The sequence below is a fragment of the Heptranchias perlo genome, chromosome 6 (genome assembly GCF_035084215.1).
Source record: "Heptranchias perlo isolate sHepPer1 chromosome 6, sHepPer1.hap1, whole genome shotgun sequence".
Lineage (NCBI taxonomy): Eukaryota > Metazoa > Chordata > Chondrichthyes > Hexanchiformes > Hexanchidae > Heptranchias > Heptranchias perlo.
In genome coordinates, this window is record NC_090330.1 from 1,389,141 (window position 1) to 1,446,861 (window position 57,721).

At 54.0% G+C, this 57,721-nt stretch overlaps 1 protein-coding gene across 1 annotated transcript; it reads right to left on the minus strand.

The window, feature by feature from the left end:
* Positions 1-15,939: 15,939 nt before the first annotated feature.
* On the minus strand, positions 15,940-45,473 carry LOC137322629 (short transient receptor potential channel 2-like). The gene is made up of 13 exons (XM_067985536.1): positions 45,459-45,473; positions 40,821-41,522; positions 39,094-39,294; positions 37,989-38,153; positions 36,240-36,414; positions 34,843-35,043; positions 30,353-30,515; positions 29,598-29,690; positions 26,979-27,171; positions 26,037-26,164; positions 25,012-25,084; positions 19,059-19,191; positions 15,940-16,391 (listed from the first exon to the last, which is right to left on the minus strand). Exons 1-13 carry the CDS (start codon positions 45,471-45,473, stop codon positions 15,940-15,942), a joined length of 2,694 nt encoding a protein of 897 aa, XP_067841637.1.
* Between the last annotated feature and the right edge of the window lie 12,248 nt (positions 45,474-57,721).

The window sequence follows — 57,721 nt, forward strand, 5'->3', positions numbered from 1 at the left end:
TTGGCACCCCATCCACCACCCTAAACATTCACTCCCTTCACCACCGGCGCACTGTGGCTGCAGTGTGTACCATCCACAGGATGCACTGCAGCAACTCGCCAAGGCTTCTTCGACAGCACCTCCCAAACCCGCGACCTCTACCACCTAGAAGGACAAGGGCAGCAGGCACATGGGAACAACACCACCTGCACGTTCCCCTCCGAGTCACACACCATCCCGACTTGGAAATATATCGGCCGTTCCTTCATCGTCGCTGGGTCAAAATCCTGGAACTCCCTTCCTAACAGCACTGTGGGAGAACCGTCACCACACGGACTGCAGCGGTTCAAGAAGGCGGCTCACCACCACCTTCTCAAGGGCAATTAGGGATGGGCAATAAATGCCGGCCTCGCCAGCGACGCCCACATCTCGAGAATGAATAACAGAAAAACCCAGCCAGCGGATGGGGCAATGGACTGAAGTGCTACAAACATTTATTTAGCCACTTACCGATAATCGCCACGAAAACTGTGAGAGACGAGGCCATGGTGGGTGAGAGGGTGAGATCACACTGTATCTTCAAGAGAAAGTCCTCTATCGGGTCTTCACCTTCCCGTAATCAGAACACGGTACAGAGGCTGGAGGGAGTACGTTACACTTACTGTTAATGTGCGTTTATAAAAGACGCCGTGCTCTCTATCGACCTGACGCTGCTTACACACTTACACACTTACACACTTAAAACAAATGAGGTTAAGATTAAAAGTTTTGGCCAAGGGTCTGATTCAGGAGGGTCGATGTCCCAAATATCCCGGGAGATTCCGGACCAGGCATCAGATTCGTAAAATCTCCCCCTCCAGTGGGACGTATAAACTTTCAGAGCAGCTAAAGTCCATCAATCAAACCCACCTACCCACCTTCTCCCCATATCCCTCAACCCCACCTACCCACCTTCTCCCCATATCCTTCAATCCCACCTACCCACCTTCTCCCCATATCCTTCAATCCCACCTACCCACCTTCTCCCCATATCCTTCAATCCCACCTACCCACCTTCTCCCCATATCCCTCAATCCCACCTGCCCACCCTCTCCCCATATCCCTCAATCCCACCTACCCACCTTCTCACCATATCCCTCAATCCCACCTACCCACCTTCTCCCCATATCCTTCAACCCCACCTACCCACCTTCTCCCCATATCCCTCAATCCCACCTGCCCACCCTCTCCCCATATCCCTCAACCCCACCTACCCACCTTCTCCCCATATCCCTCAATCCCACCTGCCCACCCTCTCCCCATATCCCTCAATCCCACCTACCCACCTTCTCCCCATATCCTTCAATCCCAGCGACCCACCCTCTCCCCATTCCCCTCAATCCCACCTACCCACCTTCTCCCCATATCCCTCCATCCCACCGACCCACCTTCTCCCCATATCCCTCAATCCCAACTACCCACCTTCTCCCCATATCCCTCAATCCCACCAACCCACCTTCTCCCCATATCCCTCAATCCCACCTACCCACCTCTCCCCATATCCCTCAATCCCACCAACCCACCTCTCCCCATATCCCTCAATCCCACCTACCCCCCTCCCCATATCCCTCAATCCCACCTACCCACCTTCTCCCCATATCCCTCAATCCCACCTACCCACCTTCTCCCCATATCCCTCAATCCCACCTACCCACCTTCTCCCCCATATCCCTCAATCCCACCAACCCACCTCTCCCCATATCCCTCAATCCCACCTACCCCCCTCCCCATATCCCTCAATCCCACCCACCCACCTCCCCATATCCCTCAATCCCACCTACCCACCTCTCCCCATATCCCTCAATCCCACCTACCCACCTTCTCCCCATATCCCTCAATCCCACCTACCCACCTTCTCCACCTTATCCCTCAATCCCACCTACCCACCTTCTCCCCATATCCCTCAATCCCACCTACCCACCTTCTCCCCATATCCCTCAATCCCACCTACCCACCTTCTCCCCATATCCCTCAATCCCACCTACCCACCTTCTCCCCATATCCCTCCATCCCACCGACCCACCTTCTCCCCATATCCCTCAATCCCACCCACCCACCTTCTCCCCATATCCCTCAATCCCACCTACCCACCTTCTCCCCATATCCCTCAATCCCACCTCCCCACCTTCTCCCCATATCCCTCAATCCCACCACCCACCTTCTCCCCATATCCCTCAATCCCACCTCCCCACCTTCTCCCCATATCCCTCAATCCCACCTACCCACCTTCTCCCCATATCCCTCAATCCCACCTACCCACCTTCTCCCCATATCCCTCAATCCCACCTCCCCACCTTCTCCCCATATCCCTCAATCCCACCACCCCACCTTCTCCCCATACCCTCAATCCCACCTACCCACCTTCTCCCCCATATCCCTCAATCCCACCTACCCACCTTCTCCCCATATCCCTCAATCCCACCAACCCACCTTCTCCCCATATCCCTCAATCCCACCTACCCCCTCCCCATATCCCTCAATCCCACCCACCCACCTCCCATAACCCTCAATCCCACCTACCCCACCTTCTCCCCATATCCCTCAATCCCACCTACCCACCTTCTCCCCATATCCCTCAATCCCACCTACCTACCTTCTCCCCATATCCCTCAATCCCACCTACCCACCTTCTCCCCCATATCCCTCAATCCCACCTACCCACCTTCTCCCCATATCCCTCAATCCCACCTACCCACCTTCTCCCCATATCCCTCAATCCCACCAACCCCACCTTCTCCCCATATCCCTCAATCCCACCTACCCCCTCCCCATATCCCTCAATCCCACCCACCCACCTTCCCATATCCCTCAATCCCACCTACCCACCTTCTCCCCATATCCCTCAATCCCACCTACCCACCTTCTCCCCATATCCCTCAATCCCACCTACCCACCTTCTCCCCATATCCCTCAATCCCACCTACCCACCTTCTCCCCATATCCCTCAATCCCACCTACCCACCTTCTCCCCATATCCCTCAATCCCACCTACCCACCTTCTCCCCATATCCCTCAATCCCACCAACCCACCTTCTCCCCATATCCCTCAATCCCACCTACCCCCCCTCCCCATATCCCTCAATCCCACCCACCCACCTTCCCATATCCCTCAATCCCACCTACCCACCTTCTCCCCATATCCCTCAATCCCACCTACCCCACCTTCTCCCCCATATCCCTCAATCCCACCTACCCACCTTCTCCACCTTATCCCTCAATCCCACCTACCCACCTTCTCCCCATATCCCTCAATCCCACCTACCCACCTTCTCCCCATATCCCTCAATCCCACCTACCCACCTCTCCCCATATCCCTCAATCCCACCTACCCACCTTCTCCCCATATCCCTCCATCCCACCGACCCACCTTCTCCCCATATCCCTCAATCCCACCCACCCACCTTCTCCCCATATCCCTCATCCCACCTACCCACCTTCTCCCCATATCCCTCAATCCCACCTCCCCACCTTCTCCCCATATCCCTCAATCCCACCACCCACCTTCTCCCCATATCCCTCAATCCCACCTCCCCACCCTTCTCCCCATATCCCTCAATCCCACCTACCCACCTTCTCCCCATATCCCTCAATCCCACCTACCCACCTTCTCCCCATATCCCTCAATCCCACCTCCCCACCTTCTCCCCATATCCCTCAATCCCACCACCCCACCTTCTCCCCATATCCCTCAATCCCACCTACCCACCTTCTCCCCATATCCCTCAATCCCACCTACCCACCTTCTCCCCATATCCCTCAATCCCACCAACCCACCTTCTCCCCCATATCCCTCAATCCCACCTACCCCCCTCCCCATATCCCTCAATCCCACCCACCCACCTTCCCATACCCTCAATCCCACCTACCCACCTTCTCCCCATATCCCTCAATCCCACCTACCCACCTTCTCCCCATATCCCTCAATCCCACCTACCTACCTTCTCCCCATATCCCTCAATCCCACCTACCCACCTTCTCCCCATATCCCTCAATCCCACCTACCCACCTTCTCCCCATATCCCTCAATCCCACCTACCCACCTTCTCCCCATATCCCTCAATCCCACCAACCCACCTTCTCCCCATATCCCTCAATCCCACCTACTCCCTCCCCATATCCCTCAATCCCACCCACCCACCTTCCCATATCCCTCAATCCCACCTACCCACCTTCTCCCCATATCCCTCAATCCCACCTACCCACCTTCTCCCCATATCCCTCAATCCCACCTACCCACCTTCTCCACCTTATCCCTCAATCCCACCTACCCACCTTCTCCCCATATCCCTCAATCCCACCTACCCACCTTCTCCCCATATCCCTCCATCCCACCGACCCACCTTCTCCCCATATCCCTCAATCCCACCCACCCACCTTCTCCCCATATCCCTCAATCCCACCTACCCACCTTCTCCCCATATCCCTCAATCCCACCTCCCCACCTTCTCCCCATATCCCTCAATCCCACCACCCACCTTCTCCCCATATCCCTCAATCCCACCTACCCACCTTCTCCCCGTATCCCTCAATCCCACCTACCCACCTTCTCCCCATATCCCTCAATCCCACCTACCCACCTTCTCCCCATATCCCTCAATCCCACCTCCCCACCTTCTCCCCATATCCCTCAACCCCACCTCCCCACCTTCTCCCCATATCCCTCAATCCCACCTACCCACCTTCTCACCATATCCCTCAATCGCACCTACCCACCTTCTCCCCATATCCCTCAATCCCACCTCCCCACCTTCTCCCCATATCCCTCAATCCCACCTACCCACCTTCTCACCATATCCCTCAATCCCACCTACCCCCTCCCCATATCCCTCAATCCCACCCACCCACCTTCCCATATCCCTCAATCCCACCTACCCACCTTCTCCCCATATCCCTCAATCCCACCTACCCACCTTCTCCCCATATCCCTCAATCCCACCTACCTACCTTCTCCCCATATCCCTCAATCCCACCTACCCACCTTCTCCCCATATCCCTCAATCCCACCTACCCACCTTCTCCCCATATCCCTCAATCCCACCTACCCACCTTCTCCCCATATCCCTCAATCCCACCAACCCACCTTCTCCCCATATCCCTCAATCCCACCTACCCCCTCCCCATATCCCTCAATCCCACCCACCCACCTTCCCATATCCCTCAATCCCACCTACCCACCTTCTCCCCATATCCCTCAATCCCACCTACCCACCTTCTCCCCATATCCCTCAATCCCACCTACCCACCTTCTCCACCTTATCCCTCAATCCCACCTACCCACCTTCTCCCCATATCCCTCAATCCCACCTACCCACCTTCTCCCCATATCCCTCCATCCCACCGACCCACCTTCTCCCCATATCCCTCAATCCCACCCACCCACCTTCTCCCCATATCCCTCAATCCCACCTACCCACCTTCTCCCCATATCCCTCAATCCCACCTCCCCACCTTCTCCCCATATCCCTCAATCCCACCACCCACCTTCTCCCCATATCCCTCAATCCCACCTACCCACCTTCTCCCCGTATCCCTCAATCCCACCTACCCACCTTCTCCCCATATCCCTCAATCCCACCTACCCACCTTCTCCCCATATCCCTCAATCCCACCTCCCCACCTTCTCCCCATATCCCTCAACCCCACCTCCCCACCTTCTCCCCATATCCCTCAATCCCACCTACCCACCTTCTCACCATATCCCTCAATCCCACCTACCCACCTTCTCCCCATATCCCTCAATCCCACCTCCCCACCTTCTCCCCATATCCCTCAATCCCACCTACCCACCTTCTCACCATATCCCTCAATCCCACCTACCCACCTTCTCCCCATATCCCTCAATCCCACCAACCCACCTTCTCCCCATATCCCTCAATCCCACCTACCCCCTCCCCATATCCCTCAATCCCACCCACCCACCTTCCCATATCCCTCAATCCCACCTACCCACCTTCTCCCCATATCCCTCAATCCCACCTACCCACCTTCTCCCCATATCCCTCAATCCCACCTACCCACCTTCTCCCCATATCCCTCAATCCCACCTACCCACCTTCTCCCCATATCCCTCAATCCCACCTACCCACCTTCTCCCCATATCCCTCAATCCCACCTACCCACCTTCTCCCCATATCCCTCCATCCCACCGACCCACCTTCTCCCCATATCCCTCAATCCCACCCACCCACCTTCTCCCCATATCCCTCAATCCCACCTACCCACCTTCTCCCCATATCCCTCAATCCCACCTCCCCACCTTCTCCCCATATCCCTCAATCCCACCACCCACCTTCTCCCCAAATCCCTCAATCCCACCTACCCACCTTCTCCCCGTATCCCTCAATCCCACCTACCCACCTTCTCCCCATATCCCTCAATCCCACCTACCCACCTTCTCCCCATATCCCTCAATCCCACCTCCCCACCTTCTCCCCATATCCCTCAACCCCACCTCCCCACCTTCTCCCCATATCCCTCAATCCCACCTACCCACCTTCTCACCATATCCCTCAATCCCACCTCCCCACCTTCTCCCCATATCCCTCAATCCCACCTACCCACCTTCTCACCATATCCCTCAATCCCACCTACCCACCTTCTCACCATATCCCTCAACTCCTCCTCTCTCCAGAAACATATCTAATTCTCTCCCGACTCCTCGTTCACACTCCCCTTCAATGACCTGCCCTGAGAACTCACTCCACGATTTGATTCCCCTTTGGGTGAATACACCCCCCTCACTCCCTCATTTCTAACCTGTGCCCTCCCCGGTTTATCCTTTCACCAGAGGGAACAATTACCCTGGATCAGTTTTGTTAAATCCCTGCAGAATCCAGAAATCTTCAGCCAGGTCACCTTGAAGTCTCCTCTGTTCCAAATGAAACAAAGCCAACTTCACAGATGAAACTACACAGGAGGAGGCCATTCGGCCCATCGTGCCTGTGCCGGCTCTTTGAAAGATCTATCCAATCAGTCCCACTCCCCCGCTCTTTCCCAATAACCCTGCACATTTCTCCCCTTCAAGTATTTATCCAATTCCCTTTTGAAAGTTATTATTGAATCTGCTTCCACCGCCCTTTCAGGCAGTGAATTCCAGATCAGAACAACTCGCTGCGTAAAAAAAATGTTTCCTCATCTCCCCCTCTGGCTCCTCTGCCGATCACCTTAAATCTGTGTCCTCTGGTTACCGACCCTTCTGCCACTGGAAACAGTTTCTCCTTATTTACTCTATCAAAACCCCTCATAATGTTGAACCCCTCGATTAAATCTCCCCTTAACCTTCTCTGCTCTAAGGAGAACAATCCCAGCTTCTCCAGTCTCTCCACATAACTGAAGTCCATTAACATTTCCTCAGAACTGAAATTAATGATATCCGGGATATTTTTTCTTGTTTCTGCCTTGTGTAATTAATCAGTCCCAGATTCACGTGGAGGACACGCAATGCCCCCACCTCACACACTCTTCCTCCTCCCTGTGTTGGAACCGGAGACTCATCGCACTGTCTCCGACTCTAACTCTATCTTACCGTGGAACTCTCCCCCTCCCTCCGTCCTCCTGCGATCTACAGGCTTGTTCAAACCCAATCTTGGTGTCTCCTGATCACCGCAAACGATTATCACGCAAAGTACTTAGCTCAGTGGGAGAATACCTGTGAGACGATGATTGACTGGAACTCCTCTGTGTGGACAGGGGGAGGGGCCTTGCCTTTTATATCGCTCCAGTGTTTAAGGGTGAAGGTCGGGACATCTCATTCACCAGCAGGATTTCCAGAATGTTCCGTTCTGTGACATCTGATGTAATATTTACAGCCTCCTCCCTTTACCTGGCTCAGTCCAACGCACAAACTTGAAGCAAAGTCTTTGTTGCCTCCAGACTGGACTATTCCAACGCTCTCCTGGCCGGACTCCCATCTTCCACCCTCCACAAACCTTGAGCTCATCCAAATCTCTGCTGCCCGTATCCTAACTCGCACCGAGTCCCGTTCTCCCATCACCCCCTGTGTTCGCTGACCTACATTGGCTCCCAGTCCAGGAACACCTCGATTTTAAAATTCTCATCCTTGTTTTCAAATCCCTCCATGACCCTCGCCCCCTCCCTATCTCTGTAACCTCCTCCAGCCCTACAACCCTCTGAGATCTCTGCGCTCCTCCAATTCCGGCCTCATGCGCATCCCCGATTTTAATTGCTCCACCAATGGCGGCCGTGCCTTCAGCTGCCTCGGCCCTAAGAACATAAGAAATAGGAGCAGGAGTAGGCCAATCGGCCCCTCGAGCCTGCTCCACCATTCAATAAGATCATGGCTGATCTGATCCTAACCTCAAATCTAAATTCATGTCCAATTTCCTGCCCGCTCCCCGTAACCCCTAATTCTCTTTACTTCTAGGAAACTGTCTATTTCTGTTTTAAATTTATTTAATGATGTCGCTTCCACAGCTTCCTGGGGCAGAAAATTCCACAGACCTACTACCCTCTGAGTGAAGAAGTTTCTCCTCATCTCAGTTTTGAAAGAGCAGCCCCTTATTCTAAGATTATGCCCCCTAGTTCTAGTTTCACCCATCCTTGGGAACATCCTTACTGCATCCACCCGATCAAGCCCCTTCACAATCTTATATGTTTCAATAAGATCGCCTCTCATTCTTCTGAACTCCAATGAGTAGAGTCCCAATCTACTCAACCTCTCCTCATATGTCCACCCCCTCATCCCCGGGATTAACCGAGTGAACCTTCTTTGTACTGCCTCGAGAGCAAGTATGTCTTTTCTTAAGTATGGAGACCAAAACTGTATGCAGTGTTCCAGGTGCGGTCTCACCAATACCTTATATAACTGCAGCAATACCTCCCTGTTTTTATATTCTATCCCCCTAGCAATAAAAGCCAACATTCCGTTGGCCTTCTTGATCACTTCAGCTGCCTAGGCCCCAAACTCTGGAATTCCCTCCCTAAACCTCTCGACCTCTCTCTCCTCCTGGAGTCACGTGTAGACCCAGACCAGGTAAAGTGGGACTGGAGACCAGATAAGGACGGCAGGTTCCCTTTCCCAAGGGACATTAGTGAACCAGTTGGGTTTTTACGACAATCCGACAGTTTCATGGTCACTTTAACTGGTGCCAGACCACAAATTTATTTTTGCGCATTTTGCGCACAGCAAGATCCCACAAACAGCAATGTGATAATGACCAGATCATCTGTTTTTACTGATGTTGGTTGAGCGATAAATATTGGGCAGGAGACCGGGGAGAACTCCCCCTGCTCTTCTTCCAATAGTGGCCATGGGATCTTTAACATCCACCTGAAAGGGCAGACGGGGTCTAAGTCTCATCCGAAAGACGGCACCTCCGACAGTGCAGCGTTCCCTCAGTACTGACCCTCCGACAGTGCAGCGTTCCCTCAGTACTGACCCTCCGACAGTGCAGCGTTCCCTCAGTACTGACCCTCCGACAGTGCAGCGTTCCCTCAGTACTGACCCTCCGACAGTGCAGCGTTCCCTCAGTACTGACCCTCCGACAGTGCGGCACTCCCTCAGTACTGACCCTCCGACAGTGCAGCGTTCCCTCAGTACTGACCCTCCGACAGTGCAGCGCTCCCTCAGTACTGACCCTCCGACAGTGCGGCGCTCCCTCAGTACTGACCCTCCGACAGTGCAGCACTCCCTCAGTACTGACCCTCCGACAGTGCAGCGTTCCCTCAGTACTGACCCTCCGACAGTGCGGCACTCCCTCAGTACTGACCCTCCGACAGTGCAGCACTCCCTCAGTACTGATCCTCCGACAGTGCGGCGCTCCCTCAGTACTGACCCTCCGACAGTGCAGCGCTCCCTCAGTACTGACCCTCCGACAGTGCAGCGCTCCCTCAGAACAGACCCTCCGACAGTGCAGCACTCCCTCAGTACTGACCCTCCGACAGTGCAGCACTCCCTCAGTACTGACCCTCCGACAGTGCAGCACTCCCTCAGTACTGACCCTCAGACAGTGCAGCGCTCCCTCAGTACTGACCCTCCGACAGTGCGGCACTCCCTCAGTACTGACCCTCCGACAGTGCGGCGCTCCCTCAGTACTGACCCTCCGACAGTGCGGCGCTCCCTCAGTACTGACCCTCCGACAGTGCAGCGCTCCCTCAGTACTGACCCTCCGACAGTGCGGCGCTCCCTCAGTACTGACCCTCGGACAGTGCAGCGCTCCCTCAGTACTGACCCTCCGACAGTGCGGCGCTCCCTCAGTACTGACCCTCCGACAGTGCGGCGCTCCCTCAGTACTGACCCTCCGACAGTGCAGCGCTCCCTCAGTACTGACCCTCCGACAGTGCAGCGCTCCCTCAGTACTGACCCTCCGACTGTGCAGCACTCCCTCAGTACTGACCCTCCGACAGTGCGGCGCTCCCTCAGTACTGACCCTCCGACAGTGTGGCGCTCCCTCAGTACTGACCCTCCGACAGTGCTGCACTCCCTCGATACTGACCCTCTGACAGTGCAGCGCTCCCTCAGTACTGACCCTCTGACAGTGCAGCGCTCCCTCAGTACTGACCCTCTGACAGTGCAGCACTCCCTCAGTACTGACCCTCCGACAGTGCAGTGCTCCCTCAGTCCTGCACCGGGGAGTGTCAGCCTAGATTATGGGCTCAATACTGATGTCAGTCAGTCAGGCATTAACCCTAAAGAAGGACATTGATCAGTTTATCCAGACATTAAATTTTCGCAGAGAGTATTAGACAATGTTTGGCCGACAATAACACCATCTGTGAACCGAGGGAACGATACCATCATAAACCTGGGGATGGGCCTAACTCAAGCCACCAATTAAAAAGTTTATGGATTGGCAAATATCAGGCCGTCCGTGCAAAATATAAATGTTCTTCTTTTATGGTGGAGTCTGTTTGAAATAATTTATGCTCCTTATCTTAATTACATTTTCCTTGGCATTTAGTGGGAAAGGACGAGGGATCTCCCATTTCTACAGTGCCTTTCACCACCTCAGGACGTCCCAAAACACGTTACAGCCAATGAAATACTTTTTGAAGTGTAATCACTGTTGTAATGTAGAAAATAGAGAGTAGGAATAAATGGGTCTTTGTCAGGGTGGCAGATGGTGACTAGTGGGGTACCGCAGGGATCAGTGCTTGGGCCCCAGCTATTCACAATATATATCAATGATTTGGATGAGGGAACCAAATGTAACATTTCCAAGTTTGCTGACAACACAAAACTAGGTGGGATTGTGAGTTGTGAGGAGGATGCAAAGAGGCTTCAAGGCGATTTAGACAAGTTGAGTGAGTGGGCAAATACATGGCAGATGCAGTATAATGTGGATAAATGTGAAGTTATCCACTCGGAAGGAAAAACAGAAAGGCAGAGTATTTTTTAAATAGTGATAGATTGGGAAATGTTGATGTACAAAGGGACCTGGGTGTCCTTGTACACCAGTCACTGAAAGCAAACATGCAGGTGCAGCAAGCAGTTAGGAAGGCAAATGGTATGTTGACCTTCATTGCAAGAGGATTTGAGTACAGGAGCGAGGATGTCTTACTGCATTAATACAGGGCCTTGGTGAGACCACACCTGGAGTATTGTGTGCAGTTTTGGTCTCCTTACCTAAGAAAGGATATACTTGCCATAGAGGGAGTGCAGCGAAGGTTCACCAGACTGATTCCTGGGATGGCAGGACTGTCGTTTGAGGAGAGATTGGGTCGACTCGGCCTGTATTCATTCGAGTTTAGAAGAATGAGAGGGGATCTCATTGAAACGTATAAAATTCTGACAGGGCTAGAGACTGACTGGATGCAGGGAGGATGTTTCCCCTGGCTGGGGGGTCCAGAACAAGGGGGTCACAGTCTCAGGATACAGGGTGGGCCATTTAGGACCCTGCGATACCCCACTAGTCACCGCCTGCCACCCTGAAAAAGACCCATTTATTCCTACTCTCTGTTTCCTACATTACAACAGTGACTACACTTCAAAAAGTACTTCATATTACTGTTTGTGGGATCTTGCTGTGCACAAATTGGCTGCCACGTTTCATAGAAAATAGGAGCAGGAGTAGGCCATTCGGCCCTTCCATCCTGCTCCACCATTCAATATGATCATGACTGATCCTCTATCTCAATACCATATTCCCGCTCTCTCCCCATACCCCTTGATGCCTTTTGTGTCTAGAAATCTATCTAGCTGCTTCTTAAATATATTCAGTGACTTGACCTCCGCAGCCTTCTGTGGTAGAGAATTCCACAGGTTCACCACCCTCCGAGTGAAGAAATTCCTCCTCATCTCAGTCCTAAATGTCCTACCCCGTATCTCCTTGTGTGGCTCGGTGTTAAATTTTGAATGATAATCTCTCCTGTGAAGCGCCTTGGGACGTTTTATTACGTTAAAGGCGCTATATAAATGCAGGGCGCTGTTGAAGTGGGTTATTTTCATGCGCTTAGGACCATTTTGTGTGAGTTTCACCAGTGTGGTGGCTCGTGTGCTGGAGATGTGCACTGTGTGGGGACAGTCAGTGTGTTCGAGTTATTCTCGCTGGGTTCCCGAGCGGGAATGGGCTGCGATAAACAAGGCGACTGACGTGCCTCGCCCCAGAGACCTTAACACTGGCTCATTACAAATACATTCATCACACGATTGAAATGTGATTCATCCTGTTTGTGATTTTGTGTTAATCTCCCCTGACTCCCCTTCAATGCTCTCCATCTCCGCTATTACCCATGAGCTCTTGCCTCTATGTTTCAAGTAAGAAGGTTCTGCCTCTAGAATTTCAGTGAGAGCGGGGATGTGAACTGTCTCTACAGCGTCACGTGCACGGCCTCGTCACCTCGCTCATTAACGCCTCACAGACCTTCGCATCCAATCAAACGCTTTGAAGTGCAGTGTTATGGAGACAAAATTTTGCGCACCGTAAGATTCCACAGGAAGATTGAATGAGCAGTGAATCTGCTGTTCGATGATTTGGTTGAGGAATAAAGAGTGTCCAGGACATCGGGGAGAACTCCCCTACACTTTTTTGAAATAGTGGCTGTGGGATCTTTTACATCCACCTGAGGGGGCAGACGGGGCCTCGGTTTAACGTCTCAAACAAAAGACGCCACTCCGACAGTGCAGCACTCCCTCAGTACTGACCCTCCGACAGTGCGGCGCTCCCTCAGTACTGACCCTCCGACAGTGCGGCGCTCCCTCAGTACTGACCCTCCGACAGTGCGGCGCTCCCTCAGTACTGACCCTCCGACAGTGCGGCGCTCCCTCAGTACTGACCCTCCGACAGTGCGGCGCTCCCTCAGTGCTGACCCTCCGACAGTGCGGCGCTCCCTCAGTACTGACCCTCCGACAGTGCGGCGCTCCCTCAGTACTGACCCTCCGACAGTGCGGCGCTCCCTCGGTACTGACCCTCCGACAGTGCGGCGCTCCCTCAGTACTGACTCTCCGACAGTGCAGCGCTCCCTCAGTACTGACCCTCCGACAGTGCGGCGCTCCCTCAGTACTGACCCTCCGACAGTGCGGCGCTCCCTCAGTACTGACTCTCCGACAGTGCAGCGCTCCCTCAGTACTGACCCTCCGACAGTGCAGCGCTCCCTCAGTACTGACCCTCCGACAGTGCGGCGCTCCCTCAGTACTGACCCTCCGACAGTGCGGCGCTCCCTCGGTACTGACCCTCCGACAGTGCGGCGCTCCCTCGGTACTGACCCTCCGACAGTGCGGCGCTCCCTCGGTACTGACCCTCCTACAGTGCAGCGCTCCCTCAGTACTGACCCTCCGACAGTGCGGTGCTCCCTCAGTACTGACCCTCCGACAGTGCGGCGCTCCCTCAGTACTGACCCTCCGACAGTGCGGCGCTCCCTCAGTACTGACCCTCCGACAGTGCGGCGCTCCCTCAGTACCGACCCTCCGACAGTGCGGCGCTCCCTCAGTACTGACCCTCCGACAGTGCGGCGCTCCCTCAGCACTGCATTCAACTGTCAGCCTGGATTATGTTCTCGAGTCTCTGGAGTGGGACTTGAACCCATGACCTTTTGACTCAGAGGTGAGAGGTGCTCACTGAGCCCCGGCAGACAGACAAAGTGCAACATTAACAGGCATGGGGTAATGTAGATCACCCAAATGTACAAGACCAGTGCAAGAGGAGAGAAGAAAATACACACAGGACACAGAAAACGGGCTTTTACAGTCAGATTCCCTCTTTAATTCAATCTCTCTTTCTATTGGCTGCATTCATGTTAAACTCCATCCAGTACAGTCCAATCACTGCTGTGTTTAGAGTTTAATACTGGAAGCTGCGCTCCCCCAGAGGCCAGGTTAATTCCCCCTCAGTATTTCAGCACCTCGGAGTCCGGCTTACTCCAGGACATTGACCCCGACTCTAGGCACAGGCCAGCTCTCCAGCCAGTGACCACAGCAACGTCCCTGCTGACCCCTCCCAATCACTCCGACTGAGGCTGTGGGGGGAGGGCGGCTGAGGGAGAACGGGAATAAATCGAAAACAGAGAAAGAGACTGTCAGGTCAGGACTCCCCATATAAGGAGCCCCTCTCACACCCTCTTTATATCAGTGTTGTGCTCATAAGTTAAGCTCCCTCTACACTGTCCCATCAAACACTCCCGGGGCAGGTACAGGGTTAGATACAGAGTAAAGCTCCCTCTACACTGTCCCATCAAACACTCCCAGGGCAGGTACAGGGTTAGAAACAGAGTAAAACTCCCTCTACACTGTCCCATCAAACACTCCCAGGGCAGGTACAGGGTTAGATACAGAGTAAAGCTCCCTCTACACTGTCCCATCAAACACTCCCGGGGCAGGTACAGGGTTAGATACAGAGTAAAGCTCCCTCTACACTGTCCCATCAAACACTCCCAGGGCAGGTACAGGGTTAGATACAGAGTAAAGCTCCCTCTACACTGTCCCATCAAACACTCCCAGGGGCAGGTACAGGGTTAGATACAGAGTAAAGCTCCCTCTACACTGTCCCATCAAACACTGTCCCATCAAACGCTCCCAGGGCAGGTACAGGGTTAGATACAGAGTAAAGCTCCCTCTACACTGTCCCATCAAACACTGTCCCATCAAACGCTCCCAGGGCAGGTACAGGGTTAGATACAGAGTAAAGCTCCCTCTACACTGTCCCATCAAACACTCCCAGGGCAGGTACAGCACGGGTTAGATACAGAGTAAAGCTCCCTCTACACTGTCCCATCAAACACTCCCAGGGCAGGTACAGGGTTCGATACAGAGTAAAGCTCCCTCTACACTGTCCCATCAAACACTCCCAGGGCAGGTACAGGGTTAGATACAGAGTAAAGCTCCCTCTACACTGTCCCATCAAACACTCCCAGGGCAGGTACAGGGTTAGATACAGAGTAAAGCTCCCTCTACACTGTCCCATCAAACACTCCCAGGGCAGGTACAGGGTTAGATACAGAGTAAAGCTCCCTCTACACTGTCCCATTTTGTTGCCTCTTTCTCTGAGTGAGTTTGCAAATTGAGTCCCAGCTTAGAGAGGGTTTTGAACTCTGGGCCGATCTGCACTGGGAACTGGATCGAGACCATCCAAAAACTCCCCCGACACAGTCCTTGGACGCCTCTTTCATCGCCTCACCCTGGGCTGGATTGGAACACAGGTCCCAGAGTTCAAAGGCTGATGATTGGCCCACTGTCTCACCCACTCCCCTTTACACTCCATCCCTTCTAATGGTTCAATACCCACAGCAAACTAGTCATAAAAAATAAGAATTTATTTCAATTGCTGACCTACTGTTTACTTAAAGATAATTTGCTGCCCTCGTAAGTCTAGATAGCAGTGATTAGCTCAGGGAGGGGACAGTTATACTGCAAAGATGCCGGTGCAGATTTCAGATAGTACGCTAAACGTTTTGTCTTTCGAATCGAACCGATCCACTGGGCAGGGCCTGGTTCCCGATCTCCTTTCATGGCGATGATTATCTTTCCCTTCAGTCTTTCTCCTCTTCTGCCTCGGCTGAGGGATCTGCGCCCGTTCCCGTTTCCACTTCCGCCTCTGGCTCACCGGGAGCGCGGGCCCCGTCTTCGTCGCTGGGGTAGGGAGGGCACCTCTCCTCCTCCTCCTCCCCCTCCTCCGCCTCCCCCTCCTCCTCCACCTCCTGCCCCTTGCCAGCCGCCGGGGGCCCGTCCCCCTCCCCCGAGTTCTGGTGGACGGTGACCTGGAAGGAGGCCTTGCGGGAGCCGGAGTCGGAGTTGGCCGTGGATTCCTGGTCAGCCTCCTGGAAACGATTGCGTGCTCCGAGAATGTACTTGCCAAGGACGGTGGTGGCGTCGGTGGATTTCGTGGCGCTGCCGGCCGCGCCCATACTGTACCGTAACCGTTTAATCTCCGACTGTAACCGGCCGACAAACTTACTCAGATCCGTGATGCGATTCCCGAGATCTGTAAAAGAAAGACAGACTTGCATTACTACAGGGCCTTTCACCACCTCACGTCCCAAATCGTTTTACAGCCAATGAAGTACTTTTTGAAGTGTGGTCACTGTTGTAATGTAGGAAACGCGGCAGCCAATTTGCGCACAGCAAGATCCCACAAACAGCAATGTGATAATGACCAGATAATCTGTTTTACTGATGTTGGCTGAGGGATAAATATTGATCAGGACACCGAGGAGAACTCCCCCTGCTATTCTTAGAAACAGTGGCCGTGGGATCTTTTACGTCCACCTGAGAGGGGCAGGCAGGGACTTTGTTTAACATCTCATCCTAAAAACAACACCTTCGACAGTGCGACGCTCCCTCAGTACTGACCCTCCGACAGTGCAGCGCTCCCTCAGTACTGACCCTCCGACAGTGCAGCGCTCCCTCAGTACTGACCCTCCGACAGTGCAGCGCTCCCTCAGTACTGACCCTCCGACATTGCAGCGCTCCCTCGGTACTGACCCTCCGACAGTGCGGCGCTCCCTCTGTACTGACCCTCCGACAGTGCAGCGCTCCCTCAGTACTGACCCTCCGAGAGTGCGGCGCTCCCTCAGTACTGACCCTCCGACAGTGCAGCGCTCCCTCAGCACTGACCCTCCGACAGTGCGGCGCTCCCTCAGTACTGACCCTCCGACAGTGCAGCGCTCCCTCAGCACTGACCCTCCGACAGTGCGGCGCTCCCTCAGTACTGACCCTCCGACAGTGCAGCCCTTCCTCAGTACTGACCCTCCGACAGTGCAGCGCTCCCTCAGTACTGACCCTCCGACAGTGCAGCACTCCCTCACTACTGACCCTCCGACAGTGCAGCGCTCCCTCAGTACTGACCCTCCGACAGTGCAGCGCTCCCTCAGTACTGACCCTCCGACAGTGCAGCACTCCCTCAGTACTGACCCTCCGACAGTGCAGCGCTCCCTCAGTACTGACCCTCTGACAGTGCAGCACTCCCTCAGTACTGACCCTCTGACAGTGCGGCGCTCCCTCAGTACTGACCCTCCGACAGTGCGGCGCTCCCTCAGTACTGACCCTCTGACAGTGCAGCACTCCCTCAGTACTGACCCTCTGACAGTGCGGCACTCCCTCAGTACTGACCCTCCCTCAGTACTGCACTGGGAGTGTCAGCTGGTTTTTGTGCTCAAGTCTCTGGAGTGGGACTTGAACCCACGACCTTCGAACTCAGAGACGAGAGTCCTACTCACTGACAAACGACAATTGACACTCAGTTAACAGCCAGGGAGTCAGACGGGAAGGGTCAAAGCCCATAGCGCAGGACACCAAGACTGAAAAGACTAGAGAGAAGACGAGATTCATCACGGATTGGTTCTTAGTTGACGACAAGCTTGAGTTTAAATGCCCCGTAGATTTGGAGTTGAGCAGGAACAAGGCAGGGGGGAGTCGAGGGGAGGACTGACCCCTGGGGCAGGTCCTAATTCTAGTCTCACACATGAAGGCATTTGACCCATTACAGGGGGAGAGGAGCTGAGGTGGTTTCCTGTTTCCTGTTTCCTCCCTCAGTTCTTATTGGCGGATTATCTTCTCCCAGGTGGGCAACTGAGGCCGAAGAGCCCCACCTGCCCTTCACAATGTGGGGCGGGGGGGGCAACAGATGCAAGGTCCTTCGCTGGACACCAACCCGGTATTCAGAGCTGGCGCTCCCGTCCCCGAGGCTGTCCGCAATGGGGCTCAAACCCTGAACCTTCTAACCCACAGACTGGAATACAACCACTGAGCCAGTGGTGGCTCCGTCCAGATGTGATGAGTCAGTGTTCCGAGACAATATTCCAGTCTTCACCCCCTCCCCCATCCCGGGGCTGGCTGGACTGGGGCTCAGTCCCCCTGAGCCAAAGGCTGCCAACTACAGTAGGAGCAATTAAATAGGGAACAGAAAGTTTGCAGCAGACGGAAGAGAGAGAGAGCTCAGCTCACAGATAAAGGCAAATTAAGCAAAAATGTCAGCTCTAAAAAAAGGCATATGGGATTCTGGGCTTTATAACTAGAAGCATAGAGTACAAAAGTCAAGGAAGTTATGCTAAACCTTTATAAAACACTGGTTAGGCCTCAGCTGGAGTATTGTGTCCAATTCTGGGCACCGAACTTTAGGAAGGATGTGAAGGCCTTAGAGAGGGTGCAGAGGAGATTTACTAGAATGGTTCCAGGGATGAGGGACTTCAGTTATGTGGAGAGACTGGAGAAGCTGGGGTTGTTCTCCTTAAAACAGAGAAGGTTAAGGGGAGATTTAATCGAGGGGTTCAAAATCATGAACGGTTTTGATAGAGTAAATAAGGAGAAACTGTTTCCAGTGGCAGGAGGGTCAGTAACCAGAGGACACAGATTTAAGGTAATTGGCAAAAGAACCAGAGGTGGAGATGAGGAGAATATTTTTTACGCAGCGAGTTGTTCTGATCTGGAATTCACTGCCTGAAAGGGCGGTGGAAGCAGATTCAATAATAACTTTCAAAAGGGAATTGGATAAATACTTGAAGGGGAGAAATGTGCAGGGCTCTGGGGAAAGAGCAGGGGAGTGGGACTAATTGGACAGCTCTTTCACAGAGCTGGCACAGGCACGATGGGCCGAATGGTAACCCAGAGGATGTGAGTTCAAATCCCACCACTCCCTGGGCCCTGGACTCACCTTTCCTCTGTTTCTCGGCGAACTCCTGCCGTGATGTCTCGATATACCTTTCGACCAGGGTTTTAATGACCTGTAGTCGATAAGATGCCCTGGTCTCAGAATGACCACCTTCATTTTGCAATGCTGCATTGGCCTGAGAAAAACAACAATACCTTGCATTTATATAGTGCCTTTAACGTAGTAAAATGTCCCAGGGGCTTCACAGGAGCGATCATCAAACAAAATCCAACACCGAGCCACATAAGGAAATATTAGGACAGGTGACCAAAAGCTTAGTCAAAGAGGTAGGTTTTAAGGAGCGTCTTAAAGGAGGAGAGAGAGGCGGAGAGGTTTAGGGAGGGAATTCCAGAGCTTAGGGCCGAGGCAGCTGAAGGCACGGCCGCCAATGGTGGAGTAATTAAAATCGGGAATGTGCAAGAGGCCAGAATTGGAGGAGAGCAGAGATCTCGGAGGGTTGTAGGGCTGGAGGAGGTTACAGAGATAGGGAGGGGCGAGGCCATGAAGGGATTTGAACACGAGGATAAAAATTTTAAAATCGAGGTGTTCCTGGACCGGGAGCCGATGTAGGTCAGCGAGCACAGGGGGGTGATGGGTGAACGAGACCAGGTGCGAGTTAGGACACGAGCAGCAAAACAAAACAAAATCCATTCGCATGGACAGTTAGATTAGACAAGTCTACACTTCAAAACCCTTCCCCACATACAGCCATCGTGTGCACTGAACGATCCCCAGGCTTCTCACCAAGGCTTCTTCGAGAGCACCTCCCAAACCCACCACCTCCAAAACGCAGAAGGCCAAGGGCAACAGGTGCATGGGAACAACATCACCTGCACGTTCCCACCAGGACCCGTACCCCAGTGAGAGTCGGTGTGTGTGGGACCCGTACCCCAGTGAGAGTCAGTGTGTGTGGGACCCGTACCCCAGTGAGAGTCAGTGTCTGTGGGACCTGTACCCCAGTGAGAGTCAGTGTGTGTGGGACCCATACCCCAGTGAGAGTCAGTGTGTGTGGGACCTGTACCCCAGTGAGAGTCAGTGTGTGTGGGACCTGTACCCCAGTGAGAGTCAGTGTGTGTGGGACCCGTACCCCAGTGAGAGTCAGTGTCTGTGGGACCTGTACCCCAGTGAGAGTCAGTGTGTGTGGGACCTGTACCCCAGTGAGAGTCAGTGTCTGTGGGACCTGTACCCCAGTGAGAGTCAGTGTGTGTGGGACCCGTACCCCAGTGAGAGTCAGTGTCTGTGGGACCTGTACCCCAGTGAGAGTTAGTGTCTGTGGGACCCGTACCCCAGTGAGAGTCAGTGTGTGTGGGACCCGTACCCCAGTGAGAGTCAGTGTGTGTGGGACCCGTACCCCAGTGAGGGTCAGTGTCTGTGGGACCCGTACCCCAGTGAGAGTCAGTGTGTGTGGGACCCGTACCCCAGTGAGAGTCAGTGTGTGTGGGACCTGTACTCCAGTGAGAGTCAGTGTGTGTGGGACCCGTACCCCAGTGAGGGTCACTGTGTGTGGGACCCGTACCCCAGTGAGAGTCAGTGTCTGTGGGACCCGTACCCCAGTGAGAGTCAGTGTGTGTGGGACCCGTACCCCAGTGAGAGTCAGTGTCTGTGGGACCCGTACCCCAGTGAGGGTCAGTGTCTGTGGGACCCGTACCCCAGTGAGAGTCAGTGTCTGTGGGACCCGTACCCCAGTGAGAGTCAGTGTGTGTGGGACCCGTACCCCAGTGAGAGTCAGTGTGTGTGGGACCCGTACCCCAGTGAGGGTCAGTGTGTGTGGGACCCGTACCCCAGTGAGAGTCAGTGTGTGTGGGACCCGTACCCCAGTGAGAGTCAGTGTCTGTGGGACCCGTACCCCAGTGAGAGTCAGTGTGTGTGGGACCCGTACCCCAGTGAGAGTCAGTGTGTGTGGGACCCGTACCCCAGTGAGAGTCAGTGTGTGTGGGACCCGTACCCCAGTGAGAGTCGGTGTCTGTGGGACCCGTACCCCAGTGAGAGTCAGTGTGTGTGGGACCCGTACCCCAGTGAGAGTCGGTGTCTGTGGGACCCGTACCCCAGTGAGAGTCAGTGTCTGTGGGACCTGTACCCCAGTGAGAGTCAGTGTGTGTGGGACCCGTACCCCAGTGGAAGTCAGTGTGTGTGGGACCCGTACCCCAGTGAGGGTCAGTGTGTGTGGGACCCGTACCCCAGTGAGAGTCAGTGTCTGTGGGACCCACACCCCAGTGAGAGGCAGTGTCTGTGGGACCCGTACCCCAGTGAGAGTCAGTGTCTGTGGGACCCGTACCCCAGTGAGAGTCAGTGTCTGTGGGACCCGTACCCCAGTGAGAGTCAGTGTCTGTGGGACCCGTACCCCAGTGAGGGTCAGTTTCTGTGGGACCCGTACCCCAGTGGAAGTCAGTGTGTGTGGGACCCGTACCCCAGTGAGAGTCAGTGTCTGTGGGACCCGTACCCCAGTGAGGGGCAGTGTGTGTGGGACCCGTACCCCAGTGAGGGTCAGTGTGTGTGGGACCCGTACCCCAGTGAGGGTCAGTGTGTGTGGGACCCGTACCCCAGTGAGAGTCAGTGTGTGTGGGACCCGTACCCCAGTGAGAGTCAGTGTGTGTGGGACCCGTACCCCAGTGAGAGTCAGTGTGTGTGGGACCCGTACCCCAGTGAGAGTCAGTGTGTGTGGGACCCGTACCCCAGTGAGAGTCAGTGTGTGTGGGACCCGTACCCCAGTGAGAGTCAGTGTGTGTGGGACCCGTACCCCAGTGAGAGTCAGTGTGTGTGGGACCCGTACCCCAGTGAGAGTCAGTGTCTGTGGGACCCGTACCCCAGTGAGAGTCAGTGTGTGTGGGACCCGTACCCCAGTGAGGGTCAGTGTGTGTGGGACCCGTACCCCAGTGAGAGTCAGTGTCTGTGGGACCCGTACCCCAGTGAGAGTCAGTGTGTGTGGGACCCGTACCCCAGTGAGGGTCAGTGTGTGTGGGACCCGTACCCCAGTGAGAGTCAGTGTCTGTGGGACCCGTACCCCAGTGAGAGTCAGTGTGTGTGGGACCCGTACCCCAGTGAGAGTCAGTGTCTGTGGGACCCGTACCCCAGTGAGAGTCAGTGTGTGTGGGACCCGTACCCCAGTGAGAGTCAGTGTGTGTGGGACCCGTACCCCAGTGAGGGTCACTGTGTGTGGGACCCGTACCCCAGTGAGAGTCAGTGTGTGTGGGACCCGTACCCCAGTGAGGGTCAGTGTCTGTGGGACCCGTACCCCAGCGAGTGTCAGTGTGTGTGGGACCCGTACCCCAGCGAGAGTCAGTGTGTGTGGGACCCGTACCCCAGCGAGAGTCAGTGTGTGTGGGACCCGTACCCCAGTGAGAGTCAGTGTGTGTGGGATCCGTACCCCAGTGAGAGTCAGTGTCTGTGGGACCCGTACCCCAGTGAGGGTCAGTGTCTGTGGGACCCGTACCCCAGTGAGAGTCAGTGTGTGTGGGACCCGTACCCCAGTGAGAGTCGGTGTGTGTGGGACCCGTACCCCAGTGAGAGTCAGTGTGTGTGGGACCCGTACCCCAGTGAGAGTCAGTGTCTGTGGGACCCGTACCCCAGTGAGAGTCAGTGTGTGTGGGACCCGTACCCCAGTGAGATTCAGTGTGTGTGGGACCCGTACCCCAGTGAGGGTCAGTGTGTGTGGGACCCGTACCCCAGTGAGAGTCAGTGTGTGTGGGACCCGTACCCCAGTGAGAGTCAGTGTCTGTGGGACCCGTACCCCAGTGAGGGTCAGTGTCTGTGGGACCCGTACCCCAGTGAGGGTCAGTGTCTGTGGGACCCGTACCCCAGTGAGGGTCAGTGTGTGTGGGACCCGTACCCCAGTGAGGGTCAGTGTCTGTGGGACCCGTACCCCAGTGAGAGTCAGTGTGTGTGGGACCCGTACCCCAGTGAGGGTCAGTGTGTGTGGGACCCGTACCCCAGTGAGAGTCAGTGTGTGTGGGACCCGTACCCCAGTGAGGGTCAGTGTCTGTGGGACCCGTACCCCAGTGAGAGTCAGTGTGTGTGGGACCCGTACCCCAGTGAGGGTCAGTGTGTGTGGGACCCGTACCCCAGTGAGAGTCAGTGTGTGTGGGACCCGTACCCCAGTGAGGGTCAGTGTCTGTGGGACCCGTACCCCAGTGAGGGTCAGTGTGTGTGGGACCCGTACCCCAGTGAGGGTCAGTGTCTGTGGGACCCGTACCCCAGTGAGAGTCAGTGTGTGTGGGACCCGTACCCCAGTGAGGGTCAGTGTGTGTGGGACCCGTACCCCAGTGAGAGTCAGTGTGTGTGGGACCCATACCCCAGTGAGAGTCAGTGTGTGTGGGACCCGTACCCCAGTGAGAGTCAGTGTGTGTGGGACCCGTACCCCAGTGAGGGTCAGTGTGTGTGCGACCCGTACCCCAGTGAGAGTCAGTGTGTGTGGGACCCGTACCCCAGTGAGGGTCAGTGTGTGTGGGACCCGTACCCCAGTGAGAGTCAGTGTCTGTGGGACCCGTACCCCAGTGAGAGTCAGTGTGTGTGGGACCCATACCCCAGTGAGGGTCAGTGTCTGTGGGACCCGTACCCCAGTGAGGGTCAGTGTCTGTGGGACCCGTACCCCAGTGAGAGTCAGTGTGTGTGGGACCCGTACCCCAGTGAGGGTCAGTGTCTGTGGGACCCGTACCCCAGTGAGGGTCAGTGTCTGTGGGACCCGTACCCCAGTGAGGGTCAGTGTCTGTGGGACCCGTACCCCAGTGAGAGTCAGTGTGTGTGGGACCCGTACCCCAGTGAGGGTCAGTGTCTGTGGGACCCGTACCCCAGTGAGAGTCAGTGTGTGTGGGACCCGTACCCCAGTGAGAGTCAGTGTCTGTGGGACCCGTACCCCAGTGAGGGTCAGTGTCTGTGGGACCCGTACCCCAGTGAGGGTCAGTGTCTGTGGGACCCGTACCCCAGTGAGAGTCAGTGTGTGTGGGACCCATACCCCAGTGAGGGTCAGTGTCTGTGGGACCCGTACCCCAGTGAGAGTCAGTGTGTGTTGGACCCGTACCCCAGTGAGAGTCAGTGTCTGTGGGACCCGTACCCCAGTGAGGGTCAGTGTGTGTGGGACCCGTACCCCAGTGAGAGTCAGTGTCTGTGGGACCCGTACCCCAGTGAGGGTCAGTGTGTGTGGGACCCGTACCCCAGTGAGGGTCAGTGTGTGTGGGACCCGTACCCCAGTGAGAATCAGTGCCTGTGGGACCCGTACCCCAGTGAGGGTCAGTGTGTGTGGGACCCGTACCCCAGTGAGAGTCAGTGTCTGTGGGACCCGTACCCCAGTGAGGGTCAGTGTCTGTGGGACCCGTACCCCAGTGAGGGTCAGTGTGTGTGGGACCCGTACCCCAGTGAGAGTCAGTGTCTGTGGGACCCGTACCCCAGTGAGAGTCAGTGTGTGTGGGACCCGTACCCCAGTGAGGGTCAGTGTCTGTGGGACCCGTACCCCAGTGAGAGTCAGTGTCTGTGGGACCCGTACCCCAGTGAGAGTCAGTGTCTGTGGGACCCGTACCCCAGTGAGGGTCAGTGTGTGTGGGACCCGTACCCCAGTGAGGGTCAGTGTGTGTGGGACCCGTACCCCAGTGAGAATCAGTGCCTGTGGGACCCGTACCCCAGTGAGGGTCAGTGTGTGTGGGACCCGTACCCCAGTGAGAGTCGGAGTGTGTGGGACCCGTACCCCAGTGAGAGTCAGTGTCTGTGGGACCCGTACCCCAGTGAGAGTCAGTGTGTGTGGGACCCGTACCCCAGTGAGAGTCAGTGTCTGTGGGACCCGTACCCCAGTGAGGGTCAGTGTGTGTGGGACCCGTACCCCAGTGAGAGTCAGTGTGTGTGGGACCCGTACCCCAGTGAGGGTCAGTGTGTGTGGGACCCGTAACTCGGTGCCTTTAGGCGAGGAGGGAAAATGGAAAATAAACTCTTCACCAAAAAGCCCCGGGGGAGGAATTTCTCGGTGACTTACGATCGAGGTTGGCAGGGACGGGTAATCCGGCTCCTTCCTGAGGTTTACACAACACAATTTTCGAAAAATCCACCTAGGGTGAAAAGGGGAATATTGTAATTGTAATTGTTGCTGTCATTGAATCAAACGTCCAGCAGGAGAGACACACTCATATTGAAATGTCTTTCACAAAATCCCAAAGCAATTCGCACACAATCAACTGCATTGAAGTCCAGTCTCTCTTTCTCCGAAAGCAAACCCGGCTTATTTTGAACATAGCAAGATCCCACAAACAGTAAGAACCAGTCTCAGGATACGGGGTAGGACATTTAGGACTGAGATGAGGAGAAATTTCTTCACTCAGAGGGTGGTGAACCTGTGGAATTCTCTACCACAGAAGGCTGTGGAGGCCAAGTCATTAAATGTATTCAAGAAGGAGATAGATATATTTCTTAATGCTAAAGGGATCAAGGGATATGGGGAAAAAGCAGGAACAGGGTACTGAGTTAGACGATCAGCCATGATCATTTTGAATGGCGGAGCAAGCCCGAAGGGCCGAATGGCCTACTCTTGCTCCTATTTTCAATGTTTCTATGTTTCTATGATCTGTTTTTTTTGAGGAATCAATGTTGGCAGGACAGGCATAGAGAGCTTACATTAAACGTCCCATCCAGTAGGCATTTAAACTCCTTCCATAGCTCAGGTACCCTGTAATATAGATGGGCTGTGGGAGGAGATTAAATGGGTGGGGAGAGTCGGTGATAGGGGAGAGTGTACATGGGCTGTGGGGGGAGATTAAATGGGTGGGGAGAGTCGGAGAGAGTACATGGGCTGTGGGGGGAGATTAAATGGGTGGGGAGAGTCGGAGAGAGTACATGGGCTGTGGGGGGAGATTAAATGGGTGGGGAGAGTCGGAGAGAGTACATGGGCTGTGGGGGGAGATTAAATGGGTGGGGAGAGTCGAGTCGGAGAGAGTACATGGGCTGTGGGAGGAGATTGCACTGAATGTGAGGCACTTTCTGACAATTAAACTGAAGGTCACTTACCTAAGAAAATAGAAGAAGGATTTTGGTGTTGGGACAATGTTGAAGGGAACAGGCAGGGTGAGGCCTTCCCGGAAATAGCAAAGATAGAGCTTTGATCTGGCAAACTTCCATTCAACATCCGCATCGTCCTGGAAAGGAGAGAAGCGCAGGGATGGAAAATGGCCATTGGGCCCATTAATTAGATGCTATCCCAGTGATCTCACTGATCAACAACATTCAAACTGAAACACTTCTAACAACAGGAAAAGCCGATTGGACAATTTCCCACAACCCCTCCTACGTATTTCCTCATCAGGTACAGCACGGGTTAGATACAGAGTAAAGCTCCCTCTACACTGTCCCATCAAACACTCCCAGGGCAGGTACAGCACGGGTTAGATACAGAGTAAAGCTCCCTCTACACTGTCCCATCAAACACTCCCAGGGCAGGTACAGCACGGGTTAGATACAGAGTAAAGCTCCCTCTACACTGTCCCATCAAACACTCCCTGGGCAGGTACAGGGTTAGATACAGAGTAAAGCTCCCTCTACACTGTCCCATCAAACACTCCCAGGGCAGGTACAGGGTTAGATACAGAGTAAAGCTCCCTCTACACTGTCCCATCAAACACTCCCAGGGCAGGTACAGGGTTAGATACAGAGTAAAGCTCCCTCTACACTGTCCCATCAAACACTCCCAGGGCAGGTACAGCACGGGTTAGATACAGAGTAAAGCTCCCTCTACACTGTCCCATCAAACACTCCCAGGGCAGGTACAGCACGGGTTAGATACAGAGTAAAGCTCCCTCTACACTGTCCCATCAAACACTCCCAGGGCAGGTACAGCACGGGTTAGATACAGAGTAAAGCTCCCTCTACACTGTCCCATCAAACACTCCCAGGGCAGGTACAGCACGGGTGTTACAAAAATTTCCCCAGCCCCAGACTGTGGCTTAATCTCACCTCAATCTTCTGGAAGGAGTTGGTGATCATGGCGACCAACATGTTGAGCAGCACTATGACCATAATGATGGTGAAAATCCCGTACAGGACCCGACCCACAAACTCGGCCACCACAAACTGCGAAATGTCCACCGATGACGGCTCCTCCATTCCAAACATGGTCCAGAACAGGAACTGCAGCGTGCCATTGAAACTGGGACAGGCAACGAGACGATTGCATTAAAACTGCACCGACCACAGATACTACAGCTCGAGACATGCATCAGCAGCTTCATCCCATCAGGTGGATCCCAGCAGGCTGAACCAAGTAGCCTGATCCCAGCAAGCTGATCCCAGCACGTGGATCACAGCAGCCTGACCCAGCACAGGGTTCCCAGCAGGCGGATCCCAGCAAGGGGGTCCCAGCAGGTGGATCTCACCAGGCTGATCCCAGCAGCCTTATCCCAATGAGCTGATCCCAGCAGGGGGATCCCAGCAGCCTGATCCCAGCAAGCTGATCCCCGTAGCCTGATCCCAGAAGGGAGATCCCAGCAGCCTGATCCCTGCAGCCTGATCCCAGCAAGCTGATCCCAGCAAGCTGATCCCAGAAGGGGGATCCCAGCAGGGGGATCCCAGCAGCTGAACCCAGCAGGAGGATCCCAGCAGCTTGCGCCTAGCAAGCTGATCCCAGCAGCCATATCTCAGCAGCCTGATCCCAGCAGGTCGATCCCAGCAGCCTGTTCCCAGAAGCTTGATCCCAGCAGGTGGATCCCTGCAAGTTGCAGGTGGGATCACTATAATCGGTCCTTGCACCCCTGCTCTGGACCGGGAGGGGTAATCAGGCTTGGTCCTGATTGCTATCGACTGTGAACGTGTGTAAGAGTGTGTTTGTGTTTATGTATTTGCATATCTGTGTGTGTGTGTGTGAATGTGTGTTTGTGTTTGTGTATTTTTGTGTATGTGTGTGTACATGTGCGTGTGTATATAGGAGGGTCAGTAACCAGAGGACACAGATTTAAGGTAATCGGCAAAAGAACCAGAGGGGAGATGAGGAGAATTTTTTTACGCAGCGAGTTGTTCTGATCTGGAATGCGCTGCCTGAAAGGGCGGTGGAAGCAGATTCAATAATAACTTTCAAAAGGGAATTGGATAAATACTTGAAGGGGAAAAATTTGCAGGGCTACGGGGAAAGAGCAGGGGGAGTGGGTCTAATTGGATAGATCTTTCAAAGAGCCGGCACAGACACAATGGGCTGAAAGGCCTCCTTCTGTGCTGTAAGATTTTATGATTCTACATGTATGTGTGTGTGTGTATATGTGTCTGTGTAGGTGTGTGTATATGTGTCTGTGAGGGTGTGTGTATATGTGTCTGTGTAGGTGTGTGTATATGTGCCTGTGAGGGTGTGTGTATATGTGTCTGTGAGGGTGTGTGTATATGTGTCTATGAAGGTGTGTGTATATGTGTCTATGAAGGTGTGTGTATATGTGTCTGTGAGGGTGTGTGTATATGTGTCTATGAAGGTGTGTGTATATGTGTCTGTGAGGGTGTGTGTATATGTGTCTGTGAGGGTGTGTGTATATGTGTCTGTGAGGGTGTGTGTATATGTGTCTGTGAGGGTGTGTGTATATGTGCCTGTGAGGGTGTGTGTATATGTGTCTGTGAGGGTGTGTGTATATGTGCCTGTGAGGGTGTGTGTATATGTGCCTGTGAAGGTGTGTGTATATGTGCCTGTGAAGGTGTGTGTATATGTGTCTGTGTAGGTGTGTGTATATGTGTCTGTGTAGGTGTGTGTATATGTGTCTGTGAGGGTGTGTGTATATGTGTCTGTGTAGGTGTGTGTATATGTGTCTGTGAGGGTGTGTGTATATGTGCCTGTGTAGGTGTGTGTATATGTGTCTGTGTAGGTGTGTGTATATGTGTCTGTGTAGGTGTGTGTATATGTGTCTGTGAGGGTGTGTGTATATGTGCCTGTGTAGGTGTGTGTATATGTGTCTGTGAGGGTGTGTGTATATGTGTCTGTGTAGGTGTGTGTATATGTGTCTGTGAGGGTGTGTGTATATGTGCCTGTGTAGGTGTGTGTATATGTGTCTGTGTAGGTGTGTGTATATGTGTCTGTGAGGGTGTGTGTATATGTGTCTGTGAGGGTGTGTGTATATGTGTCTGTGAAGGTGTGTGTATATGTGTCTGTGAGGGTGTGTGTATATGTGTCTGTGTAGGTGTGTGTATATGTGTCTGTGAGGGTGTGTGTATATGTGTCTGTGAGGGTGTGTGTATATGTGTCTGTGAAGGTGTGTGTATATGTGTCTGTGAGGGTGTGTGTATATGTGCCTGTGAGGGTGTGTGTATATGTGTCTGTGAGGGTGTGTGTATATGTGTCTGTGAGGGTGTGTGTATATGTGTCTGTGAGGGTGTGTGTATATGTGCCTGTACAGGTGCGTGTGTACATCTATCACGGAGTGATGGGTGTACACAGAATCACTGACACACATCCCTGTTCCCCAGACTGTTGACTGTAGGGATCAGTGTCTGAGTTGACCAGACTATCCCTCCCCCTTCCCACGGGAGCAGTCACTAAGTAGCTGGGAATGGGACTGGTTGGGTTCCAGAGAGTATTCTAGAAAGTTCGCAGGGTTTCCCTACTTTCCGAGCCGTTCCAGGTCCATGTAGTGGACGTAGATATTGTTGATTCCGCAGAGGAAGGCTGTCAGGATGATCATCAGCAAGAACATGAACCTGGAACACAGGAGACAAGGAACATTGAATACATTCATCGAGCAACAGGGAGGTCCTTGTGCACAACCACAGCCCGTGAACAGAGAAACAATGTCCCAGGTTTGGGCAGGTGGGGGTTGAGGGATATGGTGAGAAGATGGGTAGGTGGGATTGAGGGATATGGTGAGAAAGTGGGCAGGTGGGGGTTGAGGAATATGGTGAGAAGATGGGTAGGTGGGATTGAGGGATATGGTGAGAAAGTGGGTAGGTGGGGTTGAGGGATATGGTGAGAAGGTGGGTAGGTGGGATTGGGGAATATGGTATGGAGGTGGGATTGGGGAATATGGTGAGAAGGTGGGTAGGTGGGATTGAGGGATATGGTGAGAAGGTGGGTAGGTGGGATTTGACCTTAATGGATTTTGCCCATTCCGAAAATTGTCCTATTTTTTATTTTAGGGAAAGGGGCTAAATTTTCTTGAAAACCTGAGATCAAAAGTGACTCCAGTTTCCAATGTCCCAAACCAGGAAAGGTTGCAATGGATGAAAAGTGAAACGAGGTTTGTTCTATCTTTTGAGAAGATTAACCTTCTCCCCTCCCCAGGACTGGGCGGGTCAGTAGAAGCTCCCCTGAGACGGGGACAATACCTCATGTCTTGAATGTTCTTGGGGGAGGGGCTACGAACCTCATCATATCGTCAATCATCTTTCCGATGGAAATCTGGAGAGTTCCCAGGGTCTCGTGAGCTGGCAAGATAGACGTCAGCCGGGCTAAACTCAGCATACTGGTGATTGCAAACAGCACCTCTGCCAACATCTGTGGATCCTCCTGCATCCACTCGTGCCTGTCTGAAAGGGGGACAGACCCAAATCTGTTGGCTGCTCAGCATCAAAGTCATGGAAACAATTTATTGGATGCTACAGGACTTCCTTGAATCAAAAGTATATCCCCAAACAACTCAGTGGGTAAATGCACTGCCAGATGTGGTATAGGCACCAGCCGTGGCTCAGTGGGTAAATACACTGCCAGATGTGGTATAGGCACCAGCCGTGGCTCAGTGGGTAAATACACTGCCAGATGTGGTATAGGCATCAGCCGTGGCTCAGTGGGTAAATACACTGCCAGATGTGGTATAGGCATCAGCCGTGGCTCAGTGGGTAAATACACTGCCAGATGTGGTATAGGCACCAGCCGTGGCTCAGTGGGTAAATACACTGCCAGATGTGGTATAGGCATCAGCCGTGGCTCAGTGGGTGAATACACTGCCAGATGTGGTATAGGCGTCAGCCGTGGCTCAGTGGGTAAATACACTGCCAGATGTGGTATAGGCACCAGCCGTGGCTCAGTGGGTAAATACACTGCCAGATGTGGTATAGGCATCAGCCGTGGCTCAGTGGGTAAATACACTGCCAGATGTGGTATAGGCGTCCGCCGTGGCTCAGTGGGTAAATACACTGCCAGATGTGGTATAGGCGTCAGCCGTGGCTCAGTGGGTAAATACACTGCCAGATGTGGTATAGGCACCAGCCGTGGCTCAGTGGGTAAATACACTGCCAGATGTGGTATAGGCATCAGCCGTGGCTCAGTGGGTAAATACACTGCCAGATGTGGTATAGGCATCAGCCGTGGCTCAGTGGGTAAATACACTGCCAGATGTGGTATAGGCATCAGCCGTGGCTCAGTGGGTAAATACACTGCCAGATGTGGTATAGGCGTCAGCCGTGGCTCAGTGGGTAAATACACTGCCAGATGTGGTATAGGCACCAGCCGTGGCTCAGTGGGTAAATACACTGCCAGATGTGGTATAGGCATCAGCCGTGGCTCAGTGGGTAAATACACTGCCAGATGTGGTATAGGCGTCAGCCGTGGCTCAGTGGGTAAATACACTGCCAGATGTGGTATAGGCACCAGCCGTGGCTCAGTGGGTAAATACACTGCCAGATGTGGTATAGGCATCAGCCGTGGCTCAGTGGGTAAATACACTGCCAGATGTGGTATAGGCGTCAGCCGTGGCTCAGTGGGTAAATACACTGCCAGATGTGGTATAGGTACCAGCTGTGGCTCAGTGGGTCGGACTCTCTCACCTCTGAGTCAGAAGGTCGTGGGTTCAAGTCCCAATCCAGAAACTTGAACCCCATAATCCAGGCCGACACTGCCAGTACCGAGGGAGTGCTGCACTGTCAGAGGTGCCATCTTTCAGTTGTGATGTTAAAGCAAATCCCCGGGGGAGTGGGATCTGCTAGATTGCTCTTGCATAGAGCTGGTGCGGACTCAATGGGCCAAATGGCCTCCATCCATGCCATAACCTTTCTATCATTCTATCTGCCCTCTCAGGTAGACATAAAAGATCTACAGGCAAACCAGTTGTATTAATTGCCTGTTATTTAATATAATCTGAAGTATTATAATACTGTTGCAAGTCAATCTATTAAAGCTAGTTGTTTAATAACCACTCAGGCCAGAATCAAGTGGAAGTTATTGTTGAAGGATTAACAACACTTTTGTTGTGAGACAGTAACGGAAAAATCCGCAAACAGGCACTATTCCAAAGAAGAGCTGGGGAGTTCTCTCCAGTGTCCTGACCAATATTTATCCCTCAACCTTTTGCTTATGCAAATAGGAGGCCTAAGACCTGTTTAAGGCCCTTTTTGGTTGCGCATAACTGCAGCATGCACGGATGTCAAGGCCTTGGAGAGGGTGAAAAGGGGATTTACTCTAACGGTACCAGGGATGAGAGACTGGAGAAGCTGGGATTGTTCTCCTTAGAGCAGAGAAGGTTAAAGGGAGATTTAATCGAGGTGTTCAAAATCATGAAGGATTTCGATAGAGTAAATAAGGAGAAACTGTTTCCAGCGGCAGGAGGGTCGGTAACCAGAGGACACAGATTTAAGTTAATTGGCAAAAGAACCAGAGGGGGAGATGAAGAAATATTTTCAATTGTTAAGATCTGGAATGCGCTGCCTGAAAGGGCGGTGGAAGCAGATTCAATAATAACTTTCAAAAGGGAATTGGATAAATACTTGAAAAGGAAAAAATTACAGGGCTCTGGGGAAAGAGCAGGGGAGTGGGACTAATTGGATAGCTCTTTCAAAGAGCCGGCACAGGTACGATGGGCCGAATGGCCTCCTTCTGTGTTGTATGATTCTACTGTGATTCCAACCTACATCACTGAACAGATTATCTGGTCATTTATCTCGTTGCTGTTTGTGGGATCTTGCTGTGCACAAATTGGCTGCTGCGTTTCCTACATTACAACAGTGCTGACACTTCAAAAGTACTTCCTTGTCTGTGAGGCGCTTTGGGACGTCCCGAGATGGTGACAGACGCTGTAGAAATGGAAGTCCTTTCTTTCTCTACCATTAACTGGACCCTCCCCAGACCACGATCCCATTTCTCAGGAGGGGCTGCTCAGTGTTCTGAGTGAGGTCTGACCAGCGGCCTCTATAACTGCAGGAACATTTCCTCACTTTTAGATTCTCGAAGGGTGGGGCCGACGGTGGTGAGTGTGGACAGCGGGCAAATCACCTGACAGGGCCTCGAAACAGGAGGCAGAATCTGGAAGTGTTGAATTTCCTCCCTGTGTAAATTCTGGCCCAAATTCTGGTGGGGGGAGGGGGGAGAGAGGGTGGATCTTCCGCAGGGTCTGATGCAGGGCAAGTTGCCCGATGTGTTTACGATATCGTTAACGCACAGTGACCGGTGTAAATCTCCCCGTTGTGTTTATGATGCTGTTAACATAGAAAATAGGAGCAGGAGTAGGCCATTCGGCCCTTCGAACCTGCTCTGCCATTCCATATGATCACAGCTGATCCTCCATCTCAATACCATATTCCCGCTCTCTCCCCATACCCCTTGATGCCTTTTATGTCTAGAAATCTATCCAGCTCCTTCTTAAATATATTCAGTGACTTGGCCTCCACAGCCTTCTGTGGTAGAGAATTCCACAGGTTCACCACCCTCTGAGTGAACAAATTTCTCCTCATCTCAGTCCTAAATGTCCTACCCCGTATCCTGAGACTGTGACCCCTCGTTCTGGACCCCCCAGCCAGGGGAAACATCCTCCCTGCATCCAGTCAGTCTCTAGCCCTGTCAGAATTTTATATGTTTCAATGAGATCCCCTCTCATTCTTCTAAACTCGAGTGAATACAGGCCGAGTCGACCCAATCTCTCCTCATACGACAGTCCTGCCATCCCAGGAATCAGTCTGGTGAACCTTCACTGCACTCCCTCTATGCCAAGTATATCCTTTCTTGGGTAAGGAGACCAAAACTGCACACAATACTCCAGGTGTAGTCTCACCAAGGCCCTGTATAACTGCAGTAAGACATCCTTGCTCCTGTACTCAAATCCTCTTGCAATGAAGGACAACAGACCATTTGCTTCCTAACTGCTTGCTGCACCTGCATGTTTGCTTTCAGTGACTGGTGTACAAGGACACCCAGGTCCCTTTGTACATCAACATTTCCCAATCTATCACCATTTAAATAATACTCTGCCTTTCTGTTTTTCCTTCCGAAGTGGATAACTTCACATTTATCCACATTATACTGCATCTGCCATGTATTTGCCCACTCACTCAACTTGTCTAAATCGCCTTGAAGCCTCTTTGCATCCTCCTCACAACTCACACTCCCACCTAGTTTTGTGTCGTCAGCATGCGGTGACTGGAGTAAATCTCCCCGCTGTGTTTATGATGTTGTTAACACACGGTGGACAGGGTAAGCTGCCTGCTGTGTTTATGATGTCGGTAACTCGGAGTGACGGGGGGGAGAGGGGGAATTCTCCCCGCTGTGTTTACGATGTCGGTAACTCGCAGCGATGAGGAGAAATCTCCCCGCTGTGTTTACGATGTCGGTAACTCGCAGCGACGGGAGAAATCTCCCCGCTGTGTTTACGATGTCGGTAACTCGGAGTGACGGGGGGGAGAGGGGGAATTCTCCCCGCTGTGTTTACGATGTCGGTAACTCGCAGCGATGAGGAGAAATCTCCCCGCTGTGTTTACGATGTCGGTAACTCGCAGCGATGAGGAGAAATCTCCCCGCTGTGTTTACGATGTCGGTAACTCGCAGCGATGAGGAGAAATCTCCCCGCTGTGTTTACGATGTCGGTAACTCGCAGCGACGGGAGAAATCTTGCCCCAACAGCAATGGTGATGTTTCACATCCAACACTCACCAGCCTTGGTGAAGTAGAGGCAGTGATAAGAATCGGTGTCTGTCAAACAGTAGAGTTTTCCACTCAAATAAACCACAATCCGCAGAGCGAAGGAGGCCAGGTACATGCTGAGGATCACAATGTCCAGGAAATTCCACCAGTCCAACAGGTAACTGCGCAGCCCCTCGATCCACACCTCTTTCAATTCATACCAGAAGAATCCTTTAGTGAGAGGACAAAATGGTTAGAACATAGTGTCCTGGGAGAATACTTCACTCTCCATTCCTGAACCCCTCCAGATTCCCGATACTCTGCAATAAAATAACACGTCCACCCCAACACCTGGACCATCTCTTCTCCTTTCTCTAGATTCTTTCTTCCTTCCCCCCTGGAGGGAGCTCTGGGATATGGTTCCCCGACCACTGACGGTCCTCCGACACCTCACCTGTGGCCAGTCTTTATGCGTGAGACTGAACCCAGTGTCAGCCCTGGCTCAGTGGGCAGCACTCCCGCCTCGGAGTCACAGGGTGGTGGGTTTGAGTCCCAACTCCAGAGACTTGAGCACATAATCCAGGCCGACATTCCCAGTGCAGGACTGAGGGAGCGCTGCACTGTCGGAGAGGCAGTACTGAGGGAGCGCTGCACTGTCGGAGGGTCAGTACTGAGGGAGCGCCGCACTGTCGGAGGGTCAGTACTGAGGGAGCGCTGCACTGTCGGAGGGTCAGTACTGAGGGAGCGCTGCACTGTCGGAGGGGCAGTACTGAGGGAGCGCTGCACTGTCGGAGGGTCAGTACTGAGGGAGCGCTGCACTGTCGGAGGGTCAGTACTGAGGGAGCGCCACACTGTCGGAGGGTCAGTACTGAGGGAGCGCAGCACTGTCGGAGGGTCAGTACTGAGGGAGCGCCGCACTGTCGGAGGGTCAGTACTGAGGGAGCGCTGCACTGTCGGAGGGTCAGTACTGAGGGAGCGCTGCACTGTCGGAGGGTCAGTACTGAGGGAGCGCTGCACTGTCTTTCAAATGAGACGTTAAACAGAGGCCCCGTCTGCCCTCTCAGGTGGATGTAAAAGATCCCACGGCCACTATTTCAAAGAAGAGCAGGGGGAGTTCTCCCCGGTGTCCTGGGGCCAATATTTATCCCTCAACCAACATCAGTAAAAACAGATTATCTGGTCATTATCACATTGCTGTTTGTGGGATCTTGCTGTGCACAAATTTGGCTGCTGCGTTTCCCACATTAGAACACTTCAAAATTACTTCATTGGCTGTAAATCGCTTTGGGACATCCTGAGGTCGTGAGAGGCACTGTGAAAATGCAGGTCCTTTCTCGTTCCCAAGATTCCTCAACATAAACGATGAACCTTTTAGTCCCACTTTACAATCTGTCTGAGTCAATCCCCTTCATAACCGTTCAACTCACCCACCACCCAAATCATGTGGAAGGAGTTGAGGTAGATGGGCTGGTTCCTGGAGGAAGCCAATTCCCGGTACTGCTGGGCAACTATAGACTCCACCAATAGTAACACGAGGAACCATATGTAGGAAGAGGAGTGAAGGAGGAACTTAATGACTGGAGTTCGAACCATCTGTCCAACCTGCAACACAACCAGTGGGAAAAACACCGGGAAACCAAGAAATCAATCACAGCAAGAGATCAGCAATCGGACAGGAAGGGATCAGGAATCGGACAGGAAGGGATCAGGGATTGATTGGTTTGAGCACGAGCTGCGTTTTGTGAGGATTTGTGGGTCTCATGGAGTGCAGTACTGAGGGAGCGCCGCACTGTCGGAGGGTCAGTACTGAGGGAGCGCCGCACTGTCGGAGGGTCAGTACTGAGGGAGCGCCGCACTGTCGGAGGGTCAGTACTGAGGGAGCGCCGCACTGTCGGAGGGTCAGTACTGAGGGAGCGCCGCACTGTCGGAGGGTCAGTACTGAGGGAGCGCCGCACTGTCGGAGGGTCAGTACTGAGTGAGCGCCGCACTGTCGGAGGGTCAGTACTGAGGGAGCGCCGCACTGTCGGAGGGTCAGTACTGAGGGAGCGCCGCACTGTCGGAGGGTCAGTACTGAGGGAGCGCCGCACTGTCGGAGGGTCAGTACTGAGGGAGCGCCGCACTGTCGGAGGGTCAGTACTGAGGGAGCGCCGCACTGTCGGAGGGTCAGTACTGAGGGAGTGCCGCACTGTCGGAGGGTCAGTAATGAGGGAGCGCCGCACTGTCGGAGGGTCAGTACTGAGGGAGCGCCGCACTGTCGGAGGGTCAGTACTGAGGGAGCGCCGCACTGTCGGAGGGTCAGTACTGAGGGAGCGCTGCACTGTCGGAGGGTCAGTACTGAGGGAGCGCTGCACTGTCGGAGGGTCAGTACTGAGGGAGCGCCGCGCTATCGGAGGGTCAGTACTGAGGGAGCGCCGCGCTATCGGAGGGTCAGTACTGAGGGAGCGCCGCACTGTCGGAGGGTCAGTACTGAGGGAGCGCCGCGCTATCGGAGGGTCAGTACTGAGGGAGCGCCGCACTGTCGGAGGGTCAGTACTGAGGGAGCGCTGCACTGTCGGAGGGTCAGTACTGAGGGAGCGCCGCACTGTCGGAGGGTCAGTACTGAGGGAGCGCCGTGCTGTCGGAGGGTCAGTACTGAGGGAGCGCCGCGCTGTCGGAGGGTCAGTACTGAGGGAGTGCGGCACTATCAGAGGTGCCATCTTCCGGATGAGACGTTAAACCGAGGCCCCGTCTGCCCCCTCAGGTGGACGTAAAAGATCCCATGGCCATTATTTTGAAGAAGAGCAGGGGAGTTCTCCCCGGTGTCCTGGGCCGATATTTATCCCTCAACCAACATCACTAAAAAACAGATGATCTGGTCATGATCACATTGCTGTTTGTGGGATCTTGCTGTGCGCAAATTGGCTGCCCGCATTTCCTACATTACAACAGTGACTACACTTCAAAAATATTTCATTGTCTGTAAATCGCTTTGGGACGTCCTGAGGTGGTGAAAGGCGCTGTAGAAATGCACGTCCTTCTTTCATACTAGTCCAAAATGTTGGGCAGAAGTACAGTTTTCGTCACCAGTCTCGACCACAGCGCTCCCCCCTCCCCATCCCCCCCTCCCCATCCCCCCCTCCCCATCCCCCCATCCCCATCCCCCCTCCCCTCCCCCCCCATGCCTGCCCCACTTCTACCTTAGATTTGGGGGCAACCCAGTAGACCATCGACAGCAAGGGCATGGTGAGGAACATCCCAGTAGAAATGGATATTAACCAGATGGTTCTGCTGCCTCTCCACCAGGTCAGTTTGCCGCACCAGATCGAGGTGAGAACTTGCTGGCAGATGGGATGAGCCACGAACTGGAGGAAGCAAAAAAAGGAGACACAATTTCAATATAGATCAGTGTGAGGGAGGAAGAATAAGGAGGCCACACACTGCTTGGAAAATAAGAGTCTAAATGGGGTAGAGGAGCAGAAGGATCTGGGGGTACAGATACACAAATCACTGAAAGTAGCAACGCAGGTTAATAAGGCCATAAAAAAAACAAACCAAGCAGTGGGGTTCATTTCTAGAGGGATAGAATTGAAAAGCAGAGATGTTATGTTAAACTTGTATAGAGCCTCGGTTAGACCACACTGGGAGTATTGTGAACAGTCCTGGTCTCCATATTATAAAAAGGAGAGAGAGGCACTGGAGAAGGTGCAAAAACGATTTACAAGGATGATACCAGAACTGAGAGGTTAGACGTATCAGGAAAGATTGAACAGGCTGGGGCTCTTTTCTCTGGAAAAGAGAAGACTGAGGGGTGACCTGATCGAGGTCTTTAAGATTATGAAAGGGTTTGATAGGGTAGACGTAGAGAAGATGTTTCCACTTGTGGGGGAGACCAGAACTATAAGATAGTCACTAATAAATCCATAAATATAAGATAGTCACTAATAAATCCAATAGGGAATTCAGGAGAAACTTCTTTACCCAGAGAGTGGTGAGAATGTGGAACATACTCCCACAAGGAGTAGTTGAGGTGAATAGTGTAGATACATTTAAGGGGAAGCTGGATAAACACATGAGGGAGAAAGGAATAGAAGGATATGGTGATAGGGTGAGAGGGAGTAGGGAGGGAGGAGTCTCGTGTGGAGCATAAACGCTGAGATGGACCCATTGGGCCGAATGGCCTGTTCCTGTGTAATTCTGCATAGTTGAGATCTGGAGAGAAGTGCATCAAACAGAGAAGGTCAGCGAGTAGCTGGAATTACTCTCTCACACAGTGGGAGCGACCGTCGTCCCAGAGACACTCACCCGCTTTTGATTATAGTTGACAGCCAGGCGGAGTCTGGCCAGGTTGGGAATCCCTTCCTCGAAGGCCTGGTTGTCCAGATCTTCCACATTTTCTTCCCCACTGTCATTTAACACAGCATTCACTTCACTCTGATTCCGACACATTCCCAGCAACTCCACCGCCAGATCCTGACAGAGTTCCTCCAGGTTCAGATACTCGGGCTGAAAGAGAATAAGGTGAGTGTCCCGTTTGTTCATCAGACGCAAATCCTTGGTGCTTATCCAGGGTGTCACCGCTGGGGAAATGGAACACTTCCCGTTTTGGGCACCCAGTGTCAGCCAGGGGGTTGCCAACACTCCAGGAGTCTCCAGGAATTAAAGATTTATCTCCTGGCCACTGCAGCGAGCAAACCAGGAAGAAAAACCATAAGGACATTTTTTTTTCTTTTTCTTGAACTCTTTTGTTTATTAATTATAAAATCGTTGGAGACGGGGGGAAAATGACCGGGCGGGGCGTTTGGTGGCCGGAGATCATGTGCTGGAACCTCCAGGAATTCGTCCAACTAGAGTTGGCAACCCCAGTGTCAGCCTCAAACAGTCCCACGGTGAAACCCCCTCTGCTCCAGCCCAAAACGTACCTGAGCCCCAACCCCAGAGGAGTGCCCCCCTAGTGAGCACAGTGTGATTCCTTCTTTCACTCTCCGTGACAGTCACTGTGTGACCTCTCTCAGTGAGACTGCCCCTTTATCCCTCTCCCTTTCTCGGTTGGCTTTTGGATACAGGGTTCAGAGGTGAATGGCTACAGCTGAGCCAACCCATCACCCATCGGAGAGAGGGGACCCAGGGCCTCTCTGCCTGGGCTGGATTTGATGCCATGTCATAGAGGTGAAAGGTCAATGTCTAACCCAAGGCACCTTGGTGTGACATTGATACTGATCAATAAATGATTGGGTAAAATTGGATTAAATTCTGAAAATCAGACCGGCACATCTCATTCTCGCTCTATAAATCCAGCAATAATTCCCAGAATTCTATATGTATTAATATAAATGGGCACACTCCAGATGTCACATTCCAGATGTCACACTCCAGATGTCACATTCCAGATGTCACACTCCAGATCCACATTCTAAATACACACCTCAGACATCACACTCCAGATGTTATACTCTAGATGTCACACTCCAAATGTCAAACTACAGATGTCACATTCCAGATGTCACATTCCAGATGTCACATTCCAGATGTCACACTCCAGGTGTCATATTCTAAATATCACACACTTGCTGTCACATTCCAGGCATCACATCTCAGATGTCACACTCCAGATGCTACCCCTCAGTTGTCACATTCCAGGCGTCACATTCCAGACACCAAACTCCAGACGTCACACTCTAGATGTCACACTCCAAATGTCACTTTCCAGACACCAAACTCCAGACGTCACACTCTAGATGTCACACTCCAAATGTCACTTTCCAGACACCAAACTCCAGACGTCACACTCTAGATGTCACACTCCAAATGTCACTTTCCAGACACCAAACTCCAGACGTCACACTCTAGATGTCACACTCCAAATGTCACTTTCCAGACATCACCGGTACCCCTGTGGCAGTGAGCGTCTGCAGGAAACTGGGAAAGTCTGCAGGGAAACATTGGTCCAAGCTTCTGGGTTACTAACCCAGTAACATAACCAACTACACGACTGTGCCCCCTAGGTGAATTATAATTATAATGTTACCAACCTTAAACTCAGGCTCCTTCTTGGACAACTGTTTGAGTTCCCTGCTCAGTTTGAAGGCGCCCAGCATGGCATCTTCATTGGCAATGGCGAGATAAGGTCGGCTGGCCAGCCCCTTGTAAGTGTTCATGCGAGACAGGGAGAATTTGAGCATGTCGTACTGACGTGCGTTGAGGCACTCCGGGCAGGAGCAGGAGATCTTGTGAGGGTTGGGGATGACGTGTCCTTTCTTCATCAGGAGGTCCACGATCTCAAACAGGTTCTTCTGGCAGGCCAGGGTCAAGGGGGTCACCCCCGGAGCGAAGCGGGAGCTGTCGATTGAGTGGTCGAACAAAGCCAGGGAGAAGGACATGATGTCCACCTTGTTGTGGCTCACCCCTTTCTGCTGGTCCAGCCGTTCCAGTAGCAGCTTCACCACGTTGATCAGGTTCATGTCCACCGCCACTAAGAGGGCCTCATGGATCTGCCGGAAGTCGAACTTGACGCACTGGAGTAGCCCGACGATGATTTCTTCATTGCCCATCCTGATGGCCAGGTTGAGAGCCTCCCTCCACAATCGGTCCTCCGAGTCGTCCAGCTGCCTCAGGATCCCATCGCTGGTCTGCAGGAGTTTGTAGATCTTGGCCAAGTTCCCCTCGTAGATTGCGGTAATCAGACTCGGCGGGAACTTCATCTTTTTACCAACGATCTCCCGCCAGTTCTCCGGCTGGAAAAAAAACAGAGGATGAACACATTAAAGGATTGGTGGGTCCAGAGGGTCAAACACATGGGAACATAGGAACATGGGAACATAGGAACATGGGAACATGGGAATAGGGGAACATGGGAACATAGGGACATAGGAACATGGGAACATAGCAATATGGGAATATAGAAACATGGGAACATAGGAACATGGGAACATAGGGACATAGGAACATGGCAACATGGCAACATGGCAACATGGCAACATGGCAACATGGGAACATGGCAACATGGCAAAATAGGAACATGGGAACATGGCAACATTGGAACATAGAACATGGCAACATGGCAACATGAGAACATAGGAACATGGGAACATAAGAACATGGAAACATGGCTACATGGCAAAATAGGAACATGGGACAGGGGCAACATTGGAACATAGAGCATAGAACATGGCAACATGGCAACATAGGAATATGGCAACATATGAAAATAGGAACATGGGAACATTGACACATGAGAACATGGGAACTTGAGAGCATTGGAACAGGAGGAGGCCATTCAGCCCCATGAGCCTGTTCCGCCATTCAATTAGATCATGCCTGATCTGTATCTTAACTCCATTTACCCGCCTTTGCTCCATCTCCCTTAATCCCCTCACCCAACAAAAATCTATCAATCTCATTTTTGAAATTTTCAATTGACCCCCAGCCTCAACAGCTTTTTTGGGGGAGAGAGTTCCAGATTTCCACTCCCCTTTGTGTGAAGAAGTGCTTCCTGACATCACCCCTGAACGGCCTGGCTCTAATTTTAAGGTTCTGCCCCCTTGTTCTGGACTCCCCCCACCAGAGGAAATAGTTTCTCTCTATCGACCCTATCGAATCCTTCAATCATCTCAAACACCTCGATTCGATCACCCCTTAATCTTCTAAACTCGAGGGAATACAAGCCCAGTCTCTGCAACCTGTCCTCATAATTTAACCCTTTTAGCCCCAGTATCATTCTGGTGAATCTGCTCCCCCTCCAAGGCCATTATATCCTTCCTGAGGGGCGGTGCCCAGAACTGGATGAAGTTAAACACTGGCCTTTCATCCCTGGAATTGTTATTCAAATCCAGCTCAAACCAATGGGACAATGGTCTCCTCCCTCTGCTAGATCCATAGGTCGTATATGGAGTCAACTTGAGACCCTCTCTGGGGTGGGGGGTAGGAGGAAATAATCTGTCAACTAGGGGGAGGGGGAGAATGTTTGGAGTGAGTGCCCACAGTTGTGAATTGGGGGAGGGGCTGATTCCTGGGGGTTTAGGAGGGAGGGGCTGAACTCTGGGGATTTAGGGGAGGGGCTGATTCTTGGGGATTGGGGGAGGGGCTGATTCCTGGGGGTTTAGGGAGGGAGAGGCTGATCCCTGGGGGTTTGGGGGGAGGGTCTGATCCCTGAGGCTGTAGGGGGGCGGGGCTGATTCCTGAAGGTTTGGGGGGCGGGGCTGATTCCTGGGGGTTTGGGGGGGCGGGGCTGATCATGACGGTTTATCAGTGAATTATAGAATGGTTACAGCACAGAAGGAGGCCATTCGGCCCATCGAGTCCGTGCCGGCTCTATGCAAGAGCAATCCAGCCAGTCCCACTCCCCCGCCCTTTCCCCGTAGCCCTGCAATTTTTTTCCTTTCAAGTACTTATCCAGTTCCCTTTTGAAGGCCATGATTGAATCTGCCTCCACCACCCCCTCGGGCAGTGCATTCCAGATCCTAAACACTCGCTGTGTAAAAAAGTTTTTCCTCAGGTCACCTTTGGTTCTTTTGCCAATCAACTTAAATCTATGTCCTCTGGTTCTTGATCCTTCCGCCAATGGGAACAGTTTCTCTCTATCTACTCTGTCTGGACCCTTCATGATTTTGAATACCTCTATCAAATCTCCTCTCAACCTTCTCTGCTCCAAGGAGAACAATCCCAGCTTCTCCAGTCTATCCACGTAACTAAAGTCCCTCATCCCTGGAATCATTCTAGTAAATCTTTTCTGCACCCTCTCTAAGGCCTTCACATCCTTCCTAAAGTGCGGTCCCTAGAATTGAACACGATACTGCAGTTGTGGCCAAACCAGTGTTTTATAAAGGTTGTAGGGGGAGGGGGACTGATCCCTGGGGGTGTAAGGGGGGAGGAGTTGGGGTACAGTTTGATTATCAGGTTGGCATACACACACAGACACTGGGTTATGATCAGGAGCAGGAACCCTCCTGACCCCAGCAATACTGGGGGTAATTTTGAATTTGTGCGATTGTGTAAAACGGGTGATAGTGAATCAGGAGCCTGTCCCATTAGCAAGTCCCGTTCACCCATCACCCCCTGTGCTCGCTGACCTACATTAGCCTCATTTTTAAAATTCTCATCCTCCTGTTCAAATCCCTCCATGGCCCTCGCCCCCCTCCCTATCTCTGTAACCTCCTCCAGCCCTACAACCCTCCGAGATCACTGAACTCCTCCAATTCCGGCCTCTTGTGCATCCCCCGATTCCCATCGCTCCACCATTGGCGGCCGTGCCTTCAGCTGCCTCGACCCTAAGCTCTGGAATTCCCTCCCTAAACCTCTCCCCCTCTCTCTCCTCCTTTAAGACGCTCCTTAAAACCTACCTCTTTGACCGAGCTTTTGGTCACCTGTCCTAATATCTCCTTATGTGGCTCGGTGTCAGATTTTGTTTGATAATCGCTCCTGTGAAGTGTCCTGGGATGTTTTACTACGTTAAAGGTGCTATATAAATGCAGATTGTTGTTGTTTTACATCTCTCCCGATTTTTATTTCCATTGAAATTTTACACTATCACAAAGTCAAGGTCTCCCCCCAACTGAGAGCAATTACAGCACTCGAAGAGAGGAGGGGCAGTCAGGAACAAAGGGGCTGAGACCAGGATGTTTTACAATCCCGAGCAGAAGAATGATGTAGGAAGGGACAGAACGTGGCCAGTTCGAGTTTGGGGACAAACTCTCCCCCTTCCCCCCCCCATCACGGTCGACACCCAGTTTATTGACCCCTAAACTGTGATGCCCCCGACTTTAACCTAAACCCACCCGGCAGTCAGCGAGAGTGAAATGGGGCGGGGTGTAAAACGGGGGTCAGAGTGAACCCCCTCCCCTCCCACCGGGCGGGTGAGGTTAACGGAGATCGAGTATTAAGCGAACTCTGCTCCCACAGATGCACCTCCTGTTCTCGAGTCCTGTCAGTCAAAACAGGGGGATGTGTTTCAGTCTCACATTAATGCAAAATAGAAGAGTAATTCTGATATATCTCTGGAATCAGACTGCACAGGAGGAGGCCATTCGGCCCATCGTCCCACTCCCCTGCTCTTTCCCCAGAGCCCTGTAAATTTTTCTTTTTCAAGTATTTATCCAATTCCCTTCTGAAAGTTATTATTGAATCTTGCAGTGTATTCCAGATCAGAACAACTCGCTGTGTAAAGAAATGTTGAAACTTTTACGTATTTTGGCCTGTTTATCGTGCCCGGATGTACCATTGCATTGCAGTTTTTTTGTTCCATGTTGTTGTCGCCTTAAAAGTTCAGAGCCCAAGACAAAAACAGAAAAGATTGATATTTAACTACATATAGTTACTATATCTCTTGAAAGTTATTATTGAATCTGCTTCCACCGCCCTTTCAGGCAGTGAATTCCAGATCAGAACAATTCACTGCGTAAAAAGAAATTCTCCTCATCTCCCCCTCTGGCTCTTTTGCCAATTATCTTAAATCTGTGTCCTCTGGTTACCGACCCTCCTGCCACTGGAAACAGGTTCTCCCTATCTGCTCTATCAGAACACTTCATGATTTTGAACACCTCGATTAAATCTCCCCTTAACCCTCTCTGCTCTAAGGAGAACAATCCCAGCTTCTCCAGTCGGATGTTAAAGAGTTTTAGAGTCTAATGACACTTTGTACGACACTGTCGCTCAGCCCCCTGTTTCTCACTCACCGTTAGATTCTCCATGGTTTACCCTTTGTTCTGGACAATCCTCTGGTTAATTAGATCCCGACCCGTGCCACCGCCCACTGGGGGTGCACCCCCACCACACACTCTGTCGTCGAGCAGCCTCCCGGTCAGGACAGCTGGAGCAGGGTCTCCATCGCGATAGGTTCGCCCTCTAGCCCGCTCCCTGCCTCGGTCTGAGGCTCTCCGCACCTGTGGGTTCGTCTCTCTCAGATCTCTGCGTTACGCAGATGGCATGGTACGTGTGAGTTGGTTCCTGAGACCTTACACTGCACCCAATGGTTCCGGGTTTGTCAGCCAGTGGAGACTGTTGCCATGTTGTCTACCTCCAGGGACTCTCCCTCCAGATGGTAATTGGTGCCCATCCCTGCAATCAACACCTGCCCAACTCCCCACAGGACACATTAATCCGTCCTCAGAATATTCCAGAAGGATTCAGTAATTAGAAATGAACCACTCATTAAAATTAGCAAGAGAGTGTTACAATTAAATGCAAAGGTGTTTTTCTGAGTCCTGTTTCCAGCAGTGACACTCAATCATTTAACAACCCCCACTCACTCCAACGTTTCCCACTTTCCCAATTCTCTCTCGGCCTCTCTCTCTCTTTCGCTCTTTCGCTGTGTCTCTCTTTCTCCTTATCTCTTTCTCGCACTCTCTTTCCTTCTCTTTCTTTCTCTATCACTTTCTTTCTCCCTCTTCTTTGTCTCTCTTTATCTCCCTTTCTCTCTCTCTCATTCTCTCTCTCCTCTGGTGTCTTTGTTCCCTGCTCTTATGATAAATGTCCCCCTCCCCAGGTGTAGGGCTGAGGACCATGGGACAGGATGAGCACCAAGATCAGAGAGTGGGAGAGAACAGATCAGATGACACCTAGGATCATAGGAACAGGAGGAGGCCATTCAGCCCCTCGAGCCTGTTCCGCCATTCAATTAGATCATGGCTGATCTGTATCTTAACTCCATTTACCCGCCTTGGTTCCGTAACCCTTAATCCCCTCACCCAACAAAAATCTATCAATCTCAGTCTTGAAATTTTCAATTGACCCCCAGCCTCAACAGCCTTTTTGGGGGAGAGAGTTCCAGATTTCCACTCCCCTTTGTGTGAAGAAGTGCTTCCTGACATCACCCCTGAACGGCCTCACCAAGCTTGGGAGGAAGACTGAGAAACAGAAGTGAGAGGGAGATAGCAAGAACGAGAGAGACAGACAGTTAGAGAGAAAGAGGGGGAGAAGGAGAGCGCGTTCATTCCCGGAAAGAAAGGATGACGTTGGGAGGAATAGAGCTACAAAATTGGGAGCTCCTGGGAATTATTCTCTCTCTCCCTCTCTCTCATTATTCCTCCCTCACCCGTCCCTCCCTCTCTCGCCTCTCTGTTTCTCGGCCTCTCTTCCCCATTTCCCCTCTACCTCTAAACCCTCTCAATGTCCACCTCTGTCCTGCAGGTTCAGTGTTTGGTTTCTCCTCACGGTTCACGGTCCCCGGCTGCACCGAGCAGGGCCACATGCCATCCTGACGGGAATCCTGGACCCTGTCAGTCTTCAGGGACCAAAGTCTCCCTCGGAGATCAAAACATACAAACATGTTTTTTATCATATTATTTGTAAGAGTTATGTTGTGACACTCAAGCAGCTGAATAACAGGACATGAGAAATTCTGTCAGATACAGGGACTGGCACGAACTCACCGTCTCACTCGCTGTGAAGCGCCTTGGGACGTTTTTCTGCATTAAAGTCGTTAAATAAATGCAAGTTGCTGCTGATGTTGCAGTGTTTCACTCTGTAACCCAGTCACATCCTGTCCCCAAACATCCAACATTGAGCAGTGGGAGGTCACTGGATATTGATCAGGGGCACTGAGGCCAACTATACCGTCCCTACAGCCGTTCACTAACAGCACAGTCCGGGGATCAAACCTGAGACAGTGGGATCTGTATCGCTCACTGGAAGCTCCAATTACCTGTTGAAATCAAGACTTGCATCTCCATAGCTCCTTTCACATCCTCAGGAGGTCCCACAAACAGCAACGTGATAATGACCAGAAAATCTGTTTTACTGATGTTGGTTGAGGGATAAATATCGGCCCCAGGACACCGGGGAGAACTCCCCCTGCTCTTCTTCGAAATAGTGACCTTGGGATCTTTTACATCCACCTGAAATGGGCAGATGGGGCCTCGGTTTCATGTTTTATCCCTCAGTACTGACCCTCCGACAGTGCAGCGCTCCCTCAGTACTGACCCTCCGACAGTGCAGCGCTCCCTCAGTACTGACCCTCCGACAGTGCAGCGCTCCCTCAGTACTGACCCTCCGACAGTGCAGCGCTCCCTCAGTACTGACCCTCCGACAGTGCAGCGCTTCCTCAGTACTGCCCCTCCGACAGTGCAGCGCTCCCTCAGTACTGACCCTCTGACAGTGCAGCGCTCCCTCAGTACTGACCCTCCGACAGTGCAGCACTCCCTCAGTACTGCCCCTCCGACAGTGCGGCGCTCCCTCAGTACTGACCCTCCGACAGTGCAGCACTCCCTCAGTTCTGACCCTCCGACAGTGCAGCGCTCCCTCAGTACTGACCCTCCGACAGTGCAGCGCTCCCTCAGTACTGACCCTCCGACAGTGTAGCGCTCCCTCAGTACTGACCCTCCGAAAGTGCAGCGCTCCCTCAGTACTGACCGTCCGACAGTGCAGCACTCCCTCAGTGCTGACCCTCCGACAGTGCAGCGCTCCCTCAGTACTGACCCTCCGACAGTGCAGCGCTCCCTCAGTACTGACCCTCCGACAGTGCAGCTCTCCCTCAGTACTGACCCTCCGACAGTGCAGCGCTCCCTCAGTACTGACCCTCCGACAGTGCAGCGCTCCCTCAGTACTGACCCTCCGACAGTGCAGCGCTCCCTCAGTACTGACCCTCCGACAGTGCAGCTCTCCCTCAGTACTGACCCTCCGACAGTGCAGCGCTCCCTCAGTACTGACCCTCCGACAGTGCAGCGCTCCCTCAGTACTGACCCTCCGACAGTGCAGCGCTCCCTCAGTACTGACCCTCCGACAGTGCAGCTCTCCCTCAGTACTGACCCTCTGAAAGTGCAGCGCTCCCTCAGTACTGACCCTCTGACAGTGCAGCTCTCCCTCAGTACTGACCCTCTGACAGTGCAGCTCTCCCTCAGTACTGACCCTCCGACAGTGCAGCGCTCCCTCAGTACTGACCCTCCGACAGTGCAGCTCTCCCTCAGTACTGACCCTCCGACAGTGCAGCTCTCCCTCAGTACTGACCCTCCGACAGTGCAGCTCTCCCTCAGTACTGACCCTCTGACAGTGCAGCGCTCCCTCAGTACTGACCCTCCGACAGTGCAGCGCTCCCTCAGCACTGACCCTCCGACAGTGCAGCACTCCCTCAGTACTGACCCTCCGACAGTGCAGCACTCCCTCAATACTGACCCTCCGACAGTGCAGCACTCGCTCAGCACTGACCCTCCGACAGTGCAGCACTCCCTCAGCACTGACCCTCCGACAGTGCAGCACTCCCTCAGTACTGACCCTCCGACAGTGCAGTACTCCCTCAGTACTGACCCTCCGACAGTGCAGCGCTCCCTCAGCACTGACCCTCCGACAGTGCAGCACTCCCTCAGCACTGACCCTCCGACAGTGCTGCACTCCCTCAGTACTGACCCTCCGACAGTGCAGCGCTCCCTCAGTACTGAACCTCCGACAGTGCAGCGCTCCCTCAGTACTGACCCTCCGACAGTGCAGCTCTCCCTCAGTACTGACCCTCCGACAGTGCAGCGCTCCCTCAGTACTGACCCTCCGACAGTGCAGCGCTCCCTCAGCACTGACCCTCCGACAGTGCAGCGCTCCCTCAGTACTGACCCTCCGACAGTGCAGCACTCCCTCAGTACTGACCCTCCGACAGTGCAGCGCTCCCTCAGTACTGACCCTCCGACAGTGCAGCGCTCCCTCAGTACTGACCCTCCGACAGTGTAGCGCTCCCTCAGTACTGACCCTCCGACAGTGCAGCTCTCCCTCAGTACTGACCCTCCGACAGTGCAGCGCTCCCTCAGTACTGACCCTCCGACAGTGCAGCGCTCCCTCAGTACTGACCCTCCGACAGTGCAGCGCTCCCTCAGTACTGACCCTCCGACAGTGCAGCGCTCCCTCAGTACTGACCCTCCGACAGTGTAGCGCTCCCTCAGTACTGACCCTCCGAAAGTGCAGCGCTCCCTCAGTACTGACCGTCCGACAGTGCAGCACTCCCTCAGTGCTGACCCTCCGACAGTGCAGCGCTCCCTCAGTACTGACCCTCCGACAGTGCAGCTCTCCCTCAGTACTGACCCTCCGACAGTGCAGCGCTCCCTCAGTACTGACCGTCCGACAGTGCAGCTCTCCCTCAGTACTGACCCTCCGACAGTGCAGCTCTCCCTCAGTACTGACCCTCCGACAGTGCAGCGCTCCCTCAGTACTGACCCTCCGACAGTGCAGCGCTCCCTCAGTACTGACCCTCCGACAGTGCAGCGCTCCCTCAGTACTGACCCTCCGACAGTGCAGCGCTCCCTCAGTACTGACCCTCCGACAGTGCAGCGCTCCCTCAGTGCTGACCCTCCGACAGTGCAGCGCTCCCTCAGTACTGACCCTCCGACAGTGCAGCGCTCCCTCAGCACTGACCCTCCGACAGTGCAGCACTCCCTCAGTACTGACCCTCCGACAGTGCAGCACTCCCTCAATACTGACCCTCCGACAGTGCAGCACTCCCTCAGCACTGACCCTCCGACAGTGCAGCACTCCCTCAGCACTGACCCTCCGACAGTGCAGCACTCCCTCAGTACTGACCCTCCGACAGTGCAGCGCTCCCTCAGCACTGACCCTCCGACAGTGCAGCACTCCCTCAGCACTGACCCTCCGACAGTGCAGCACTCCCTCAGTACTGACCCTCCGACAGTGCAGCGCTCCCTCAGTACTGACCCTCCGACAGTGCAGCGCTCCCTCAGTACTGACCCTCCGACAGTGCAGCGCTCCCTCAGTACTGACCCTCCGACAGTGCAGCGCTCCCTCAGTACTGACCCTCCGACAGTGCAGCGCTCCCTCAGTACTGACCCTCCGACAGTGCAGCGCTCCCTCAGTACTGACCCTCCGACAGTGCAGCGCTCCCTCAGTACTGACCCTCCGACAGTGCAGCGCTCCCTCAGTACTGACCCTCCGACAGTGCAGCGCTCCCTCAGTACTGACCCTCCGACAGTGTAGCGCTCCCTCAGTACTGACCCTCCGAAAGTGCAGCGCTCCCTCAGTACTGACCGTCCGACAGTGCAGCACTCCCTCAGTGCTGACCCTCCGACAGTGCAGCGCTCCCTCAGTACTGACCCTCCGACAGTGCAGCTCTCCCTCAGTACTGACCCTCCGACAGTGCAGCGCTCCCTCAGTACTGACCGTCCGACAGTGCAGCTCTCCCTCAGTACTGACCCTCCGACAGTGCAGCTCTCCCTCAGTACTGACCCTCCGACAGTGCAGCGCTCCCTCAGTACTGACCCTCCGACAGTGCAGCGCTCCCTCAGTACTGACCCTCCGACAGTGCAGCGCTCCCTCAGTACTGACCCTCCGACAGTGCAGCGCTCCCTCAGTACTGACCCTCCGACAGTGCGGCGCTCCCTCAGTACTGACCCTCCGACAGTGCTGCGCTCCCTCAGTACTGACCCTCCGACAGTGCAGCGCTCCCTCAGTACTGACCCTCCGACAGTGCAGCGCTCCCTCAGTACTGACCCTCCGACAGTGCAGCACTCCCTCAGTACTGACCCTCCGACAGTGCAGCGCTCCCTCAGCACTGACCCTCCGACAGTGCAGCACTCCCTCAGTACTGACCCTCCGACAGTGCAGCACTCCCTCAATACTGACCCTCCGACAGTGCAGCACTCCCTCAGCACTGACCCTCCGACAGTGCAGCACTCCCTCAGCACTGACCCTCCGACAGTGCAGCACTCCCTCAGTACTGACCCTCCGACAGTGCAGCACTCCCTCAGTACTGACCCTCCGACAGTGCAGCGCTCCCTCAGCACTGACCCTCCGACAGTGCAGCACTCCCTCAGCACTGACCCTCCGACAGTGCAGCACTCCCTCAGTACTGACCCTCCGACATTGCAGCGCTCCCTCAGTACTGACCCTCCGACAGTGCAGCGCTCCCTCAGTACTGACCCTCCGACAGTGCAGCGCTCCCTCAGTACTGACCCTCCGACAGTGCAGCGCTCCCTCAGTACTGACCCTCCGACAGTGCAGCGCTCCCTCAGTACTGACCCTCCGACAGTGCAGCGCTCCCTCAGTACTGACCCTCTGACAGTGCAGCGCTCCCTCAGTACTGACCCTCCGACAGTGCAGCTCTCCCTCAGTACTGACCCTCCGACAGTGCAGCGCTCCCTCAGTACTGACCCTCCGACAGTGCAGCTCTCCCTCAGTACTGACCCTCCGACAGTGCAGCGCTCCCTCAGTACTGACCCTCCGACAGTGCGGCGCTCCCTCAGTACTGACCCTCCGACAGTGCGGCGCTCCCTCAGTACTGCACTGGGAGTGTCGGCCTGGATTTTGTGCTCAAGTCCCTGGAGTGGGACTCGAACCCACAACTTTCTGACCCAGAGGCGAGGGTGCTGCCCACTGACTCACAGTTGACTCTAGAAAACCCCCTCCCCATGATCCTCACCGATGCTGGGTGCCAGGGATGGGAAATACATTGCCCACCGTACTCCCGCCACCTGACGTTTATATGCCCGAGGCGACCATTAGCGGAAAATGCCGGAAGCGGCTTGGGGATGGGGGATTGGGGGGGGGGGGGTGGGAGGTGGGTGATGGGAGACCCTCCCCGGATTTCCTCGCCATCCCACCCAGGTTAGGCCGGTTTTAACCAGCGAGCAAATTCATGATTCAAGTTCCTACTTTTAAAACTAATAAACTATTTTTTGACTGAAATTCAGGATCATTCAAAATCATGAAGGGTCGAGACAGAGTAGATAGAAAGAAACTGTTCCCATTGGCGGAAGGATCAAGAACCAGAGGACACAGATTTAAGGTGATTGACGAAAGAACCAAAGGTGACATGAGGAAAAACTTATTTACACAGCGAGTGTTTAGGATCTGGAATTCACTGCCCGAGGGGGTGGTGGAGGCAGATTCAATCCTGGCCTTCAAAAGTGAACTGGATAAGTACTTGAAAGGAAAAAATTTGTAGGGCTACAGGGATCGGGCGGGGGAGTGGGACCAGCTGGATTGCTCTTGCATAGAGCCGGCACGGACTCGATGGGCTGAATGGCCTCCTTCTGTGCTGTGACCTTTCTATGATTTCTGTGATTTCATTATTTTAGCATTTCAGAAACAGAAGGTGCCCCTCCTCCATCCCATTGGGTGGAAAAGGTTCAGAGGAGAGCTATCAGAATGACCCCCCTCCTGGCTGGCCTCCCACCCTCCCCAAAATCCAGCTCATCCAAAACTCATCCTAACTCGCACCATTCCCGTTCTCCCATCACCCCCTGTGCTCGCTGACCCACATTGGCTCGCGTTCCGGCAACTCCTCGATTTAAAAATTCTCATCCTTGTTTTCAAATCCCTCCATGGCCTCGTCCCTCCCTATCTCTGTAACCTCCTCCAGCCCCTACAACCCTCCGAGATCTCTGCGCTCCTCCAATTCTGGCCTCTTGCACATCCCCGGTTTTAAATCGCTCCACCATTGGCGGCCATGCCTTCAGCTGCCTCGGCCCTAAGCTCTGGAATTCCCTCCCTAAACCTCTCCGCCTCTCTCTCTCCTCCTTTAAGACGCTCCTTAAAACCTCCCTCTTTGACCAAGCTTTTGGTCACCTGTCCTAATATCTCCTTATGTGACTCGGTGTCAAATTTTTGTCTGATTGCGCTCCTGTGAAGGGCCTTGGGAGGTTTTACTATGTTAAAGGCACAAAATAAATGGGAGTTGGTGGTGTTGTTGTTAAGAACCTCGGCTACTCAGGTCAGCTCAAGGACATCAGTCTATTTACTTCGGAACGGCATAAACTTAGATCCATAAAATATTGAAAGGGCTGGATTGTGTCCCTATTGACAGATTCTTCCAGTTTAACAGGTTGGGGAGGACCAGGTGACATGAGTTTAAACGATGGGAGAGTGGGAATAGACTGGGTGTTGGTCGGTTCCTCTTTCCCCCGAGAGTAGAGAGTCTCTGGAATGTGTTACCGGCCGGTGTGGTGGGTGCCGACTCTCTGTAAACGTTCAAGAGGGAGCTGGACTGGTTCCTGACTGGGGCAGAGATCACATCATAGAGAAGGGAAGAGTCTTTATAGACAACACTCGGTCCGTGTGATCTCCTGGACTGGTTTCCATCGCCTGAGGAGGGGTGTCAGAGAGGAATTTCCCAGAGTATTTTCCCCACCTTAATCCCTGGATTTGTTCTGTTTTTTTGCCTCTCCCGGGAAATTACATGACCGCAGAGGGAGGGGAGAGGTGGGAGAGAGGGAGGGAGGGAGTGTTTAGTCGTGATATTCTGACCATCATGTTGTGGGGCAGGCCTGATTGACCAGCTGGTCTTTTCCTGCCCGTGATTTCCGTGTGTTCATTGCGGTGAAGAGAAGCCGTCCTGACATCAATCATCTGACTGCTGTGCCTTTGGGATATGAACCCATCAGAATGAGTGACTGTCGGCCTCCAGCTGCTACTGGAGAGATGCCTGGGGCCTGGGGCAAGGGGCTGGGGCTGGGGCTTGGGGCCTGAGGCTGAAGCCTGAGGCCTGGTCCTGTTCCTGGGGTCTGGTCCTGGGGCCTGTTCTTGGGGCCTGGGGCCGGGTGCTGGGGTCTGATCCTGGGGCAAGGGCCAGGGGGCCTGTTCCTGGGGCCTGGTCCTGGGGCCTGGAGCCTGGTCTTGGGACCCGGAGCCTGATCCTGGGGCCTGGTCCTGGGCCCTGATCCTGGGGCCTGTTCTTGGGGCTTGGTGCCTGCTCCTGAGACCTGGGGCCTGGAGCCTGCTCCTGGGCCTGGTCCTGGGGCCTGATCCCGGGATCTGAGACCTGGTCCTGGAGGTTTTCTCGATGCCACACACCCTCGGGGTTGCCAACCCTCCCGGATTGTCCTGGAGTCTCCCGGAATGAAGGATTAACCTCCGGCGCAGTCCCCGAGACATTGTCCTCTCTTGTTGCCGGATTCGTGACAAACAGCCGGGCGGCAAGGCCCCCAGGATGCAACGCTGCTCCGGTGAAACCACGCGGTGGATGGAGCGGTTTCCGGGCCGAAGAGGATTGTGGGTACCGCCGCTGCCATCATTGACTGATTGACCTGTCGGGCGACCAATGGTGGCAGTGTGGGGGCAGGGTGGGGGCAGGGTGGGGGAAGGGTGGGGGCAGGGTGGGGGCAGTGTAGGGGCAGGGTGGGGGCAGGGTGGGGGCAGTGTAGGGGCAGTGTAGGGGCAGGGTGGGGGCAGGGTGGGGGCAGTGTAGGGGCAGTGTAGGGGCAGGGTGGGGGCAGGGTGGGGGCAGGGTGGGGGCAGGGTGGGGGCAGTGTAGGGGCAGGGTGGGGGCAGGGTGGGGGCAGTGTAGGGGCAGTGTAGGGGCAGGGTGGGGGCAGTGTAGGGGCAGTGTAGGGGCAGGGTGGGGGCAGGGTGGGGGCAGGGTGGGGGAAGGGTGGGGGCAGGGTGGGGGCAGTGTAGGGGCAGGGTGGGGGCAGGGTGGGGGCAGTGTAGGGGCAGTGTAGGGGCAGGGTGGGGGCAGTGTGGGGGCAGGGTGGGGGCAGTGTAGGGGCAGGGTGGGGGCAGGGTGGGGGCAGTGTAGGGGCAGGGTGGGGGCAGGGTGGGGGCAGTGTAGGGGCAGTGTAGGGGCAGGGTGGGGGCAGGGTGGGGGCAGTGTAGGGGCAGTGTAGGGGCAGGGTGGGGGCAGGGTGGGGGCAGGGTGGGGGCAGTGTAGGGGCAGGGTGGGGGCAGGGTGGGGGCAGTGTAGGGGCAGTGTAGGGGCAGGGTGGGGGCAGTGTAGGGGCAGTGTAGGGGCAGGGTGGGGGCAGGGTGGGGGCAGGGTGGGGGAAGGGTGGGGGCAGGGTGGGGGCAGTGTAGGGGCAGGGTGGGGGCAGGGTGGGGGCAGTGTAGGGGCAGTGTAGGGGCAGGGTGGGGGCAGTGTGGGGGCAGGGTGGGGGCAGTGTAGGGGCAGGGTGGGGGCAGGGTGGGGGCAGTGTAGGGGCAGTGTAGGGGCAGGGTGGGGGCAGGGTGGGGGCAGTGTAGGGGCAGTGTAGGGGCAGGGTGGGGGCAGGGTGGGGGCAGGGTGGGGGCAGTGTAGGGGCAGGGTGGGGGCAGGGTGGGGGCAGTGTAGGGGCAGGGTGGGGGCAGTGTAGGGGCAGTGTAGGGGCAGGGTGGGGGCAGGGTGGGGGCAGTGTAGGGGCAGGGTGGGGGCAGTGTAGGGGCAGGGTGGGGGCAGTGTAGGGGCAGGGTGGGGGCAGGGTGGGGGCAGGGTGGGGGCAGTGTAGGGGCAGGGTGGGGGCAGTGTAGGGGCAGGGTGGGGGCAGGGTGGGGGCAGTGTAGGGGCAGGGTGGGGGCAGGGTGGGGGCAGGGTGGGGGCAGTGTAGGGGCAGGGTGGGGGCAGTGTAGGGGCAGGGTGGGGGCAGGGTGGGGGCAGTGTAGGGGCAGGGTGGGGGCAGTGTAGGGGCAGGGTGGGGGCAGTGTAGGGGCAGGGTGGGGGCAGTGTAGGGGCAGGGTGGGGGCAGGGTGGTTGGAGATCATGAGATGAAACCTCCTGCAATAAGGTCCAGAGTTGGCGACCAGTGTGATCCACAGTGTGACCAACCGGTGTGACCATCCAGTGTGACCAACCTGTGTGACCATCCAGTGTGACCATCCAGTGTGACCATCCAGTGTGACCATCCAGTGTGATCCACAGTGTGACCAACCGGTGTGACCATCCAGTGTGACCATCCAGTGTGACCCACAGTGTGACCAACCGGTGTGACCATCCAGTGTGACCATCCAGTGTGATCCACAGTGTGACCAACCGGTGTGACCATCCAGTGTGACCCACAGTGTGACCCACAGTGTGACCAACCGGTGTGACCCACAGTGTGACCAACCGGTGTGACCATCCAGTGTGACCCACAGTGTGACTATCCGGTGTGACCATCCAGTGTGACCAACCAGGAGGCAGGAACAGCCCCTTCTTGCTCGTTGACCTGTGTCAGTGTCAGACACCAGGAACAAACAAACTGCCTCCACCCTCAAATCCGCACTGTGCCTGCCGCATACTTGGAGACTGTAACATAATCAATGCTTCCAACAGGCACTTCACGACCAAACTCTCCACTGGCTTCATAAAATATACACACACAAACCGAACAACACAACAGGAACCAGCTGATTCCCGAGAAACACTGAAGACACTCGCGATGCGTGTGATACGCCACGAGCCAGAGAGCATTTCCCATTGGTCCCCGACTGTCTTATATAATTGTATTTATTAATTCGGCAGCTGTTGTTGTTGCTGTGGGGTCCTGTGAGATGAGCTGTAACACAGTGACAGGGACCCCCAGGGAAGGTTTGCAAACCTTACAGAGTATCGAGGAGAACCTGATGGAAAAAGTCCCGTCAATATAAATCCTCCTGGTGTTAGACACGAGGGTTTGTATCGCACCCGGGACAGACCAATAAAAACCCATCGATCTCACTTTTCAAAGCTTCAATTGACCCCCAGCCTCAACAGTATTTTGGGGGAGGGAGTTCCAGATTCCCACTCCCCTTTGTGTGAGGAAGTGCTTCCTGACATCACCCCTGAACGGCCTGGCTCTAATTTTAAGGTTCTGCCCCCTTGTTCTGGACTCTCCCACCAGAGGAAATAGTCTCTCTCTATCGACCCTATCAAATCCTTTAATCATCTTAAACCCCTCGATTAGATCACCCCTTAATCTTCTAAACTCGAGGGAATACAAACCCAGTCTCTGCAACCTGTCCCTATAATTTAACCCTTTAAGCCCCGGTATCATTCTGGTGAATCTGCTCCCCCTCCAAGGCCAATATCTCCTTCCTGAGGGGCGGTGCCCAGAACTGAACCCAGTCTCCAGATGTGGTCTGACCAAAGCTCTGTACAGCTGGAACATATCTTCCACCCCTTTGTATTACATACGAATATACGAATTAAGAGCAGGAGTTGGCCATTCGGCCCCTCGAGCCTGCTCTGCCTGTTCCAGCCCGCTGGAGATAAAGGCCAACACTCCATTGGCCGTTTTAATTATTTTTGCACCTGTCCACTGGGTTTTTACTGATTTCTGGACATGAACCTTGAAATCTCTCGGCT

What these genes read in the sequence shown, in the direction of transcription:
- LOC137322629 (XM_067985536.1), bottom strand. An exon ending in CCACATGATTTGGGTGGTGG is followed by an intron (nt 35,044 to 36,239) that starts GTGAGTTGAACG and finishes CTCTCACTAAAG; the next exon opens with GATTCTTCTGGTATGAATTG. An exon ending in CGTCCCTGCCAACCTCGATC is followed by an intron (nt 19,192 to 25,011) that starts GTAAGTCACCGA and finishes TGTTTTTCTCAG; the next exon opens with GCCAATGCAGCATTGCAAAA.